Genomic DNA, 66,973 nt, shown 5'->3' with positions numbered 1-66,973 from the left:
CACATGATTACATGAGACGGCACAATGAGGCACTGCGATGCATCCACCTGCAGTTGTGTTAGACGTATGGTCTGTCCCATGCCAAAAGAATTAGAAATCATTCAGTCCAGGAATGTGTAGGTTATGAGTATGTTGAGATACGAGTCGACAGTAGGATACATTCAAGTATTAAAATATAGTATAACAAGCCTGATATACTAATTGTAGACAAGTTGAGGAAAGAAGTGATCGTTTTAGAAGTTAGAATCACAAGTTTTAACAACCTCCATGCAGTAGAAACAGAAAAGAAACATAAATACGACTTGCTCGCAAATCATGTGGCTTCTCTCTACAAATACAAACCGAAAATTATTCCTTATGTGATGACGTGGGATGGAATAGTTAACTATTTTTACCGTACGCATATAAAAGCGCTCAGATTAGAACCCAGAACGGAAGCATATATACAGCCAAGAGTCCTTTAAATGACTTTAGAAAGCCTAACTATGTCAGCCAGACATGGGCTTGATACAGTTCAGGAAGGGGTCTTCGAGAGCACAATGAGTGAATCTCAGAAGGAAGTCCTGGAATTGCTAGATAAGACTGTAAGCGTATCTTGTGAAAAGTAATTAATAAGCCGAATATTATACCCAAATAAATTATATATCCGATGCGACAAAAATGGTATCGTATGTCTAATATACCTTGACATATATAAAAGACTTTAATTTAGGTCTATCTTTTTATTAAAACAACTAAGATTTTGAATTTAAAATAAAAAATTGTCGAATATCTTGATTAAATAGTAATTTTGAATCTGTCTTATTGTATATAATAGATGATAAGATTGTTTATAAATATTTTATTTATTAATAGAAATGTATGTTTTCCTTATGTTATTTCAATTTGTTTCTAAGATTACAAGTACTTTGGAGAAATTTTTTTCAACAATTAATGAACTCGCCGCTACAAACCATTGAAACAATATATACTGACACGTATGACATTGCTATAAATGGTTTTAATCACAAAGAATCCATTAATTATTCATCTTGTAATCCAACCAAATACTTTTCTAATGTTGATCCACTTGATCTAAGTCAAATTAATATGATGATTTAAAAGCCGCGTCTAAGTTTATTTATCTACTACTCAGACAAGATTTGAATTCTAGGGAAACATTTAAAAGATGGTAGCACTTAAACCTTTAATACAAAAAGTTGATAATTTTAAATGTTTTTCATGAATTCGTTTAAATATTATCAAAAATGTCGAGCAAAAAAATGATGAAGAACATCCATATTTATTCTTGAAATCATTGGCTTTTATGAATTGCAAGCTTATTTATTTACTTTTTTATATAGAATTAGATGCAAGAGCGTGTAAAGCAGTGTCTGATGCAAATATAATATCAAAGAGGCTAATAAATAATGGAATTGTCAATGACAAATACAACAAATATTGGAACTCGGCATGAATAAATATTTAAAGAGATTATTGCACGAAGACGTATATAATGAATCAGATCCGTTAAGAAAACATTAATGGCCATTGTTTTATAAAAAAAATAATTAAATGAATTTTAATTTTGTTTTTCTATAAAATTTTTTGATTTATTCTAAAGTTCTTACATTAAAATTATACCTATTTATTTTTAAATGCACTATGAAGAACTTATATTAAATATCTTTAATATTTGTATAGACTAATTTAAAAAAACATACAGATTCTCAATTGTTTTTCATCGTTATATTTTGTAGTTTTTAATGGCGTTTCCAGCCGAATTACAAATTTAATCTTAGCAACTATGGACTTGATTCATTGCTATATTGCAAACTTATTTTTTTTTCATATTTGTAAATTAATATATTTCATTTAGAGGCTCATGTAATGATTTTTTTGTTTTCATATATGAAACAGATACCATAGCAACAGTTCATGGACATGCGTATAAGCTAATTTTTTTTATATAGTCTATGTGAATTTTTCTGTAATAATATTCTATATTTATGTAGTTTAATATCAATTGTCATTTTTGAACTTGTTTTTTTGAGTTAGTAATTTTTCGAGTTATATTTTTTTTTGTTAAATTTATAGCTCAAAGCAGCGTATCAAAGTATATATGTTCAATTTTCTTTCTATGGTGAAACTTCTTACATCTAGGATAAAAATGGTCCGCTGTTTTTAATGTATTTGTTTTGTAATGTATATTAGTAATTTTTTTAAATCCATTTAACGTATTGTTTCTATTTTTTCATTTTGATTTTCGCGTTCCTTTATATCTCTATTATATTAACTTTGTAATTTGTATGTCTGACATGTTATAACAAAATAAATAAACTCGTTTTCAGATCAGAATTCCAAGAATAAATCTATGTTTTTGCATGGCAAAATTGTTTTCACATTAAAATTTCTTCTAAGAACTACAAATACAATTTAAAGTTTTCAAATTAGCTTAAATGATAATATTAAATAAAAAATCGGGGGTTTCTGTTCTTTATTTAGATGAAAGAATTATAATCTTGAATAAGTACGTAAAGACTTTGTAATGGGACCAGACGTAAATTCTAAATTAGAGCCTACACACAATTAAAGCTTAGATTTAGTATAACATAAAATGATATTCATAAATTGTTAATTGTATATACATTTATTATCACAGCCAGAGAACGAGAATGCATGGCACAAAAAAGAAACACTTTCCTTTTGTTTTCTATCGCGGTAAAATTTAATATAAGATGATAATAAATATTCCTCATATTCTCTTATTAATAAATTTTATAAATATAATTCTCATAAATGTTTTCTCTGAAATATATAAATTGAAAAATCAAAACTATGAAGATACACTGTCATGAAATTATTAAGAATATCGTTCGTCTTTCCTTTTTTGATACTATGCAAAATGCCTTTTTTTTAATATGTTGCCTTATTAGATAAAAAAATAGTTAAAAATATTGGATTTGATATACAGTATTTATATAACTAGGGAAACAATATAATCATTTTAATTAATAAAATTTTAATTTAAAAATGACTAAATAAATTTGCAACTGTTTTTTTAAGAAAAATCAAACTAAAAATATATTTGTAAGTCATATATAATTATTAAACTTAATAACTATATTGGTTTATAGAATTTTCGAATATAATTAAAATAACGAATTATCCTATTAATTTTATTACTTTTCTTTATGTATTTTTACTTGCAATAGTCTTATAAATCATTATAAAAATTTTGATTTTAAAATAAAACTTTATATTGAATGGTCCAATCAAAAGACAAACATTTCATTCGAGTATTCATTTTTATGTTTTTTATTTATACAATGGCTACATATAATAAGTTAATGTTGAAAAAAAGCATAAAAATCAGTAGTCTAAACCAACATGGAATAAAACAAAATTTCTTTAAATACAAAGAATTTCCAAAAAAAAATTTATATTTTTTTGATCAATACTTTTAAAAGTAATAATACAGTCATTTTAATCAATATTTTCAGAAGTTATATTCTTCTAAATTATTGGGTTTTATAGCAAGCGTCTTTACATTGTGCAGAATGCATTCTGTTGATAAAATAAGATCAGAATATTTCACGACTACCACCGAAAAAAAAATTTAAGATGTGGTTAATTCCTACGATTTATAAATTTTGTTTAGAAAATTCTAAGTTAATATGCAAAAGTTGTGTTGCTTGTCTTCGAGGATTTACGTTTAACCAAAAAAATACTTAAAGTCTAAGAAAAAGAGATACGCGCTTTTTTATGTAAAAATATTACTATATGCTTTATATTAATTTTATGTTTGATAACTTTTGTAATTCTTGAGACAATTTTAAATCTATAAATAATGTCGTTAAAAGTTTACGATTCTCATATCTTTATCCTTTTATGACTCATTGTCGAAAGAAAAGATAAGTAATCATTTTACTCTATATAAAGTAATATTGTAGATATGTATATGTATGACGCGAATAATTGTGTGAGCGGCAAGTCTAAATTTGTAATGATCTCTAGAACTCATTAACAAGATCTATAAATTTTTTGGTTTATGATAACCCTGTATGATAATAGAACAAAAAAATTTTGTAGCTGAAGTCTAATTTTTAAGCAAATTCGCCATAAAATAGTTCGATTATATTTTTAGTATAAACCGCTCATATTACTCTAAATTATCTGCCGAGTCTTTTTGTTGTCTAGCAAAAAAACATTAAGCATATAAATATTCGTCATATATACGATATATTTAGGAAAATCTTATAACAATCTTTGATACCATTTTATTACTAGAATAATTTTAATTACTTCAATATTTATAAGATGAATATATTAGCAAAAGATGAACTAGAAATCAACGGTAAAAGCCCTATAGAGATAAATATGTTATACTATAAAAAATACACAATATACTGCAAATTAGATATGTATAAACAAAAGATTTTTTATAGTACATAAAAAATTAACATGTTGACTTAAGATCATTGTAATAGCATACAAAATGCAAAGACTGATTATCAGGATTTCTTATTACATTAAAAAAATTCTATATAAGTCGCACAAAAATTTTTTATATACATAAATTTTACTCTGCTTTCTATTATTTAAAAACTTGTAAAAAAGATAGAAAAATATTCTACTTTGTACAAAAAAATGATAATTCCTAATAAAACAATCAATAATTACACTTGCGAATGCATTGCTATTAGTTTTAATTTGATGATTCTTTAAATCATACTTTTTAAAGTACTACTTAATTTTTCAATTGTAGAAGCACTTGACTTAAATCAAATTGATTATAAAAAATAATAAATGCGTCTAGATATATTTATATAAAATTTATACGACAAACACATTTAAAAAGCAATTCAGAAATCATGTAAGCTAAAGGTTTTTTAGGTATGTATTAAATTTAATTAAAAATCTAAGGGAGCCACGTAATGAAGAAAATTTGTATGAGATATTTAAATCATTAGAAAATGAGATTTATGAGCAATCTTTTTTGCATTCACAAATCAAGTCATGCATTTAGCAAGGAACTAACCATAAAATGTTGACATATTTTAAACCAAAGCTCATTGTCAATGAGAAATGGCAAAAATTAATACAAAAATTTGCTGATTCCTTAATCTAGGTATCGTGATAAAAAAAATGAATAAGAAAATATTAAAGTCAATAATGTAAAAGATAAATTAAATGATTATTATTCTTGACTCTTTTGGTTAATTTTAGTTTTATTGTATATTAGTTATGTGTAGTTATTTCTACAATTTACATATTAAATTTGTGGATACCCAATAAATGTTCAAATAACATAGTAGCTATATGTTACATAAAATCCCCTTGCTCCGCATCCGAACCTGTATTTTAAAATTTTGTTCATTAAAAAATCAGCTCAAAAAAAACAATATAGAAAAAAATCCAATTCAATTAGTCCTTTTATATACAGATTTTAACAAGAATTTATATTTGAGTGCATAATTTAGTATAATGATACAATAATTACTAAATATTTTCTTACGATATGTGAAAAAATTTTATTAAATTTTATTGTAATTTAAAAAACGGGAAAATGATCAATGTTCGTTGTATAGCAGGGATAACTTATTTAAAATTCATTAAGCATTTCCGAAATTATCTTTTTTAACCTCATAGTCAATTAATTTGTGCAATGTTATTCACCAAATTGTTTATTGTTTGACATAAATTATATACTTTAGGTAGAGTTAATATATTAAATTCTAATCATACAATACGTATCAAATAACAAAAAATTTATAGGTCTTAAATACTTATTATATTGGATAAATTTACAGATCGAACAAAGTTCGATTAAGAAAAATGCAGCTGTTAAATTTATGTATTAAAAAAAAAAACAAGTGTTTTTTGGCCTTCTCACTTTTTTTCGAAAAAATAATATGGTTAAAAATTTTTGAACAAAGTGGTACAATGTGGGCGTATTATAACTTATGCCCTAATTTTTATCTTATACATTGCTAATTATTAATCTAACTTTATAAATTATAGATACCACAATACATACTTATTGTCTATAAAGTCAAATGCATTTTCTAACTTAATAAATTTTAAACATAAAAAAAACCTATTTATTACTATTTGATTCTGTGTGCAAAAAATAAATGCTTGCCTATACAAGCAAAAATAAATATATCAAAAAAAAATTAATAATGATAAAAATTGCCAAAGACATGAAAAAAACAAGTAAGTAAAAAAATCTAGTTTTGCAAAAACATAAAATATATATTCGATAGGGTCTATAAATTACATAATAGCCAATTCGAAAGACTGAGTATAGATATTAATAGTCTACGAATTGAGCATTATATAAATAAGAATGACCTGGTATGAGGACAAATGTTTGCTGTACAAGTGTTATATAAATTAGTGCTTTAAAAAACAACTTTAAAGCTAAGAAATAACCAAAAATAAAATATAATTATTTTTTAACGATGTTTTCACATATATTTTTTTTTGAAATGGTATATATAATTTAACTAAATAATATGTATGTCATCTTTTAGTTAACAACAAATTTAATCAATACAATTAGAAGACAATTTTACCGCTTTCTATGAAAATATTTTACCCAAAGCCAATCATATTTATCATTATTAGGAGTGAGAGCCTTCTCAATTGACCAACATAAAGGGTTATAGCTAAAAATTTTCATTATTTGATTTAATCGCCATTGACATTTTTCTTCAGTCTTGAACGCAATATTATTTCTTATCGACCAACACACAAGAAACATCGCCTGTTCATCTAATTCGACGAACGAAAGTAAATAAATTAGCTTATAACTCATATATGCCATTGATTTCACAAGCAAGAGCGGAGCCCATGTCTCGTCGTCGTCGTTAGTATTTTCAATAAAACTTAAAACGTACTTATGAAAATTCTCAAATTTATCAGCAAAATAGATTAATGGTTTATATTTTAACATTTCTTTAAGTGTTTTTCTGTAAAGCTTGTCTTGTATTAATTTTAGATAAATATATCTAGAAGCTATTTCTAGATCATCATAGTTAAGTTCACTTATGTCGAGAGGCTCAATATAAGAAAAGTATTCGGTAGCATTACAAGATGAATAATCTAAAGGATCTTTGTGCACATAACGACTATTTTCTATCAGTTTTAAGGTATCGGTATAATTTGTTATATTGGTTTTAACCAAATCTTTTGTCCATGAATAAAATAGCTCTCGTTCCGATATGGTAAAAATTTTAGAAAAAAATAAAATTATCATTGGGAGAAAAATAAATTTTGTATTTATTTCATCTTTTAAATAAACCTTATTTATATTATTTTTGCGGAATTTAACGATTTTTGATGTGGTATGTTTTTTTGTGATTAAGAGTTTGTCTGAAAACTTTTGATGAACAAATAAGTAAATTTGGAAAACATAAGCTTTATTTTACAATTTATCTATTTTTTTTATGTATTCCATACACGTTACACTCGTTCGATTTACAAATTTTTTAAAAATTTATACATAGTCTTGTATGTATTTTTAATAGAACGAAACATGACTTTTTAAACATTTTATTGCGCTATATTAACATAATATGTTTTTCTTGCAGATTATAAATAAAAAGACAACTTATTTAGAAGTTTACACGTATATATGACGATAAATATTCTTCTGCCGAGGTTCAATTCACTTTTACTTATCGATGTGATTTTCTAATTGCAAGACACTGTAATATGAAAATATTTTCAAAAAAAAAAAATTTGATCATATAAAATTGGAAGAGTAAGATGTCCTTGTTTATTTTTGGTTCATGTGTATTAAATTCGTCGTGTCCTTGTTTTATACGTAGCCTTAGATTTCAATGGGCACGTTTAAACAATAACAAAAAAAGTTCTAAAAACACGTTGCGGGCTAAATTCCACTTGTGTCCTCTCTTACCACATCGATACAGAATTTATTAGGCTTTGTTTTTAAGGTCGAAGCGTCCAGAGAGTTAAAGAATAAACAAAAATTTACTTAGTCCAAAATAAACTAATTAAGATCTAGTTTTATTATTACTTATAATGTTATTACTTATAATCCTTTTTAATTATGTGTTTATACAAATTTACGTGTTAAAAAAAGCCTAGATTTGTAAAATTTTATGGTCAAAATCGCAAGTAATTTTTGTTATTGTTGAATATGTTTTTAAACAGTTTCTAGGTTTATTTATCAGTATTTTAGCAGTGTATATATTATTTGGTCTTTTTTCTTAATTATTTATTATATAGAAAAACTATATCTTAATAAGATATATTCTTGCCCTTAAAATTATTTTTATATCATATAAAACCTCGGCTTCGTAAGATATGATATATTACTGCATCAAAAATCCCACATATATATATGTATTTATTAATTGTTTATTTCTTTTAAAGCCTGAGAAGACTCTAGAGCCTAAGTATAAGAACGAAGGCAAGAATAGGATTAAAATTTTGCAGAAAAGACGTGGCTAGCTGTAAGCGCACTAGAAAAAAAAAGATCACACACAAATCCCTCTGGTCCTTGTGTAAGGGGTTTCCCTACCTATTACTTGCAAAGAAAAAAAAAACGCACTTCAAATATGGCGATATAAAAAATATGTGGCGTCTAAAAAAGAGGATAAAGCTAAAAGTTTAAAGTTGAAAATCGAAAATAATTCCATAAAAAACATAGTCTGTGAAGATTTGAATCCCATGGGCGATACCGGGACAAGCTGTGCTACAAAAACCAAAGCAAAGGAGAAGATTTATTTAATAAATTATTTCTTCTTTTATCTTAATAGAATGTCGTTTTTAAAAATGTAATTACCTTATTATGTTGTTTATGTAAATATTGATTAAGCCTTACTTTTTTATACATTGCAATGTATAAAAAAAGAAGTCTTTTAAAAGAAATGGAAAAAAATAATAAAAAACTTATTTCTTTATTTTTGGTAATTATGGCATTTTATTATAACTTTAATTTTTTTTAATAAATTGGTTCTCCGCATTTTTTTCCAGACTGACTTTTGAAAAACAAGACTAAAAATGAATTTTATTTATTTATTTTGGTAAAGGACTAAGGTAAAAATAGTTCCGTTGTGGAAATCAATAAACAAGGACTTGCGTCATTATAGCTCTATATAATCCCGAACCTTAGATGCACTCCAATAAAGCATTAATATGCTCTTTTCTATTGGTCCATGCAGTTTAAAAATTTTTTACATTGAAAAAAAAAAATTAAGACTACATTAATTCCGGCCTTGAGGTGCGCTTCTAAACTAGACATAAAATATATCAAACTCTTGTAGTTGGAGCATACAAGGTTTATGAATGTAACTGATATTTTTCGTTAAATCATGTTCAATAATTATCTATTGCTCAAACATCTTTAGTTGTAAAAAACCATTTTGTCCTTATGTATCAACATAATGCTTTTCCCAATAAAATAAAGCACTTGTAAATTATCAAACTATAAAATTGCAAGTTTTCTTTTATGTAAATTTATGCTAATTTTTTTTTTAAATATTTATATTCTACACATCTAATTCCACATCATAATATATTTTATTATATTTTTTATTAAGTTTTATTGTAGTGAATTCCCTATTCTCGATCTTTTTTATTTCTTCTTCATTCAATATTAAAGAGACAAAATATTTTTCTGTATGACTTTTTATAAAAAATAAGTATTTAGTTATTTTAGTACAGTTTTCTATTTCTTTTATGTTTATTATTTCTGGATCTTCCAGTTTCTTCATATTTTTCAGATCTATTTTTGGATTTGTATTTGATCTCAAATATTTGCCAAGTTCAAATGTATTTCTCATAAATAAAGGGAAGTAAAGTTTTTCATATTTTAAATTTCTTGATTTAAATTTAGGTCTTATATTTAACAATTAGTAATTCTTTATTTCATTATTTAGTTTATATTATATCTCTTGCTTTTACTCTTCATATTCATATCCTCCAAGGAAATGATCTCTATTGGGAACTTTAATTAGATTTTCTGATGTTTCTGAAGTATTAAGCGGCTTAGAGTTCACTGTGTTGGCTATCTCCATAAGATAATGTCTAGGAGGAGGAGGGACAAAATGCTTACCCACTTTGGTCTGTAGAGCCAGTTTCATGTCACTGACATTTATAGAAGATCGACCACAATGCTCAGAATAAAGACGCGCATCTTTCATGACATCAGTGGAATATTTATAAGCCAGTTCTAATAATTGGACAATGACTTTTGGTTCACATTCTTCAATTCCCAGAGATCTGAGAATTATAGAAATTACTTTAGCGTCACGAGGAGCGAGATTTTCATTTGAGCCCATTTTGGGGCATAAAAAAAACGAAACATAAAATATAATGCAAAATAAATATTAAATTTACATTGAACACAGATTTAAATGTGCATAAATAAAATTGCACTATATTGTTTCCAAATAAAAATTAAATAAGAAAATTTCAATTAATCTTAATTTTGTTTATTTTATTTTTTTACAACGTTCCATGAACAGAAAAAAACATAAAAAGAAAAATTAATGCATAAATTTATAAAAAATATTTCCCCCATGGAAACACAAAAAAAATGTGAAAATATAAATACAGACGAAGAAACACTAAATCTCATTGGTGATTGTATAGAAACAGTCTACAAATGCATAGACAAAACAAACACACATTTACCCATAGACAACCTAAACCACCTTATAAAAAATAAAACAAATCCCCATGATTTTGAAATACTCAAAACTATAGCAAAAGGAGGATACGGGGAAGTATTTCTTGTAAAAAAAGATCAAATTTATGCTATGAAGCGTGTAGCCAAAGATGTCATTTTGAGACAACCAAACACTGCCTTATTTATGGCAGAGAAATCTCTACTAGTTGACTCTATAAATTCAAAGTGGCTTGTTTCTGCAAAAATGACACTACAAGATGACGACTTTTTATATTATTTTATGGATTTTATACCTGGTGGAGATTTCATGGGTTTATTGAGTAAAGAAGATGTCTTAGAAGAAGATTGGGTAAGATTTTATGTTATAGAATTAGTAGCAGCACTTGATGAACTTCATAAATTAGGATGGATTCATAGAGATTTAAAACCAGATAATATTTTAATAGGCAAAGATGGTCATATAAAATTGGCCGATTTTGGTAGTAGTATAAAAATGGAAAATGGTATAGCAAGATCTTCTTACGTAGTCGGCACACCCGACTACGTCTCCCCTGACATATTAGAATCTGGTCAATTAGAAAATGACTACAATGAAAATATAGATTTCTGGACTCTAGGAGTCATAATTTATGAAATGTTATTTGGTGCTACGCCTTTTTACTCGGCTACACTTGTAGAAACTTATAAGAAAATCACAAGTGTGTCTTTTACTTATCCATTTAAGATTTCTGAAGATATAAAAGATTTAATAAGTAAATTGATATGTAAAAAAGAAGAAAGATTAGGAATTAAAGAAATAAAAAGTCATAAATTCTTTCAAGGAGTAGATTGGAATAATGTAAAAGAAATGATACCACCATTTATACCTGAGATTAGTAGTGAATTAGATACATCTAATTTCATGGACACTTCATTTGAGATGGAGAATCAGAAATCAGAGAAGATTAATTATATAGATTTTGTAGGATTTTCATATGATCCAAAAATGGTAAGTCATTTAAGAAAAGTAATTAAAATTGATGACTCAACTAATGTCTCGCAAGATTTAGAAGGTACTTTTAATAAAATGAATATTAACAATATACAAGACGAAAAAGACATCATCAAAGAAGACTATAGAGATACCAAAGTACTAAATAATAATGACGAGAAAGATACAATAAGAAATAACAAAAACGAGTCAACCCAGAATACAAATAACAAAAACGAGACATCAATGAATACATGTAAAAATGACGACGATAAAAAAGATCTAATAAAAAAGACTGATGAACTACAAAATATAGAAAAACAAATAAATGAAGCACAGGGGAAATTAAAAGAAAAAACAGAAGAATATAAAAATTTACTCAAAAATCTAATAAATGAAAAGGAAGAATTTTCTAGCCTTGAAAATGAATTACAAGAAAAACGCAGAGAAATAGAAAACATAAATAAAATTATAGAAGAGAGAAAATCCATCTCTGAAGATTATTTAAAAATTACGAATAATAAAAATATAAAGATAAATTTCTTAGATTATGATTCTGAGAAATTAAATGAAATAAATAGTAAATTTTTACTGTGTTATAACCAGACACAATTATTAGAAGAGAATTTTAGAAATATAAAATATTTTCTAAATAAAAATAAACAAGTAAATACAGATAATCTCAAGAAACAAGTCAGGATGCTGACGTCAGAAGTAAAAGAATACCAGCAGAAATTTAATCAAGAAATACAAATGAGGAAACAATTAGAGGAAGAATTAAAGAGTATAAAATCCAGTAAAAATAAAGAGACGCCAGTCTCCTATAATTCTGAGTTTATTTGCAATTTGTTTGTAGACAAACAAAAGCTTAGATCTGTAATAAGGATCCTTGAGGATATGTTTTATATAAATGATTTATCTTGTCACATTGGAAATGTGTATATTAAGGAATTGAAGAATAATGAGATGTATCATGAGTCATATAAGAATAGATCTCTAATTCTCAAGATTATTTTTATTTCTGAGTCAGTCAAGTCTATTAGTTCTTCTAGTAGACGAAGTATTAAGTCTCTAGAGGGAGATTACAAGATAGAAATGAGTATGAAGTCGGGATTAGAGAATATGATGCCTCTTCTACAAGGGAGACAATTAGAAGAGGCCAGGCTTCAGTATGAAGGGACTCTTAAGAAGATTTCCCAGCTAGAAAGAGAAATGGAGACAGCAAGGAAGTGCACACTTCCTCAAGAAGATGAAGAAGAAGACCCAGTAAAATTGTATGAATTTAATAATCATCTTTTTTCTTCCAAGACTTTCCCCCCTGGGACCCTCTGTGAGCACTGCAATGAAGTGCTTTATGGGGTAAGTGACCAGGGGTTAGAGTGTAAGGATTGTAAGATGGTAGTCCATAATGCCTGTTATATTTTGGGAGATGTGTCCTGTGAATTATACAGTGCTTTTAAGAGGGGGAAGTCTTTTTATATTTTGATGAGGAGTATAGAAGAGAAAGAGAAGTTATTATCAGTATATAAGAGATTTTGAACAATAAATAGAAAAAATGTTATAATTTTTATTTTATAGTGTATTCGCTTAGTTATATAGATTTTTATCTAGTTGTTAAATACCATTTAATTTATAGTGCATTGCCAAGTTATATAGATTTTTATCTAAATGTATACCATTTATTTTATGTATTTATATATTATATATAAATATAGTATATTAAATATAATATATAAATTTATTTATAATATATAGATTAATATATAGATTTATATATATATATATAATATATAGACTTATCTATAATATAAATGGATTTATCTATAATAAGGATTTATCTATATATTATATAGATTCATCTATAATATATATATATAATATATAGATAAATCTAATTCCTTTTCTGACATATGTCAGATACTTCTAATTCTAAATATTTCTTTAAGGGAATATTCTTCTTCTCATGAATCCACTCCTTTTCTTCCATTCTAAATCTACTTGGCCCCGTCAGGGGTGAAGACCCCCATAATTGTAAGGATGAAGGTTGTCTATTAAATAAATATTCCCCTATTTTACTTATAGAGAGATTTATAGATCCCTCGTTTTCTATGATATTATTAGAATATGGCTCAAGTTTCTCTAAGATCAAATTAAATCCACTGTCTATCATTTCGAGATATTTCTTCTTTATTTCCAACATGGGGTAAATCTAATAGAAAAAAATATATTCTCATATTAAATCTATTTTATGAATTATTGGTATAAGTGTATATTTTAATATGATAATTCTTCTGTAATAAATATGCTACTATCAATTTATCTTCATACATTTCTACTTTTATGAATTTGTCTGCTTTCATTACTGTCCTTATAAATAACCCCGTCTCATAATCATAAACTTGTAACTCATTAATAGTAGTAAGAAATAATAACTCTTCATAAATAAAATGACTAGTAATCAGACACTTCTCATTTATCGTATACTCCTTCTTATTATCAAGTACATCCCATTTTACTAAGATATTATCCGCCGCACTACTTACTAAATATCTCTCGGCATGACTAAAACTAAGAGAAATTACTAAAATGTCATGACACTTGTATCTGGTCACTAATTTATTATCAAATGTAGAAATATGGACGAAAGCATCAAGTCCCCCACTTATAATATACTTCTTACCCAGTAAAACACTGTAAACTCTAGATTTATGAGATACCAAATTGAAACACCTCTTTCCCTTTTTATAGTCCCATAAGACCACTGACCCGTCATAAGATCCACTAAGAAGGAAGTCTCTGTTTATATCAAGACATCTTACTGATGACGTATGACCACTTAGAATAAAAAGACACTCTCCTATCAAATTCCATATTCTTATGAAACAATCTCTGCCTCCTGTGCAGACATAATCCCCATATGTCTTGACTACCCTGACAGTATTAGTGTGTCCTTTCAACTTATGAAGAGGTATCCCTGACGCCATATCCCAAATAATAGCAGTCTTGTCAGTACTGCCAGTAACTAAAACTTTATCCACACTAAAACTCCAAATACCCCCTTTATGACCCAAAAAAGTATTAATTAAAACACCACTGAAACTAAACTGCTTCATTGTCGTATCATCAGAAGATGTGTACACATATTTATCATGTATCTTAAGATAAGTAATATCTTTCTGGTGGGTTATAAATGTGTAAGATGACTCATTTGATCCTGACTTGATATTTCTAAATAACTTGTACTTGGTTTTTAAGACATTTTTACACTCGAGCACAGTGGGCAAGTTTAATTTACAGGCAGACTGCCAGAAATTCAAGTCTGAATTTAAATGGCGGGAGATGTAGGAGGAAGATTTAGAGAGATTTTTTAAGGATTTGATTGATAAATAAGAGCAGAGTTTACTAATTAATTCTATGTTGAGATTGTGAATTAAAATGGGTGGATATTTCTGACTCTTCATTGAGATCTTAAAGGGGGTAAAAAGAACGAAAAGAAAGAGCCAAAGTGCACTTTGGCCAAAGAAAGATTTGTTGTGAGTCAACTAATATCTCAATATTAACATTTTAGAATATATTCTGGACTTATTGCTCTAAGTCAAATTTATAAATCTAATGGCTATAAAATTCAGCACTAGTTTATGTCATGCGGTAAACCCAAGCTGATCATCAGAATTCTCAGTTATAATGAATTCTGTATTTGTTTGGAATAAATGAGATATTTGACACTTCTGGAAATCAAACATCTTTAAGAAAAGTATTTAAGCAAATTGGCCTAAGAGGGTAATGAACAATATGACAAATACTATCTTCTAAAAAGCCCACTAATCATTGTCTTGAGACGCATAAAGAACAGGATTCAGACCTAGTATTGTAATTTCTTATTGCACTAGTAAATGTAATGAACTGACTATTTGTTGTCGTCTGGTATTTTTATCACTTCTTAGATTTTATATCATTCTACTTAATTATAAGGAGAGCACATTTTTATACAAAATAATATAATTAAGAAATTGCTTAAATAAATTAACAATGATCTTATTGAATAAAGTCATTTTTGATAAAAGAGCATTTTTATTTGATCAAATGAATTTAGTGTTAGAAAATGAAATAAAACATTTTGCATTTTACCCTCTAAGCAAAGATTTTATTTCATTTTACTCTCTTAGGAAAGATTTTATTTTTTGCATTTTACTCTCTTGCTAAAGATTTTATTTTTCGCATTTTACCCTCTAGGCAAAGATTTTATTTTTTTGTATTTTACCCTCTAGGCAAAGATTTTATTTATTTTTTATAAGTCGAAGCGTAAAAAAGAAGACGACAAAATTTATAGATACTTGAACCAAATGTGTCACACGACATCCTTTCTATACCTCGTACAGTTAAGTAAGACTCATAGACTCGAACCTCGGGGCCGTCATATCTCAATCACGGCAGAGTCATGGGCGTAAACAAATACATCATCGTCAACGAATAACAAGATGTCTACTCTAGTATATAGTGTCATAATATTGAAAGCTGTACAAGAAACTAGCTTTCTTACTAATAAAGTATAAGTTTAACACTTATTTAAAATAAAATATGCTGGACGAATTTCAGTTGTATAAGTTGCCTTGAAAATTAAAAACCAATAAACATTTAGATACTACCAACTAATAAAACAAGTCGAGCGACCAGAGAGGCGGCGCACCATAAAATGTATGTCAGTAGTGTGTCTGAACCCCTTTATTTATTTAAACTACAGAGAATAAAATTTTTATCTATCTATGGATAAATTGCTAGCTAATAATAGAAGCTAAACTACTGATAATGGTCTAAAATCATAAAAGGTACATGACCGTTTAAAACCCGCTTTGTGAAAATGAACCCGCTTTGAAAAAAAGGGAAAAATAAAAAAATTATAAAAAAAGGGACTTGATGATTTATTTTAAATGTGATAAAAGAGAATTTATCCGGAGATTTTTGGGAATTTGAAAAGCCTAGTGAAACTGTAAAAGGTGCACATGGTGTTCGTCTTTGTTTATGTCTAGATCGAATATTTCATTTAGAAATGAGCCAAAACCAACTAAATTATTTGATATTATGTCTCAGAATCGCCGCTAGGCGTTACAGCATTGATGGAGTGATCCATAGTACTGTGCTTCATCCATTTGCTTGTTTAATGTGGCCTCATATGCTACCCATTGATTAGAGATCATAATAGAAACAGATTATACATCATCTTGTATTACCTCAAGGAAATAGCAGTTTCTACTAGTTTCAGAAACAAACAAGGCGCACGCCTATTCAGTATCAAATGTTCCATAAAATAAAGTTTTCTTTGTTTCACATGTATAAATACATTTCATCACTAAAAAGCTCATCTGACTCATCAAACATTGTTTTTGCCAATTTTGCCATTTTATAAAGGAAGTCCTTTAAAATTTCAAAACAGGTTCTAAACGATCATGTACCGTATTAAATTTAGTTTAAAGGTCCCAATAATCGGGAAAAGTAAGTAAAATCTACAACAATACGTAGAACTGCCACAAATAAAAATTATAAAAAAAAAAACGTTGCACAAATCTATGATTCAAAAATATATTAATTAAAGATGCTATATTTATCATAAACATTTGTAAAATACCTACGAAACAAAAAACAGACACTATGTATAATACAGGAATATTTACTGTGATAGAAAACTCACGTCTATAAGATTAATTTTTTTTTCAAGTTTGAAGCAGCGTGCAACCTCACATAGGGGGCAGTTGGTTTTGATGGGATCCTTATCCAATTGTCATTGTAAAATTTTTATCACCTTTTCACATTGAATAATTTGCCAGTGGAGCAAGCTCCGCCGTCCCATTTGAACATTGGCTCCAAATAATTATTTTTCATTTATACCTCAAATCACATCCAGAGTGACCTCACAGCAGATATACTGCACAACAAGTTGTTATTGAACCTGTGAAGAGACACCATCGTACTAATCAAAGGACCTTAATTTTCTGTATCAAATATAGGCACCTTATACCGCCAAATCAAGACCCCTGATTTTTATTGTGCTGCGTTAACCAACATTCTCTCACAGTTTCGGCCACCATGTTACAGAATCTTGTAGAATATGGTCCAAAAGACCTTCTTCGCAACTTCGTCTAGTCTCTTAGTTAGCTCTAGATCCGACCTAGAATGCACCTGCCAAGGGGTTCAACTGGGCCGTACACATCAGATACTTTTATGTATCATTTTGTAAGCACAAGGGGGATACTGTTTTTTGGTTTTGAGGTGCGTTTCTACACTAGATGCTTTAACCCCTTGCGGCTGGACACACACAAGTTTCATTAAATCAACTTAATGATTATCGTAAGATTTTTATTATCTGAGTTGGTTTAACTAAATTATGAAGTAGAAACAATTTTGGCGCCCCCGGAATTTGAACTAAGCCATTGCTCAGTGGAACCATTGGCTTCGAAATTTGGCTAAGAGCCTTCTTTTCGCTATTTTATGGCCTACAAGCTTGTTCCTTTTCTTGATTTTATATCCTGCGTATATTTATTTATTTAATTGCTGATGACACGTTGGAGATATTTAACATCTAAGAAGCAGTCGTCAATTGGGTTTATTATAACATTGAGTGTATATATGAGGGGTTGACATTGACCTAGAAAAATTTTAAATTAAAAAGAAGCTTTAAATAAACTTGTCACTATAAATTACTAGCTAGGGAGGCCAGTTTATATGACCCGGCCACTTCACCTGTCCCATTTAATTTAAGACCTTAAGTGTTACATTGGTTGTATCATAGAACCCATTTTGAACTATATTATTGCTCTCGCTTTTATGATTCTTTCAACTGCAATATATAATGTTTGAATTTGTTTTTGATTTTTTTGTTGTTCCGCGAAATATGGTAAATCCACTATGTAAAGTGCCAGGAAAATGTTTTGGGTATGAGTTCTAGTCTATAACTCCGTTTCGTTTATATTGATTTGTGGCAAAAATGTAAAAAAAATGATTAATGAAATAAAGATAAGGCATGACGCAATTAAGCCCTTTGTGTTTGGTTTTTCTTCGAATGGTTTCATCTTCAACTTTCAATAAAAGGTAAAAATAAATAAAAAATATTTAATATACACAGATCCTTTTTATAAAATAATTCAAATATGTGTCTACTTTTTTAGTCGAATTTTTAGTTTAAAAACTGTTTTATATTTATTTTCTATTTTTTAAAAAAATTTAACTTGAATTAATTTTAAAAATAAAGTTATTCTTAATTTACTAATTTTTTAAGCCCCTGAATCAGATAAGTATGTTACTAATTATTTCTTTGCTAAAATGCACTGAGATAAATATATCTTCTGATGAAAAGGATCTTGAATCTTTGTTAGGATTTACACATGAAGATATCGACTCGGTTTTATCTAACGGAGAAGATATTGAGACTATTTTAGGAATTAATAAAGAGAAAATTCCAGGAGAAAAATTAAAAAACATTATGAATACTGATAATACACATGAGGAAAGTCACCAGATTGAATATATTCAAAATTATAATTGTGTCTCTACTAAAAATATACCATTCCGCGACTTATTTGATGAAGATTTAGACGTCGCAAAAAATCGTCAATTTGAATGTAAATCTGAAGCAAAAAATGCAGTGAATGAAGATTTAACGTATTATGGGAATTTTAATGAACGAAATTATCAATTTGATTCTGGCATAGAGAACCATGTAACAAATAATAATTTCACTTGTGACAAAATAAACAAAGCGTATTATTATAATAATAAAAAATTTGATATTAATTTATCGAATGTAAAAAATACAGTTGTAAATACTAGTGAAAATTTTCATGAGAAAAAAAGTAATGCAGGTTGTGTCGTCGGAGGAAAGTCTATAACAAACAAATATAAAACACAAAAAAATATACTACACGAGGAAAATCCTGGTTATAATTGTGGTATAATTAGTTATAAAAAGAAAAAAACATCTAGCGAGACACACAATAAAAAAGATAATAACCTTTGTAGCGCAGTAATTAATCATAGTAAAACACACGAGCAATTATCAACCCAAGAGCCAATGTATCGAGAAAGTCATGATATCGAACGTACAACAATTACGACTGACGAGAGGCCGATGTTTTCATCACATGAAAGAGAGAAATCTCAAGATAATCAAAATGCTTTTTGTGATGATTCAATTTATGAACAAATACAAAAAAAAAGATATCGCAATATCACATATGTGCGAAGTAAATATAACAACAATAGTGATTTATCATGCGGAGAAAATCTCAAGGATGTAAATCTACATACCGATCGTGTTTTTATACAAAGTCAAAGAATATATGAGCAAGAAGCACATGAAGATACATTTTTGGATAGAAAATATCCAATTATTTATGACACTAGCGGTAATTATAATGCAAAGGAAGGTTTAATAGATGACGACACATTCCAAGAAAAAAACAATGCAATTATTAATGACATATCATCGACAACTATAGCTAATGGCGAATCAATATCCATAGATCGTGCCAGTAAGAGAATCCAGAATGAAACTAATAATAAGCTTACGTTTCCTGCAATAAATAATGGTCTTTTATTAGATAAACGATTAAAAGATCTAAAAATCACATTAGAGACTTTAAGAGATGAAGAAGCATTATTTATTTCGCGTATACCAAACTACAGAAAAAAACTTACATTAAATAAACAAGAAATGAAAACAATAAAAATTAATAGAAATTATTTGAAGTCTAAATTTGAGTTTTACGAAAAGAACTTGATAACGTACGCCTATTCTATAAAAGATAAAGTCAGTTGCTTAGAAAGCCAACATAATGAATTGATTATCAATTCATTAAACTTTGTAATCTCGGTATGCAATTTCGTAATACCTCCAAACAGACTTTTAGGTGTGTGTAAAGAATATTATAAACTGTTTTTTTATTTCTCATTAGATTATTGGAAAATAGAAACCGCGTTAAATAAAATCAATCTATCAGATTTTACTAGAATAATTTATTATAATTTAAATAACAAAACGATATGCGAGAATGAAAAAAAAATTGAAATATTATATGATTTGTTGTCTTTGGTTTATAAGTTTGAGGACTTTTATAAACAAAAAGAATCTTTGTCTAAGCGCATAAAAAATATTTGTGAGGTGATGAGCCGAAAACATAATTATAAATTAAAAAACATTAAAAAAAATAAACGATGTATATAAATTATTTATTTGTTATGGGTTTTTTTTTGTACGCATTTGTTTGTATATATACGATCTTATAACCGTAATTTAAATGATAAATATTATATTAAAAATAATGTATGTATAACTATGTCGATTGTCTAGGAGAAAAAATATTTTATGTTCTTCTCTTTAATCTCGTTCAATATTACATCAAATGCTTTCTAGTGTATTTTCAAGAAGTAATAAATCTGCATATCTATATATGTATTTTTTTTCAACTACAAATTATAAGTATTTGCTGGGCTAATATCAGCATTAGTGTAAAAAAAATTGGAGTTCAAAATTTTTATAAAATTGCCTCGTTTTTAAAAAAAGGAAGTAAATGCTGAGTTACGAAGATATTGTAGATTTTTATATATCACTAACAAAAAGAAAATACAACCAACTTCGTATACAATATGGGTGGTATACAAGTTTTAAACAAAGTAAACTGCTTTCTTAAGATGAAAGGCTCCGAAGTGTAGATATTTATTTTAGGTTTGGAATAGTCTATTATTTACAAACACAAAAGTAGAATACTTACGCATGAGAAAACTTATAAATTTATAGGTAACGGCTATAAAATGACAACATATCAAGAATTTTGGGATGTAATCTTTAAAATGTAAGTTACATCCTTAAAAAATTATATAAATTTAAAATTTTCGAGAAGTATAAAAATAAAACAAAACAAATTGGTGGCGAAAATCTTATTATAGAGCTTGATGAAAGCAAATAGGTAAAAATGACTGTGGCGCGCGAGCGTTGACCCCTCCCATTAGAAAGTAAAAATAATAAGAAATAAAAAGCAAAAACAAACAAATTTAAAATCGATTGTTTAATATTAGAGTTTTTTGAGCCTAGACATATCAAATCTGTGTACCTTCTTCAGTTTCACATTTCACTCGGTTGTTTGGAGAATTTCTGCAATTGTAACTTCTTTGAAAAAAAAGGAAGATAATTTTAGTTTTTTTGTTTTTATATTATTATCAAAGTCTCTAGCTACAATTACCTTGTCCGTAATTTTAAAAGTATATTTTTGAGATATGAACCAACGAATGACGATCCATTCTTGCAAGGTAATTTTGTTCAACTGCACCAGCCTCTGTTTTTTCTTCAAGAACACCAATCTCAACTTCATTTTTATTTTCTGCATCAATCATCAATTCAACTTCTTTCATACTATCATCTAAAGGCTCGTTACCATCCTGGACAAAAACAGAATTAAATTCTGGTATTTTTAAAAATAGGTTAAAGGGAACCTGATTTGTCGCACTATTTTTGGCTAAATTATAGTTGTATACGACTCTATTAAGATGTTAAAGCCATTACTTTTCATCTTCGGCTCTAGAATTATCAACAGCATGCAAAAATTCTTCAAAACATGTTTTTGAATAGTGCGAGTTTAAGTTTGGTTGAACCTTTCTATTTGCCAGTTTGATTTTTGGTGACGCTGCCTACTAATTTTTGAACAATAGCAAAGTCTGCAAGAAGTTTATTATATATGGGAATTGCAGAATATATTCCCATTATCGATTTGAAGGATCTTGGGAGGACCAGTTATATTGTGAAATAAAAATTTTAGGGGTTTTGTGCCCTCTTTCCCGTTTTACTCTTTAATGGAAAGGCTCAGGATAACTTAGAATACACATCAATTATTGTTAAAATCCAACAATACCCCTTGATAAACTTTTTATAGCGCGTCATTTTGATTAAATCGATTAAAGCGTTCTATAGGCTTAAAGCCCGCAATATGGCTTGGCGCTCTTTATTTTTTAACGGTTGCGACTGTCCACAAACAATGCATGTGAAGACGACTTTTCTAATAATGTCCCTAGGGATTTTAAAAAAACCTTATTGCATGATGCTTCAAATCTTATAACGCCCCTGTGATGAAGCTGGAGGAAAGCTCTACATTCAACTTCCATGGCTTCGAGCTGTTTACAATAGAAATCCTTCGGATGGTTTCCATTGACCTCATCCCTTAAATATAGTGCCCCATCTATAAGAAGGTAATTGACAGCTTTTTGTTTCAACCGTTTTTTTGTTGCTTTTGTAAAACATTTTCATTATCTCTGCCTTGTAAGATTAATGTTAAATCATCATAATCAACAGCATTTCTGGGAGAAAGATTAATTTTTTAACGACAAAAAAACATTAATTTATATATCAAATTAAATAATTTAAGTGTTGCTTTATGATAAAACTTTATGTTTTTTTAGTATGCTATAGTCTAGTGGCATGCTTAGGTGTTTCCTCGTATGGGCCGTGGGTTCTAATCCAATTTTAGTATTTATTATTCTAATTGAGATATGATTTAGAAAGGGCTTTTCTTAAGGAAAACTCGGGGTTCAATGCTTGCACAGGTTAGAAATACTAGGGGTAAACGCCTGCACAGGTTGGGAATTGATAGGGGTCACGCCTGTACGGGGTAAAAATCCTTGGGGCCAACGCCTGCACAGGTTGGAAATATATAGGGGTCATAGATTGCGCCCAGAATTTCTTTCTTTTCTTCAGGGTTTCTTTTTTTTACACTTCATTTTGGGGGGTTCGAAAAATATCGTAGCACCTAAAATGCAAGGGCTGATAGTTCTCTTTAACAAAAAAAAAAACAAATAACAAAATCATCATATTACAAGAAAAAATTAATATTTTTAAATAAAAACTTTGTAACTCTGGATCTTTTTATAAATTGCACTATTTCTAATCTAATTACATTTTTTAAAAAAAAACAGAATAGCACAATCTCTATCCTCTTTTCTAATTATTATAACATTTAAGATGTAATGATACCCTTCTATTGAATCTATAGTCTCTCCAGCTTTTTTTCGGGCCTTCGTCATGAATTACAATGCCGTGTTCGCCGTTGATAGATTTTATTGAAGCGAAATAGAATTTATGCAAATCAGTTACACAAAACGCTTTTGTTTTTATGTATTTCTTAAAAAATTAAGTCGTTGTATGTATAGTCATGGTCCAATTAAGATAATTTTCACTTCCAATTCTAATCTTAATCTGTTTTTTATCCCCAACCAAGTAAAATATACTGTTATGTCTTTCCGATAGCGATTTGATAAATTTTCCTTTTATCATAACCGTTTCATCGATTCTTCGTACTTCTTCAACCCCTCCCCCTAATTTTTTTTGGTGTTTAAAATCTTTTTTATGTGCTTCATAAATTTTTTTATAGCACTAAAGAAACATGAAGTTGATCATAGGAGTTTTGTTTATGTTATGTATAGGCTTTTTTTTCATAAAACGAATACAAAACTGTGGTATAGCGGATCATACCACATGATTTATAAATAATTAATGAGAACTAAAACGTTGATGCTTCCCAGGAATGATCAATGATAGTCAGTTATTATGGTCAGTCACATCACATTTCTGTTCTATTGGTTACCATGTAATATAAATAAAGAAAATCCATGAACAACATGGTACATCACTCGAACACTAACAAACACTCTTCCTTCTTAATTCAGATAAGCCAAACTCTTTTTGTGACAATAAACAATATTTTCCTTCAAACTATCTAAACTTCGGTTTTCACGGCACTCCAAACCGTAGCATTATTGAATGCTTCTTTGCCACAGGCAAGCTTTCCGGTAAACACGTTAAAACATACAAATAAGTATGAATAGGGATTCGAAAAGTAGAAAATGATTACTTAAAACTCCAATCGATGCTTAGAAATCCCATATTTTCTAATACTAAACTCGTGGCAGTATATGTACCGATCTCCTGAGGTTAATTGAATTATCACAGGACGATTCGTAGATTATATGGCAATTTTAGTAAAATTTCATACATTAGCTACATATTGCCTCAAGTGTGTCTTAAAGATTTTTAACAACTTTCAAGTGCCTCCAGGCATAACATTAGTGCAAGATAGTCTTGAAAATAATATCGAAAAAAGTTTATGGCTCAAAAAATTATAATTCGAATGAAATTCGAACAAATCTGTTAAATTTCGACTTTAAGCATACTTTTGGTACAAAACATTTACCCACTCTACGATATAGACCCGCATTCAGTACATAAAAATATAGGAAAGTCAAGGCCCAGACCTTTGCGCCCGAAACTAAACACGTATCATGAAAGAGCTACAATTTTAATAGAAGACAAAGAAACATGCTTGGCCATAAGAAGATACACGAATTTAAAATTCAGTATAAAGAACTTAATAATTAGGAAAATTTTAGTTAAAGCTTGGAACGACATTTACAACGTCAACAATAAGAAACTTAGGAGCTGGGATACTTACAGCCCCCGCATTTGAGGCGCTACGATTTTTTTTTCGAACCCCCAAAATGAAGTGTAAAAAAAGGAGGAGCAAAGAAGAGACGAAAATTACTAGGCACTTATGATATTAAAAATACTAAATAAAAATATGCTTTTATACAAAAATTAATTTTAGATTTAGTTATGTGATCCGGCATGTAGCCTGATCCGAAGTAGAAGAGGGTGAGTCTAAGTTAACATATTTATTTAAGTTGTTATCTTTTTTGTTGCTCATCGGAATTGTGGGTTAGGGGTAAATTCCGTTTAAATAGTTAATTAGATTAACTGTCAAACTCTTTGAGATGTAAACAAACAAGAAACCAAAGTTCTACTAAAGTAGTAGTACTTCATGTGACATGCACCTTTCCTACTTTTAGTTTGTGCATGTCAAATGTTCAATGTTTGTTTACACTACTTCGAGATGTTTGACAGGTCCAATTATTATTGTTTAACTGGAAGCCGTATCGTCAGTGCAGGTCTGCAGCCTGACACTCTCCCCTCCTTCGAAAGAATCCAATCTATTGGATCTGACTATTCAATTTTCATTAAGTCTTTTCGATTCACTGAGTATCGCATTCCATTTAAACCTTCAATTTCATAGTTTCCATTCTTCCCTTTTTTTATGACTTTATAGATTCCATCAAAGTTTGCATCTAACTTATTCTCTTTTTCAGTTAACAGTTTTTTCCTTCTTACGTAATCATTTTCTTCAATATCGTCAAGGCTTCTACCCTTCTTAACATTTGTTATTTCTTTTGCGCGTATTTCTTTTTCTTCATTTATCATTAATTTACGAAATTCGTTTAATCTCTCGACTATAAGGCCGTTATCTTCAAGGATATTATCATCTAACTTGGCCTCTAGAAACATATTTGGCAATCTCCCATATAAAAGTTCGTACGGGGACCTTTTAGATTGTTTTCTTGGAGATATTCGGTAAGCAAATATCGCATAGGGGAGGTATTCATCCCACTGTTTCCACCTACCATCAACTAATTTAGCTAGTTTACCTATTAGGGTTTGATTAGTGCGCTCTGCCAACCCATTACATTTCGGGTTGTAACTTGAAGTAAACGATTTCTTACAATTCATCATGCCACATATAGTTTTTATTAATCTGCTCGTGAATTCCGTGCCTTGATCAGACAATATTTCCTTAGGTGGTCCATGTTGGCAAATTATCTTCTTTAGTATAAATAAAGCAATCACATTTGTAGATTTAGATTTTATTGCGTCTGCTTCGCATCATCTAGTTACATAATCCGTTGTAATTACTACGTATCTATTTCCATTATAACTTTTCGGCAGAGGACCTACTAGGTCTATCCCTATTCTATCCAGGGGATTCATCAGTGGAAGTCTGATTTTCTGTAAATTAGTGGCCCCACGTGAATGTCGATTACATATGTTACATCTTCTTATCGTTTCGATCACGTCCTTATACATGCCTTTCCATTTTTTTCTCTCAATGTGAGTACGTATGTTGCATCAACACCGCCATGTCCGCACTCGTGATGACTTTTTAGTATTACTCGAACCTTCTCGTCGGCGGATAGCTTTTCCTCTTCTTGAGTATTTGATGCTATCATCACAATTCTACTGAGTGCATCGGCCATTACATTTTCTTCTCCAGGTATGTATTCAATTATATATTTATACTCTTGTAAGGTCAATATCCATCTCATTAGTCTACCTGTAGCATCTTTTAGATTTAGTAGCCATTTTAATGCTTGATGATCTGTCCTTATTATGAACTGTTGTGTCAGATAAACTCGTAGTTTTTTAACTCCCCACACTACACCTAAGCACTCCTTTTCAGTTACCGTGTAGTTAATTTCTGCTGGGCTCAAAGTTCTTGAGATGCATATAATGGGTCTCAATTCTCCATGTTCATCTTCTTGTTGTAATACTGCTCCCAATGCCAGTTTTGATGCATCTGTATATAAGTAAAATTTCTTTCTAAAATCTGGTAGTTTCAAGCCAGATGCATTGGCGATTTCCTTTTTCATATTATTAAATGCTTGCAAAGCTTCTTCTGTCATTTTCAGTTTTGAATTTTTAGCTCCCTTAATCGTATCGTATAATGGATTCATTTTATCTGCGTAATTATTAATAAACTTGCTAAAAAATGAAGAATATCCATTAAAAGCCCTGACATCTCTTTTTGTCTTCGGTTCGGGCCAATTGATTGAACGCATCCTTTGCTGCGAAGGTATTGAAATCTCTCCGTTGCACACACTAAATCCAAGAAATTCCACACTTTCCTGTACAAATTGACATTTTTTCTTATTTAGTTTCAGCCCTACCTTCTTAATAATACTCAGAATAGTCTCTAAATGTTGTAGATGGCTATCATGATCGTTTGAATATACTAAAATATCATCTAAGTATATTGTTACAAATTTGTGCATATATTTCGCAAAGTACTTATTCATGATCTTTTGAAATGTGAAGGGTGCATTAATTAACCCGAAAGGCATTTTTCTCCATTGATAGATTCCTTCTCGTGTGTAAAAAGCAGTCTTAAATCTATCTTCTTGCCTTACAGATATCTGGTTATAAGCCGATTCAACGTCCATTGTGCTAAATATTTTAGCCCCTTGTAGTTGATCCAGGGTCTCATCAATCCTTGGTATCGGATATTCATATGGTATTGTTATTTTATTCAATCGTCGGAAGTCTATACAAAACCTAATACCTCCATCCTTTTTTTTTACTAGTACCACTGGTGATATATACTGACTTTCACTCTCCTCAATTATGCCCTTTTCAATAAATTTCTTAACTTCTTCTCGAATGATCTTGTGTTCTTCCGGGGATCTTTTATACTTTGGGCATGGAGACATAGTAGCTCCATTTACTAATTCGATCGCGTGTTCGATCTCGATATTATTTAAAGAATTATCATCAGAGAATAGTTTAGTATATTTTTCAAGAGTGTGTGTATACTTCTTTCTTAACAGTGTGTTTTCACATTTGATGTTCTTAATTAATTCATTCAAATCCGGGTTACTATCTTCCTTCTTTGTAGTAACTTCCGCGTTTAATACAATCCTTTTTTTCTTAGGTATTGATCTTTTTTTACCGACTTTCTTTTGATTTATTGGGATATAGTCTATCATATTTAATTTTTCGATTTCTTCTATTCCAAGAATTATCGCTTCCTCCATATCATTCACCACTAATAAGGTAATTGTTTCCGCTCCTGAGCGATTATTTGGTTTTATTTTAAGTTTACATGAGCCTATCACTCTGCTTGTTCCATTAAAACCTTTTATTTCTCCTTTTTCCTTTAGAATTTCATCACTCAGCTCTTCCGCTTCTTTTCTACGTATAACTGATACGTTAGCCCCTGAGTCCAATAATGCTACTATAACTTGATCTTCAAAATTTAATTTTACTCTTGGTCTTCGATCATTTACTTTTAGTAGTTTTGCTGAGATAATTAGAGCTTTCTTTTGCTCATTCTTTTTAAATAATTCTTTTTTATAAGGCTTTGAATCGGGGCTGACTCTTGTCTCGTTGCCCCTGTAGTCTATTTTTCTTTCACTACTTTTATATTCATTTTTATTTTTATATTCATTCTTATTTTTATATTCGTTTTTATTTTTATATTGTTTTTTATAGAAGATTCGAATTTTTTTGTTTAATCTTTCTTCTTTTAACTTTATGTATTCCTCTAACTCGTTCCAATCATGACATCTTTCTATACCATCGCGAAGGTATTCGTCATCTAATAAATCTCTGAGTTTCTCTTTACTTCTTTTAAATAAGGATTCTGATTGTCCAGCGTATATATGTAGGCTGTAACTGTATGACAGCATATCTGGATGAATTGGGCCTTCCCTGATTAGGTCCCAGAACTTTTCAGTTTTATCTATTTCTGATTCTCTTTTAATAAAATTACGTTTAAAATTTTCAACAAATTGCTTATATGTGAGCATCGATTCTTCATTCGCTCTAAACCATAGTTCGGCTTTTCCCTTAAGCATTGAAGTCGCTTTTGCATATAGGGTGCTCTGAGGCCATTGCTTCTCATATTCTAAGAATTGCCCTAAAAATGTCTTTGGATGTTCAGTTTTTAGTCCTTGAAAAGTTATCCACTTTTCCATTGACATTAAATTTTTTAATTTTAAGAGTATTGAATCCATATTTTCTTCTTTACAAATCTCTTCGTTGTCGCCATTTGTGATCCGGCATGTAGCCTGATCCGAAGTAGAAGAGGGTGAGTCTAAGTTAACATATTTATTTAAGTTGTTATCTTTTTTGTTGCTCATCGGAATTGTGGGTTAGGGGTAAATTCCGTTTAAATAGTTAATTAGATTAACTGTCAAACTCTTTAAGATGTAAACAAACAAACAAGAAACCAAAGTTCTACTAAAGTAGTAGTACGTCATGTGACATGCACCTTTCCTACTTTTAGTTTGTGCATGTCAAATGTTCAATGTTTGTTTACACTACTTCGAGATGTTTGACAGGTCCAATTATTATTGTTTAACTGGAAGCCGTATCGTCAGTGCAGGTCTGCAGCCTGACAAGTTATAATAATCATTTGAAGTATTGTGTCTTTTTTCGCCCTTCTTATTTTTTCAATTTTTTTTAATTGTTGGTTTATTATGAAAGTAGATTTTTGAAGAAAATCTACTTTTATAATAAACCAACAATTAAAATTATAAATATTATTTATATAAGAAAATTTAAATAAATGTTCAACGATCTATACAGATTGTTAAATCAAAAAATTTAATTTAAATATGTTGTGATATATTTGTATAATTTCTATCCCCCATTATGATAAATAAAGACATGGGGGCGATACCGAATCGTCAGTTTACAAGTGTGGACTGTGGTCTAGAGGCCAAAAAGTTAATAAAGGAAGTTAGAAGAATAATGTATAGGTTGGAGATGGAGGAAGTAGAAATCAGTTTGTGGAAGCAGAGAATATTTATGGAAGGAAGTGAAGAAATAAAAAATTTCATGGTAGAAAGAATTAGTAAAGAGGACGAATATTATAAAATAATTGAAAAATTAGAGGAGGAAATATGTAGAGAAGAAAGAACTAAAAAAGAAGAAGAAAATAGGAGAGAACTTATGGAGGTCATAGCTGAGAATGTTAGAGAAACTGTGAGAAAAGAAATTCAAGAGAAAGATTTAGTTTTAAGGAGTACAGTACAAGAAATAAGAAATAATAGGAATTGTTTTAATTGTGGTAAATTTGGTCATATGGCTAGGAACTGCTATTTAGGAAGGAACAATAATCAGAAAAATAATAAAAAGTTTAATAAGTACTTAAATTTAGACGAAAACCAAAGTTGTAGTAGCAGTAATGATAATAAAGAATATAAACCAAGTGGAAAGACAAAACGAGTTAAGTTAAAGGAATGTGATAATAGTGATAGAAGACATAAAGAAAGAATATATGCGAGCAATAAAGAGACGAAAAGAAGATTACTGAAGAGGGAATTTACGTTGGAAGATCTCAAAGCGGAATATGAAGAAGTTTTTAAACAAGGAGATGAGGTTATAAGTTATTGTACATTAGAGAAGTGTAAGATAGATACTCCAGAGGGTAAGAAGATAGTCAGAAAGGGACAGACGATCCCACAGGCTTTGATCAAACAGACTGAGGAATATATTAATGATTTAGAAAATAGAAAAATTATAAGAAGATCGTCTTCGGAATGGCGAAACCCAATAAGAGCGATACTTAAACCAAGTGGTGAAGTAAGAGTAGTTAGTAATTTTATAGGGTTGAATGATTTAGTCGAGAAAGACCCGTATGAGCTAACGAATATGAGAGAAATAATAAGAGCTACGCAAGGGTCGATAATATTTACTGTTGTTGATTGCAAAGAAGCATTTTACCATTTTGAAATCGAAGAAAAAGATAAACATAAGACGGCGTTTGAATTCAATAAAAAAGTTTACGAATGGAATAGTATGGTGATGGGATACAAAAATTCCCCACAGATACTACAGAGAACGATGAATATGATTTTTGAAGATTTGCGAGGAAATGGTGTTGAGGTATACATGGACGATATAGTAATACATGCCAACAATAAACGTAAACACGATGAATTAGTAATAGAGGTTATAGAAAGAATTAAGAGAAATAAAATGAAATTAAATATTGGGAAAATACAGTTTAGACAAGCGGAAGTAAAATTATTAGGTGTGACGCTGAATGGAATAGACATGACGGCCGACGAAATAAAGAAAAATGAAGCCTTGGAGTATCCGGATCCAAAAACTTTGACGGAATTGAGGAGGTTTCTAGGATTGACTGGGTGGTTCAGACCATTTATAAAAGATTATGCCGGGCTGACGTTGAAAATGACAGATAGTTTGAAGAAAAATGGCAATTCGTGGAAATTTACGGAAGAGATGAAAGAGGAATTTACTAAAATGAAAAATGTGTTAAGAAATATGGGAAGACTAAGATTACCGGACTATAATAAGGAGTTCATACTAAGAACAGACGCTAGCAATTTGAGATTGGGTGCGGTGTTACTTCAGAAGAATGAGAATGGGGAATGGGTTGCTATACAATGGGCATCTAAAAAGCTAACACCTACCGAAATAAGATATGGAATATCAGAAAAGGAAATGCTTGCGATATATTGGGGCATTGATAAATTTAAATACGAGTTAAGAGGTAGGAAATTCAAGATAGAAACGGATCACAAAGCACTGGTGGAGATAAGAAATAAACCGTTTTTTAATAATAACAGGAAAAATATGGGTGGTTGTGAATTTGTAGATACGTCGAGATACTTAGAGAAGGTTGCATTAGATTTGATAGACTTTAGAAATGAGAAGAAATATGTTTTAGTTGCTATCGATTATTTTACACGTAGAGTATGGGGAGTAGTTATAAATAACAAGTCAAGTAATAATGTTGTTGGATTTTTGAAAAGATTATGTGAGCAAGGGAAGAAACCAGAAGAAATTATTACAGATAACGGGAAGGAGTTTATTAACGCGGAATTTAGAAAATTTTGTAGAGATCTCGATATAATACACCGACAAGTAAGTATAGAAGCGCATAGAAGTAACGGAAGAGTAGAGCGTGTTATAGGAACTTTGAGAGAAAGTATTTTAAAGTCGGATGCGAAAACTTTTGAAGGTAAAGTGTATAAAAGTATCGATATATATAATCAGAGCTATCATACGGGAATAAAATGTACACCATTAGAAGCGACTGAAGATAAAACTGGAGACGTAATGCTTGCAAATAGCCCTATAGGGAAATATTGTAATAGGTTTGGAAAGGGAAAGATCGAAAAATTTAGTAAAGGTCAATTGGTAAGAATAGCTAAACGAGAAAATTTGGCAGGTGTTAATAAGTATGAAAAAGGAAGATTTTTGGATACAGGAAAAATTGTTGAAAAGTGTGGAAAGGATTCTTATATTGTAAAACTTAGTAATGGTAGGCTTGTGAAGAAGAGACATTATGATCTGAAGGGTATGCTTGGGGTAGATGTGAAAATTAGATGAGACTAACCGTCTTGAGGGGGGGATGTGATATATTTGTATAATTTCTATCCCCATTATGATAAATAAAGACATATGTTAAGTTATTTAGAATTATAAAGTTTTATGGTTATATTCTTTTTTTAAATTAAATTTCGTATAAGAATATATATTTATTTGGTATTTTTACTGTTTGAAGATGCAAGTAATTTGAGTACTAATGATTGCTTCTCCTTTATTTTGCACTTCGTTTTTGGGGTTCAAAATAATAAAGTGAACGCCCTCAGAGGGGAGCGTTTTTTGTCCCCAATTCTAAAAAATCAGAATTGCAAAAAATGCTTATTGGTTTATAATTTTGTAAAAAACATGTATTAAAAATTAATTTTTGTATAAAAGCATATTTTTATTTAGTATTTTTAATATCATAAGTGCCTAGTAATTTTCGTCTCTTCTTTGCTCCTCCTTTTTTTACACTTCATTTTTGGGGTTCGAAAAAAAAATCGTAGCGCCTCAAATGCGGGGGCTGTAAGTTCTCTTTAGCCGAAACTTATTGTAAAAAAGTTTTACTCTGGACTCTGAGTAATAGAATTTGAATAAAAGATTTCTCGATTTAATTCAGACATCGCAATGTACCTACTAATCACAAAACGGCTTCTAAATACAATACAAGAAAAATGACTCCGTGTAAAGAAAATAAACTCACGTCTAAAAAATTATAATTGTTGTTCATTTCGCATTAAAAATTGGAATAAATGTAAAGAATTATTTAGCTCGAATACAATCTATGATTTTTTATCTTTACATTTCTTGTATTGTGCGAAAAATTTGTTATATCGCCAAAAAACTATTTATAAACCATTCTGCACAAGAGATGGCCGCAGACAGATACTTGTAATTTCTGGTAGATATTTGAGAAGATTTAACCGAATTTTCCACAAAGACCAAATTTTATTTAATATATAAAAAAGAAAAGGATCTAGATAAAAAGATAACATACAATTTTTCGATAATTAACAATGGGCGGAATCGGAAAATTGATGAATTAATATATCTTAATTAATAGTTTATGCTCAATTCATGGTTGAACCTAGCTAATAAGTTTGCTGATATCTTTTGAGTGTATAATATCAAAGTATTGCGAAGCACATATATGAAAAATAAGGGTGAAAAATTGAATTGTAGCATATGTTAATTTATAACAATAAAAAGGATTTGGGTGAACAAGTCATTAGGTATATTAATAGCGCAATCTTCAAGAAAATACGCAGCATGAACGAGAAACTAGCAATATCGGGACGAAAATCTAGAGAAAGATTGTCAAATACGTATTGTACATAATTTATTTGCATGAATTTCTCTTCTTATCATTTATTAAAATTATGTGGAAAATTATATGACGTAACCCCCTAAACAACAGGAGAAACATTAAATGAGTTTTTTCGGTAACCTTTATTAGTAAATTTTCAAATAAAAGTATTTAAAATTTATAAACGCAAAGCAACAATACTTGAACAGACGAATTTGAATTTGTTTTAAGATCATACGATGTAATATATGACTTGAAACATTTTAAAAAAACACAACAAAGAAATTTTACTTTTAATTGTCTTTGGAAATTAAAAGAAATTTCTAAAAATGAAAATGAACGTATTTTGTATTAAAAAGTTAGGTAGATAATCTTAAAATATTATAAACACGATTAATGTCTCAAATGTGTTTAACATAGCAATAAACAATTAATAAAGGCATAGAAAGTAAAATACTATTGACAGCGTTAAGAATATTGGGCACTATTTTTGTAATTTTATGCCAATAACCATTCTCTAAGAATTATAGATTACCATTTAAACCAGAGAATTAAATAATATACATTATTCACGTTAAAAATTTATTCTTCAAAGGATAAACGATTTAACATTAAAACATGAAAAAAAAGTGTTTATAAGGATATATTGATTAAGAGAGACGATATTGGATCAATATATCCCATCTTCTTATAAAAAAACTATGGTCAAATATTCTGTTAGACTTTTTCTGGCTGCCGGCATGATATTGTTGTTTACTTTAGATAGTTTCCTTTTTTCTGCTCTTAAAAGTCTATGAGTTTGAGCCTTTTCTTGGCTTTATATCGGGAGTATATTTGTTTATATAATTGCTGATGTCCGGTAAAGATATTTAACATCTATAAAGGGCGTCAAGTGGTGCTTTACACCCTTGAGTGTGTATATAAATTTTTTAAAAATTTTACTGTCAAATTTCAAATTTTTTTAAACTCTCAATAGGCATGTCACTATATAACTTATTTCCTTAACAGGGCAAGTTGGGTGAAGGATACTTTAGACCCCCCCCCTTTGAAGCGCTTCAATTTTTTTTTCGAACCCCAAAATTGAAGTGCAAAAAAAAAGAGGAGCAAGAAAGGGACAAAAATTTCTTATCACTTATGACATTAAAAATAACAAATAAATATATGCTTTTATACAAAAATTAATTTTAGATTTAGTTATAATAATCATTTGAAGTATTGTGTCTTTTTTCGCCCTTCTTATTTTTTCAATTTTTTTTAATTGTTGGTTTATTATTAAAGTAGATTTTCTTCAAAAATCTACTTTAATAATAAACCAACAATTAAAATTATAAATATTATTTATAAAAGAAAATTTAAATAAATGTTCAACGATCTACACATATTGTTAAATCAAAAAATTTAATTTAAATATGTTAAGTTATAAAGACTTATATAGTTTTATGGTTATAATCTTTTTTTAAATTAAATTTCGTATACAAATATATATTTATTTGGTATTTTTACTGTTTGAAGATGCAAGTAATTTGAGTACTAATGATTGCTTCTCCTTTATTTTGCACTTCGTTTTTGGGGTTCAAAATTATAAAGTGAACACTCTCAGAGGGGAGCGTTTTTGTCCCCAATTCTAAAAAATCAGAAGGGCAAAATTAGCTTATTGGTTTATATTATTGTAAAAACTTGTATTAAAATATAATTGTGTACATAAATATATATTTATTTTGTATTTTTAATGTTTAAAGTGATAAGAAATTTTTGTCCCTTTCTTGCTCCTCTTTTTTTTTGCACTTCAATTTTGGGGTTCGAAAAAAAAATTGAAGCGCTTCAAAGGGGGGGGGTCTAAAGTACCCCACCTCCGGGCAAGTTTCAGTATGGATCTGGACTTGTATTCAATGTATACAATTATAGCTCTAAAATGCTACATAAATTGTATCTAGAAACCATTTATTAATTATTTTTTGCTTTCGCCTTTATGATGTTCATCTCTGTCATTTTTTTATGTTTAAACTTGTATTTGATTTATTGGTTGCTCCGCGGACTATAGTTCATCTGATGTGTGAAATGAGTAGAAAGTTGGCACTTCCGTTGTTTTTCCATGAGATTGCCGTGTTTATCTATTTTATTGGCATTAATTTGTAAATAAAATAATGAATAAAAATAAATAAATTAATATGTTAGTAATACACGTTGTGTTTTTGATTTTTTAGTTTTCCTTTGTAAAGTTTTACATTCAACAAAAAGTTAAAATAAATAAAAAACATTTTTATGTGCCAAAGCTACCTTTATTAAAATAATTCAAATATGTGGCTACTTTTTTAGTCGAATTTTTTGTTTAAAAACTGAATTTAATTTATAATCAATTTTTCTAAAAAATTTTACTGATATTAATTTTAAAAAGTAAGTTATTCTTAAGTTACTAATTTTTTTACCCCTGAATCAGATAAGTATGTTACTAATTATTTCTTTACTAAAATGCACTACGGTTAGTTTATCTGCAAATGAAATAGATCTTGAGTCTTTGTTAGGATTTACTCATGAAGATATAGACTCGGTTTTATCTAACGAAGAAGATATTGAGACTATTTTAAGAATTTATGAAGAGAAAATTCCAGAAGAAAAATTAATATCTATCATGAATACTGATAATACACATGAGGAAAATCACCAGATTGAAAATATTCAAAATAATAATTGTGTCTCTACTAAAAAGATACCAATCCGCGACTTATTTGATGAACATATAGACGTCGCAAAAAATCGTCAATTTGAATGTAAATCTGAAGCAAAAAATGAAATTAATGAAGATATAAAGTATAATGAAAATTTAAATGAAAGAAATTATCAATTTGATTCCGGCATAGAGAAATATGTAACAAGTAATAATTTCACTTGTGACAAAATAATTAATGCTTATAATCATAATAATAAAAATTTGGGTTATACTTTGTCAGATGTAAAAAATATAGTTTTAAATACTGGTGCAAATTTTTACAAGGAAAAAAATAATATAGATTATGTTGTCGATGAAAAGACTATAACAAAGAAATATAAAACACAAAAAAATGTGCCACACGAGGAAAATCCTGGTTATAATTGCGGTATAATTAGTTATAAAAAGGAAAAAACATCCAGCGAGACACACAAAAAAAAAGATTGTAATAATTGTAGCGCAGTAATTAGGTATAGTGAAACACATGAACAATTATCAACCCAAGAGCCGATGTATTGTGAAAGTCATGATATCGAACGTGCTACAATTACGACTGACGAGAGGCCGATGTTTGTTATACATGAAAGAGAAAAATCTCAAGATAATCAAAATGCTTTTTGTGATGATTCAATTTATGAACAAATACAAAAAAAAAGAGATCGCAATATCACATATGTGCGAAGTAAATATAACAACAATAGTGATTTATCATGCGGAGAAAATCTCAAGGATGTAAATCTACATACCGATCGTGTTTTTATACAAAGTCAAAGAATATATGATCAAGAAGCACATGAAGATACATTTTTGGATAGAAAATATACAATTATTTATGACACTAGCGGTAATTATAATGCAAAGGAAGGTTTAATAGATGACGACACATTCCAAGAAAAAAACAATGCAATTATTAATGACATATCATCGACAACTATAGCTAATGGCGAATCAATATCCATAGATCGCGCCAGTAAGAGAATCCAGAATGAAACTAATAATAACCCCACGTTTCCTGTAAAAAATAATGGTCTTTTATTAGATAAACGATTAAAAGAACTAAAAATCACATTAGAGACTTTAAGAGATGAAGAAGCATTATTTATTTCGCGTATACCAAACTACGGGAAAAAACTCATACTAAATAAACAAGAAATGAAAATAATAAAAATAAATAGAAATTATTTGAAGTCTAAATTTGATTTTTACGAAAAGAACCTAATAATGTACGCCTATTCTATAAAAGATAAAGTCAGTTGCTTAGATAGCCAACATAATGAATTGATTATCAATTCATTGAATTTTGTGATCTCTGTATGCAATTTCGCAATACCTCCAAATAGACTTTTAAGCAAACGTAAAGAATATTATAAACTGTTTTTTTATTTCTCATTAGATTATTGGAAAATAGAAACCGTGTTAAATAAAATCAATCTATCTGAATTTATTAGGATAATTTATGAAAATTTAAATAACAAAACGATATGCGAGATTGAAAAAAAATTTGAAATATTAAAGGATTTATTGTCTATGGTTTATATGTTTGAGGACTTCTATAAACAAAAAGAGTCTTTGTCTAAACGCATAAAAAATATTTGTGAGGTGATGAGGCAAAAACATATTTTTAAATTAAAAAATAAAAGATATATCTAAATAATTATTAGTTTGTTTAAGTTTTTTTTTAAGTCGTCATTTATATTTTCATGGTCGTAACCGCTAATTCATATGACAAATATAATATAAAAAATTCACTCAAATTTAAAATATCTTGCGTGTTTACGAGAAAAAAATTGTGTCTTTCCATTAAAATAGTCTAATATCACGTCAAATGCTTTCAAGTGTGTTTTCAAGAAGCCTTTTGCATATCGTTATATGTGCCTATTTTTAACTACGAATTATAAGTATTTGTTTTTAATGATAAAATATTGAATCTATCCTATAAAAATGCTTTATTCGCTAAGAATCTTGTTCTTTACTTTAAATGTTTGACATGGTTATGATAAAGACGTACTTTTAACAAAATAGATTTTTATACAAACAATTTAGCTAAAAGTTTAAATTTTGAAGAATATGTCGAAAGCATTATAATAGTACATAATACCCAATTCTGTCAATCTAATTCATTTTCCAAGAAATAATGTGTTGGATCTTTTAGATTATTTAACGTAGAGATATGATAGTTGCTTGGGAATGTTTAAAAGATTGTGCTGCTCCCACATAGTTATTTGGTCTAAATTAAAATGAAAATACAAGAAATAAGAGCAAACGTTTAACTTCGATATAAGTCGGGATTGAAGAAATGATTCTTATGTAAATACTGTTTGTAATTTTTATCTGATTTTTACAAAAAATGGTTAAGAATACTTTTAGTACCAATAAAATCTATTCATTATTGAATATGATAGGCCTTTAGATGATAGGCTGCATTATTGGCCTCTTAAAGATTTTTATTCCGAATTGTTGTTCGTATATAATAGAGCTATGATGTTCCTATGGACACCCTTGAGATTCCGCAACATTTAGGTCGATACTTATGGAAGACCGGTACAATGCAACCTATAAAAAAAACAAGCTGTTTTATGGGTTTATAGATAGATTTCAGTGTGAATTTGGACGACAATTATCATATATTATAGTTCATTATTTCTGTTTTATGCTATTTGCTTGTAAATTCTCTGGACTCGACACAATATAAATGATAATATTTTTTTTTGTACAAAGCATAATGGATAAAATGATGTACAAGTCTAGGCATAGCAAATGGAAATGTTCTCATAAACAGGAATCGCACAATACTGTTCGATAAGGTTCTAGTTCGTGTGGTCTTAGTTCGTTTGTAAGCACTTTTGCTCTTACTTGCAAGAAAACAGAAGTTATTTACTACAAATTTTTCGGGAAACCATGATCTTAGTATTTTTCAATAGTTCACTCCTTGCGTGTATTTTTTATGTTTTTTTATAACTATTGTAGTTTTTCACGCTTTAACAGAGCATTTATAATGCTTGATCATTTCTATATTTTTTTTTATAGTATCTTAACCCTATTTTAGTCAAAGAGTGAAGATAAAAATAAAATAAAGAGTTTTTACAACAATAACAATAGTTTATGTTAGTCTTTTGTTTTTTTTATTATTACTTTTAGTACTTTGAATGGATATCTCACTTAAGATGGCAATTTTTATATATATTTTCGCATTCTTATATTAAAATTCATTTACAATAATACCAATTAAAGTTTTTATTTTATAAGAAAACAATTATTACATTTTATTGGGCATTTAAAATATGTTTTATCGAAATAACAGACTTGTTACCTAAACCTTAAATGCTATTACAATACTTTTTCCCTGAATACAGGCAAAATTATAAGAAAAGTTTATTTTTTAGACATATAAATTACACTTAAATAACATGATATGATCATTAAGCATTTTCTCCACCTTAATATACACATAAATTCTTTTTATAAGATATTTATCCGTGAAAAAATATTTTTCTTATATAAAGGGGTTAAAGCTTTTGATCCATCAATGTTAATCAGAAATGTTTAGAAAGCTAGCAAATAAAATTAAAACGTATTAAAGTTTTTTTTATGCAGGATAATATTCATAAAAAAAATATTTACGTGAAATCATATCTCTATATACAACACATTTATTAGCCATGATGGTAAATTTGTCCATTTTAGAACGCATCATGTAAATTATTCTTTAGACACACATAACTTGTAGCAAAAAATGATTCTTTCATTTCGCACATGTCGAAAAATAAGTATACATGAAATGATTTTAAACCCTTATTATGAACATACTAAAGTTTTCGTGCTATTTACATGCTTTTATAATAAAAACCACTTATATAAAATGTTCTTAAAATTGCGTCTGTAATACTTATTTGTAAGGTAAAGATGTAAATTTATTAACAAGTATATCCTAAGAAAAAATATACTTTTGTTTTTTTCGAACAAAAACTATAATTGATGTAAACAATAAGATATAGGCGACAAACCCCATTTTATTGAGTAATTGTTTGCTATGAACTCGTAAAAAAATCATGTCTGATTTTTTTGCGATATTAAATGGACTGTCGCTATACTATTAGTCTTTTTTCTGTTTTTTAAAAAAATCCATAAAAATAATTTTCTATTGCAAACTTTAACATCTCTGTTAAAACATACTGCAGCATTAGGAGCGTGAATTGTCAAGATCACATCAAATCTATAAATAAACATACAATTTTTAATCTTTTATATGTTTTTTATATTACGACGGTGATGATTAAAGTATTGCGTATTATTATAGAATTTTAGTTAGAATGGCTTTCTTTGTTATGAGCATTAGAGTTAAAATAAAAGAAAATATATGTAGCAAAACATTTTAAAGATTTGATTATATTCTAAAAATCAGCATGAGGTAGTATTTTACGCCTCACATTATTTTGTCATTTTATTTACCTATATGAGGGTTTGTATTTTTTAGATTATTTTTGCTTCAACTTTCGAAAATCTAAGACGAAAAAACAATTCTTACTTATATTAAGATGTTTTCAAGTATAAATGCCTTGTATGCTTGTTTTACACGAGGCTTGCGCTTTAAATCTGACAGTGTCTAAATAAGAAAATTTACAATGCTTATGCCTGTATGCTTTAGTGAATTGCTGGAAATTTTATATTTTTTTTTGTGTTAGTTTATAAATGCAGAACAATTAATATCAGTTAAACAATTGACATCATATTCTATAGAAATTTGATGGATATTCTATTATACAATAAGGTCATTCTTAATTTTCCGATTTTTTAGGCCCCATAATCAATATATGTTATTATTTATTTCTTTCTTAAGATGTACAGAGTTTAGCTTCTATTCTAAAGAAGAGAACAATGAATCGATTTTAGGATTTACACACGAAGATATTGATAACGTTTTAGAAAATAACGAAGAAAATATTGAGACCATTTTAGGAATAATTGAAAACAAAATTGGAGAAGACGAATTAATACATTTAATGAGTGCTGATGGTACTCAAAATGAAAGAAACGACGAAAGAATTAACAAAAATAACAAATGTATGTCAATAAAAAATATTCAAAACAACAATTTTACGCAAGATGAAATGCTTTGTGCAAAAAATTTTAAAATTAATCATGACATAGCTATGCCTTATGTATCTGATGAATCAATAATTCGTATAAATACAAATAGTCCGGAAAATGATCAAATTGTTTATGGCGAAGGAGGAAGTACAATAATAAATGAAAATATACTGCAGAAAAGTATGTTTCAGGAGAAAGATAACCATATATGTTGTAATATGGTTAGATACAATGCGTCAAAGGACTATAAACCATTTGGCGAGACATTTGAAGAAGAAGATCTTAATGATTCTTACCGCGAAATTGGCTACAATAAAATGCAAGGACAATCATTAATCAAAGATCTTACGTGCCAGGAAGAAAAAGAACTGGAACTTGTAAAAAATATGAATGATAGCGCACATATGTTTTTACCACACAAAGAAGAACGATTTCAGGAGAATCAACATACCATGTACGAGGCAATTATTGGCATAGGAAATTTTCGTGATTTGATACATGAACAGATACATAAAGAAAGTCTACAGAGTAATACATATACGCCAAGTATGTATATCGTGAATAATTGTTCAATAGACGAAAAAACAAATCAACAGACAAATTTATGTACCAAATATGACCAAAACATGAGCAGTGATATAAATAAAGATGTAACGCACGAAGTTACATCCAAAGATGGAAATTACTCAACTATTAATGACACATCATCGACAAGTATAAGTCAGAGCAGCCAAAGATTTATAACACCTCCTATAATTAATATCCAATATGAAAATTATAACAATATTATTGTTTGCCAAATTGATGGCGCTTTATTGTTAGAAAAACGATTAAGAGAACTAAAAGTCAAATTTGATACATTTAAGTTTAAAGCGCGACAATTTATATCAAAAATACCAAGTAATAAGAAAAACAAGAATTTAAACAATAAAGAGAAAAAAATAGTAGAATTATATAGAAATTATTTAAATCGTAGATTTGGTTTTTACAAAAGAAGCTTGGTAATACACGCAGAAAGTATTATAAATAAAATAACAACAGGATTTCACGAAAATTCTCTGATAATCGATTCTTTAAATTTCGTAATTTCTGTATGCGATTTCGCAATACCTCCAAGTAGGAAATTACGCATACGTGAAGATACTTTGAAATTGTTTTATTATTTTTCATTGGATTTTTGGAAATTAGATCAAATGTTAGATAAGCTTGATCTAGGCAATTTTATTGAATTAATTATTTATCATTTTAATAATAAAAATATACAGATTATTCAAGCGAAATATGATTTAGAAGCTCTGTTTTATAATTTTGATAACTTCAGCAAACAAAAAGAGATATTGTCTATACGTATAAAAAATATTTGTGAGATAATTGGTTCTAAATATAATTATAAAATCTAAAATTAGGCCAATGTAGATAAAATTAAATATAATCAATTTAGGAACCCTCTTTAAATCGTGATGTTTATTTACAGCATCGTGAGCTTTTTTTTTTAATGTGTATAAATTTTAATAATTTTTTTATTTTGAGAGTATTAAACTTTTTAGAAATGTATCGTGCGCACTATAATAACACATTTCGCAGTCTTTCCTCCATCTGTCTTAAGTACACACGAATTAGATTTATAGATTTTTATGATTTGAAATACATATTTGTAAAATGAGTTTACATTAAACTAAGTGGAGAATATATTCTAAAAATTTAGTGATAGTTTGATTAATATATTTTTTTCTAATTATGATTTGAAGATGTTTTATTTGATACTTTAATCTTATGTTACTCTTTGTATAATAATTATCATTATATTCTCAAATACTTTATAATAAACATACTATAGTTTATGAAATTAATTTGGCAAAAGTGCACGTGACATTGGTCGAAAATTGTGTTATGCTATAAACATATTTGATTACCTCTAACAAAATTAATTATATAATTTTTTGATGTCTTATATTCTCAAATATGAAATGTGTCCACGGCAATTGCTAAGTCGATTTATTCAATTTTTATGCAGTATATTACAAAGAGTTTTCCTTCTATAAAAAATTATTTTATGGGAAAAAAAATAGTCTCAATTTGTACTTCAACTGTTTTCAAAAATTGATTGGATCCTAATAAACGGTTTTTTTATTATGGATACTATTGTAAAATATAAATAGCTTAATTGGCTCCAACGATCTACATGACTCTGTAACACTTGGTCAAAGCATGTCGATTATGAGTGGATAGGCAGCTTACTTAATACAAAGTTGGGGATGTGCAAGTGTAAGCAGACGCGTACAGGATGCCGATTACAGTAGAGACTTTTTTTTAAATCATCAAATTTTCTTCTCAAAAAACAAACATAGTGCGAAAGATAATATACCTATAAATATTTAGAAAACTTACAATATAAATGGTAACTGATTTTTCTAGAGCCAATGTCCAATAAATACTGCGAAACTTATTGCTACTAAAAGTAAAATAGTATAAGTTTTAGTTAATAAAAATTCACCAATTTCATTAAAATGAGGATCTCGTATTTGCTACACTTTTTTTAGACAATGTTTGGCATTTATTGGTATTTCTAAGAAAAAAAGGTTTTTGGGTACAATGATCTAGCTGCTTTTAGAAACAAAAAGAAAAGGTAAAATGAAGTATACTCAAACATTTACATTCATTAAGATTGATATAGACAAGTAGTTCTTGGACATAGGTAACAATGTTGCCGAACTCACTTTCAAGAAATTAATTTGAAAATCAGATAATTAAAAAATTTCTGAAAATTTAATTGATATTCATATTATGCTATAATTTTAAAAATCTTGATATATAGATATTTTTAAATGGCGTTTAGTGATTTGTTTAAAGGTATAATTAAAGAATCTTTATTTTACACTTTTTACATAACAATTATTGATTTAGAATTTAGATCATTAAAAGATAATTATCAGCTAATAGTATTTGTTAGAGTTAATGTAACTAATTGCAAAAAAACTATAAGAAAGAATTTTAATCATAACTATTCTTAATTAATTAAACATGTAGAAAACAAAATTAATAAAACAAAGATTAGGAAAAAAAATAATATATATAAAAACCGCAAAAAGAGGGTTCTGATCTTTTAAAATGTTTATTAACTCGACGTAAGCCACACTTATAGTTTCTATGTAAAATTATATAAAAAAATAGTTTCGATCAAATGATAATTAATCTTTGTGTAAAGTGAGCAATAAATAATTGTGGAATGTATTTTCTTAGCAACATTATAGCAAAATCTTTGGCGCCAAATGAGGATCCAAATTTAGAAAGGAAGTAAATACAGTATATTTTATAAAAGTAATTGTGGGCTCTTTAATATTTATTATTAAGCATGAACATGTCTTCAACTAGCAAAACAACGTATAACTTGCATTAAACTTTATTATATATATATATATATATATGCAAAACCACTATTTAGACATTATACTCATATAAAATTTTAGATTCGATAAAAAAATTAAGGTAAACACATTTTAAGAAATAAACTCTTTAGACTTTTTTGTCCATCAAAATATTACTGGGTTGTTTTAACAAGATTTGTTCCCCAGAACAATTTTTTTTACATGAAAATATGGCTGATCTTATTTTGTTGTTATTTAGAATCCTGATTTTTTCTATTTAAAATATTTTATTTCATTTCTTTATAAAATTGTTATAAGTTCAGTTATATTTCAGATGGATCAATTATCGATTCTAATTTATGATTTAGCAATGAAGATTCATACGCCTTTTTTTACAATATTGAAGAATTCAAAAAAACAATTTTAGGTTTTAACATAGAGAAAAATATATTAACATATTAAAACATCATAAGAGTGCTGATATATTACTTGAGAAGAACCTTCGACGGAAAATGGTCAAATCGTTAGCGAATTAGAGATTTAAATTTTGCACTCGAAAAGACGGTTCGTGATACAAGCTATTACATTAATACAGAGATACGAATGACTTATAAACCAAAATGAGATCTAAATTAAAAAAACGAACCTAATAAAAATAATTAATAAACCTGTTAACTGGGTATTGTGTAACAATATCACAAATAATTATCTCTCAAAATTGCGAAGAATCACTAGTACTAAACTTAATTATCTTGAAGTAATGGCAGGTAAATTATAAATGGATTTTTATGTGTAAAAACCCATATAATGAGGATCTTAATTTATTCACGGGTAAATTAGTTATAACAAACTGCAATCAAAGTATTACACAAAGATGGACTGAGTCAAGATAATTTTAAAACAATACAAGATTTCGATCGATGGAATACAAACTGATATTAAACATTATGTGACATATCAAGATAAATACCTACATTTTAGTTGCGATAAAATAAAGGGTAACCAAATAAATAAAAAATTTAAATATGAAGATTAAGCTACTTTTGAAAAACACTCAATTATTTATAACACAATACAACTAAAATTAGAGTTAATTTTTATTAGGATTTTTTTAAATGAGAAAAAAACAAAATAAAATTTATACGATAATAATGATCTATAAAAAAAACTTGACAGCGAATTTTAAAAAACAAAAAATTAATTTGTTACTTTGCAAAACCGAGAAATTTTTTTTAAATGGGTAAACTAAAAAAGTTCGATTTAATTTCAGCAATACTATAAGAAATATTATATAACTTAATGTAGTATGTTTAATGCATAAATGTTTATTTTAGAAAAACATAAAAACATATGCCGTTGAGAAAAAAAAGTCATATACATGAATCACAAAACAATGGATTAATTTATTGATTTATAAATTTCATTACTGCTATTTGGATTATTTATGCCAAGAGTAAATATTAAATACCAAAAATGGCATTTCCCCCTTGTTATCTAATTTTTCATAAATCGAAAGAAATTTGGAAAATTTTTTAAAGATAAACTTGCAGCCTTTGTGAAAATCAATATATTATAAATTTGTTAAAAATGACTAGCCTAATGACTCAAATTTGAAAAATTATAAATGTTTGGGGGTCTTGTTAAAATAATTTTGATAACTTTAATACAAAAAAACCAACATATGTAAACGTATAAAAAATCTTCGAAGGTAGCTGGTCGTAATATAATGTCATCTTAAATTTTTGGCAATTTAAAGTAAAATTAAAAATAAAAATTTATTTTTTGCACGTAAAATTTAGTATATTTTAACATTAAAATATAGACTTTCAATCTTATATTTTTTTTCTCAGAATCAGATTTGTTTAAAATTCTACATTTTATAAATTGGTTTCTTGAATTAACGTGATTGTAAGATTTACAGACATTCCTATGATAGGAAATGGTTAATCTTTCGAATCGGAGAATAGTGTATATTCTAGTCACTTTAAAAACATTGATCTATTTAGCCTACGCTTATTTCTTCCTTGGTCGTTTCAAGATCTTCCTCGTAATTTTATATTAGACATATTTATTGTAAATTGAATTATTCTAACCGGTTCAATATGCCTTACCGTAAATATGAAATAATTTAGAAATTTACAAATTTTGGTCATTATTTCCTCATTTTATTATGTTATATTATTCAAATACTAATAAAGATTTTATGTTCTTATTAAATTAGTTTAGATTCTGAAATCTTTAATTTTTTTTCAATATATGGGCTAAAAACGAATAATTGTTAATGTAACAATCGGAAAATAATAAATACAGACCATGGCTTCTATCGTATGTTATTCTATATTGCGATACTATTGTATAATAGGGAGGAACAATCCGAAACACCCCCCATCAGAGGGTGTTCACTTTATTTTTTTGAACCCCAAAATTGAAGTGCAAAATAAAGGAGGAGCAAAGAAGAGACAAAAATTACTAAGCATTTATGACATTAAAAATAATAAATAAATATATGCTTGTATACAAAAATTAATTTTAAATGTATTTCTAATAATCATTTAAAGTGTTGTATCTTTTTTGCCCTTCTTATTTTTCTAAATTTTTTTTTAATTACTGGTTTATTATAAAAGTAGATTTTCTTCAAAAATCTACTTTTATAATAAACCAGTAATTAAAATTATAAATATTATTTATATAAGAAAATTTAAATAAATGTTCAACGATCTATACAGATTGTTAAATCAAAAAATATTAATTTGAAAGATGCTAAGTTATTTAGAATTATGTAGTTTTATGATTATATTCTTTTTTTAAATTAAATTTCGTATACAAATATATAATTATTTGGTATTTTTACCGTTTAAAGATGCAAGTAATTTGAGTGCTAATGATTGCTCCTCCTTTATTTTGCACTTCGTTTTGGGGGTTCAAAATAATAAAGTGAACACCCTCAGAGGGGAGCATTTTGGTCCCCAATTCCAATATATCAGAAGGGTAAAAACTGCTTATCAATTGTTATAAATATACAAACTTAAATTAAAATATAATTCTGTACATAAACGTATGTTTATTTCTTGTTTTTAATGTAATAAGTGCTTAGTAATTTTTGTCTCTTCTTTGCCCCTCCTTTATTTTGCACTTCAATTTTGGGGTTCGAAAAAATAAAGTGAACACCCTCTGATGGGGGGGGGGTGTTTAGGCATCTTCAGCCTATAATAGTTTGGCTGTACATAATTTTTTTACAATTATAAAAATTTTCGATATGCGGAATTTCTATAAATAAAAATCAAAAAAACAGAATTGTGATTTTTCTTATCAAAAAATTAAAAAAAATATTGATGCAAAAAAATTATTATACAATGTGAGAAATAACAATATTAAAAAGTTGTTGTGTTTTTTTTAATGTAAATATGTAAGTAAATGTTTTTATGAAATTTTCTTAACTTGGATATATTTAACGACATGTCAAATTTTAATACTTATATATGATATATTTGACCCTTCCGCACATAATTAAATCATATAAAAATTTTTCGTTTTTAAAAAAGATTTTTTATAACATTTCAATTCAAATATCAAGTTCATTTCCGAAAAAAATAAAGTTGTTCTTAATTCGATCCTATATTATGGGCCGATTTTAATTAATCCATATGTTTTTATTTTTTTCTTTAGCAAAATGTATAAAGATTAGTAAATTAACAAACATTGAAAATATCGAATCCGTTCTAGGATTTACCAATGAACATATAGACGCAATTTTAGGAAATACTGAAGAAGATATCGAGACGATATTAGGGATTAATGAAAGTAAAAGCATAGAGGAAACACCAGAACATCTTAATAGCAATTATATACTACACGAAGCAATTGCATATAAAGATAATGAACAAATTGATTGTGATACGGGTGCGACTTATGTTTCAAATGAACTTTTTATAAACGAAAAGGTACCTTCTAGGCTCATTCATCAAGTTAACTGTGATAAAGAATCAAATAATGTGCCCAATGAATATCCATTTCATAGAAAACAATCTATTATTAGTAATAAACAAAAATACTGCAATTTTTTTGAAAACAATGTAAGAAATAAAAATTTAATATTTTATAAGAAAAATCATGAAGAAATAAGTCAAGCCAATTATGATGACGCGGCAGACAATATGAACATTGAGGATTTAATGTGTAAAGAAACTTTAAACGAAGAAGATAACGACATTAGTTTTGATGTAAACATACCCAATAGTTTTCATGTGGGATTTTCAGACGAAGAAGAATTGAATCAAAGAAATTTAATAAATAATTCAAATGAAATTTGCTCAATCTCAGAACAAAGTGGTCGAACAAATGGAGCTGAAATTTACAATATACATCCTAATACCTGTGACTCAGCGCCGACGATAAATAAACATAAAATGTTACTTCGTGAAACGATTTTAAATAAGAAAGGCCAGAATTTAAACTATGACGATAATGTAAGAAACATAATTACTAGTGGTGTATGGTTGGATCCACTGTTAAGAGAACTAAATCTTAAATTTGATCAAATTAAAAGCCAAGAGTTTTTTTTTTCACAAAATATACCCACTAAAAAAATAACAGTTGACTTTAATCGATTAGATATGAAAAAAATCAAACAATATAGAAGTTATTTAACGCATATATTTCCAAATTTTCGAATTAGCTTGACAATATGCGCCGAGAAGATAAAAAAACAAGTCATTTCCTTAACATCTCATGACAATGAACTAATTATCAAATCATTAAATTTTATCATTTCGGTTAGCAAGTTTGTAATACCAAAAAGTCGACGGTTACAAATAAAGAATAGATCTTTTGAGTTGCTTTATTATCTTTCATTAGATTATTGGAGAATTGAAAAGATTGTTGTTGATCTTAATTTACCAGATTTAATTGAATTGGTTTATTTTTCATTCGAAAATAAAATTACGGGAATTGATATTCGTGAAAAACAAATATTAGCGGATCTTATGATCCTTTTAGTAAATTTTGATAGTTTTTATAGACAAAGGGCGTCTTTATGTGGACGTATAAAAGATCTTTGCGAGATAATCGGTCGAAAACACGATATCATAGTAAATTAAACATTTTATTTTATATTTTCAACAATTTATATTAGGATCACCAAAACAGGTGCCCAAAAAGAGTTTTTGCTGAAAACTACCTTTTCAAAATTAAAAATTAGTTGGCAAAATCTAACAATAGATGACGTTTGTATTCGTGAGGACAATATTTATTTTCATGTCCGAATTTTGTGTTCAGGTTACAGTATTGTTTTTTATTACTTTTTCGTGAAAATTATATGATAAACTCATAAAGTTTTGATTTTGGAATTTTTTTTAATTATTCGATTGTTTGCACAAGATCTACAAAAATATATTAACTCTAAAATTAAGAACATTACATTTTTGGTATCATTTTTATGAAAAACACTATTTTTAATAAATATCTTCTGGTTATTAATCTGCGGGAATATATTTATTTACGGTCTAATTTTTTGCTCTCGACCTTTGCCAACTTAGGAATCATGTTGTTTTAGTATTGTTTATCTTGTTGCCAATAATACACTCTGTATTGTGTTTTTTTCTGAAAATTGTATCTATTTTATCCGCTGAGGCATAAAGAGCATTCTGGCTGATAATTAAAATTTATTTTTAAGGTAATTCATAATTATTTGTTGATACATTATTTATGTAAATATGAATTTTAAGTTTTTGGCCACACTTTTATGTTTTTTAATTTAATCTTATTATCTAGATTAAATTTTTAGGATCAATATTAAATTCTTACGTATAGAATTTGTTTTCATCCATATTTTAAAAAATCCAAAGGCAGTATTTCATTTTTTTTATTTAAAGAGTTTTTATTCGCGATCTTTTCTGTAAGATAATAAAAAAAAACCTGTGCCAAATATTTGAAATCATAGTTAAATATAATTATCCGAATCAGTTGATATGACAATTTACAAAAAGCCTTTTTATTCACAAAAATAGGAAATTTTGATCAAACAAGGTACATCTTTAAATTAAGTTTAAATAGCTAATTTGTAATTTAATGATCTGTAAAAAATTTAGAAATATCATTAAAAAATTTTTATTTTGTAAAAAACAACCAAATTTTACAATAATACATTAAATCTTTTTGTTTTCGCATATAAAAAATTTTGATTTACACATGTTAGTAATAATTGAAGAAATCGAAAAATTTTATAAAATTCAGTTATATTCATGAATTGAGCTCAACTACATTTGTTTTATGTATTTCACAGTTTTGCCTATAAAAAAATTCTTAATATTTCAATTCTAAATTTTGATTTAAAAGCATAATATATGACAATTACAACATTGGACTAAAAAAAAATATCTTAAATATAAACATAACGCTAGAAAGACTTTGCACAACACTTTAATGATTATATAAGATAAACGTGATTGATTAAACTTTGCTAAAAAACATAGTTGATATGAGAACCCCTTTTGTATTCAAGGTTTCACACAATTGAAATTTTTCATTCTATGGAATTTTCTTTGATCTGTTATTTTGCTTTTAATGACAAAAAAAACCTCATACTTTTGCATTTAAGCAATTAACAGTACAGCTATGTGGTTATGTCCATTTAAAATTTTAGTTTAATTTTAGGTTGTAGATGTACTAGATCATTAAAATATAATGTGACAATGATATTAAATATGACATTCTTTATAGATATTGAATAAAATAATATTTGTTTCCGACTACTGTTTGACTATGGATTTATTTTTAAATAGGGGTTAATTTATTTTAATTATTATAATCAACAACTTTTTCTTTTTCGAATTAACTTTTTGTCCACAAGTCTTTCTAATTAAGAGGCATGTCTTTGTAAGACTTGGTACCCATTTTTATTAAATATAGATTTTCTCCCAAATCAGTGGAAATATATCCTTTTTCAAATATCTCGGTTTCCATTTTGTCACATTTTCGTTCTTTATGAACCCCGTAATCTCCTTAGAAAAGACTTCTATCTTCGGCAATTTATTTTTGCCTTTAAATATTGTAATATATTATTAAATTGTGTTGTTTTAACCAATTCTTTATATTTTTTATCCGATGATTTGTTTGGTATGCATACAATCTTACGTGATAAAAACTATTATATATTAGAATAGCATTCTGCACTTTTGCTTTCTAAAACTTATCATCATAGTTTCTATTCACCATCTCTTGTAGTGTCCTATTAGACATTTCCACTCTTCCGTTCGATTGATGATGGAATTGTGTCGTATAATGTACCTTAACATCATTTGTACTTGCAATATTCATAACACAATTGCTGAAATTTTCTTTTGAGCTGTCCTAACAAGCGTTTTTATCGGTATCTGATTATTAATTTCCTTTATAAATAGGGCTACTTTTTACCCGGACCTATTGTTAAAATTTTTAGCAAATCCTTTTCTGGTGTAATAATCTAATCCTTTTATTATTTAAATTTGTTTATAGAGTTTAATTTCTAAACTTATCTTTTCGCCCGAAGAATACGTTGTTACGACTTTAAATTTTTTGTTTTTCTTAGGATTATACATCTTACGTATAGTACAATATCTATTCTCTTTTGGTTAGTGTTATAATATCAGGCCAAATATAGTCGTTTCTAAGTTATAAAGAATTGGTTTTGCACCTCTATGTAACTTTTCTTATGCTTTTTACATATTATTTTTATTTCTTCCTCTACAACTATTTAATCGGTTTTATTTGTCAAAGTTTATTCGAATACCTATCATAAAATATTTACTTTATAGAATTTTTAAAAGATGTAACTTACGCTTTGTTTATTATGACCCAATACTATAAAAATTGGATTACTTTTTTTAAAAAGATCTACAAAAAATTTTTAGCCATAATAAATGTTTTATCTTTCTATTTTTAAAAAATTTCAAATTATAAAATCTGTGCGTGCTTATTAAAACTTTGACTTTTAAAAGGCAAGTTTCAGTTAATACTTTGGCTGTATTTAAACCTCATTTTTTTATTTGGTTTTTTCTACTTTAATTGGCTTATATCAACCTACCAATATCTTAATTACTTATAATATCTATCTTTTTTTTTAAAAGGAGCAATTTTTTCAAAATTTTGACCCTTAATATTTTTTCACACTAATGCTGCTTTTAGCCAACAATCTTCCCAGTGATTAGTAAATAGAATTTTATTTGAACAAAAAAATTTAAATTGAATTATATATATAAATCTACGATCAATATACCATATCGCATAGCACTTATGCATCATTATTTACAACTGTGCATGTTAAATAATTTTTAGGCCAAACAAGTTATTTATTGAAATCTTTTTCTTGTTGTCAATAATTGCCAAATTAGAATCTAGAATAAAAAAAATAATTATAAATACTTATGGATTAAGTTTATTTGGCCAAAGAAAACTAACAACCCACGCATTTGAGGGTGTAAGATTTTTTTTTCGAACCCTAAAACGAAGTGCAAAAAAAGGAGGAGGAATGAAGAGACAAAAATTACTAGGTAGTTCTTATATTATAAAAAATAAATAAGAATATACTTAGATAGGAAAATTTATGTTAAATAAAATTTTGATCATTTTATTTTTTATGCGTTTTATATGTTTCGATTTTTTAAATTTTTTTGGTTGTTTCTTAATTATATTAGGTGATTTCTTCATAATCTTCTTTTAAAATGAACGAACAATTGAAAGAAGAAATATGATTTAAATACAAAAAAATTTAATACATATTTTAAAATCTAGACTGTTTTTTAATAAAAATTGTTAAAACAATTAAAAAATTATAGTTTAGTAAAGACATTCGTTTTTTAAATTGTATTTTATTTAAAAATATATATTAATTTGGTATTGATATTGTTTAAAGATGCAAGTATTTGAGTGTTAATGTTTACTGCTCCGAATTTGCACTTCGTTTTTGCGGTTCAAAAAAATAATGCGAACACCCTCTGAGAAGGGGCATTTTAGACCTCAAATCCAGCAAGTTAGGGGCAAAAAATGCATAATTATTAAAATGATTAATACTTTTTTTTTTAAACCAAATTTCTGTATCTAAATTTTTTTTTATTTGGTTTTTTTATAATCATAAGTGCTTATTAATTTTTGTCTCTTTTTGCTTCTACTTTTTTTGCACTTCGTTTTCGAGGTTCGAAAAAAAAATCTTACACCTCAAATGCATGGGCTGTAAGTATCCTGCTGAGCTGAATTTATATCAATAATTTATTTTATCTTATAACAAAATTACAATAAAATAATTTTTTTGTGCGAGTCAATAATATTTTTTTAAAAGTAACGTTAATGATTTTTTTTATTAAAAAAATTTTCATTATAATATTTCAAGACTGACAATTTGCCCCCATGAATTTAATTTTTATATTTTCTTTGTTATTTTTAACACAAAATGAAAAAATTGGATACAAAGAAATTTATAAACAGATACTAAATCTTATAAAGAGAAATAATTTTTATAGATTTGATTATAATAAAAAATACTTACGAGTGATGATAGATTTTGATCAAGAAAATAATGTAATAAGGGGAAATATAAAAGCAGAAACGAGTCAATTTACAAAAGACTTTATAATTGACAATATGGATATTTACAGTCTTAATAAAGTACTAGAAGAACAAATAATAAAATATGAAACAATTAACTATTTCGATTTTGTAATATTGGTTTATAATTACAATTATCATGATCAAATTATAAAGAAAATAATGAGAAGATTAAAGAAAGAAAATAAAGAAAGGAAATCAAGCAGGAAAGGAATTTATTATGAATATATTGTTAAAAAAAATAGCTTTTTTGCAAAATTATTATCAAAAACCAAATTTGATGGAAAATGTGACGAAATGGCTTTTAACAATTATCATTTACCAATAACTCACAAATATTTTAAAAATATGGTATGGATTGCCTTTTGGATTGAATATGAAAGTATTCGTTATATATTTTCACTTAATTTAGACGAAACTAAGAGTGAACAGTTTTACTCATTGTTTATTTCTAACTACTATCGAAATAATAAAAATAATGGCGATATGCTAAAGAATATTGTTAAACTAAACAAGTTTGCGACAATTCAGGACTTTAAATTTAATTCTTACGTGAATTCACTTAAATGCTCGACCAATGAAATCAAAATTGAAAATAAAATTTTTATCAAATTAGACAGAGTAAATAAACAGATAGTGTTTTATCCGCCATCTGGAGATCGTTGTTACTCATTATACAAATGTCTACACAAAATCATCAGAAGAAAATTATTTTATGAATTCGAGGATATTTTTAAAAGGGTTACCTATATTAAAACAAATAATCAATATAAAGAAATAGAATTATTTTATCGCTTATTACAAAAAAATAATCAAGTCGAGTTTATTATTGATCAACTAATAAATAAACCTAAGACCGCCCTAAATATAATATTTGTACAAATATTATTACATGAAGAGCTAATAGATAAAACAACTGCAAATTCACTAATAAAAAATGTGAAATTTTGGGAGCACAGATCAATAAAATCCATATTAAATAAAACAGAACTTCAAATACTATACAATTCGAGATTAGGAGAGGAAATGTTAAAAATTTGTTTGTTTATAGCCGGAGAGAGATTTATCAATAGTAACGATGTTAACACCGAATATATATTTAACAAACTAAAAAAAATTGGAACTAGTATTTTAATACAAGAAAATATTGAACAATCACATAACACAAAAATATGCAAAGTATATGATATTGATTTAATGAAAATTTATAGAAAAATTTTTATTCTGAAAGATGAAATTTTACACTGCAATCTTGAATTTTTTGAGTATGTTGTTATATTTATAGCTCCATTTACGGGGTTAAGAGATGTTTATTGTATTTTTGATAATACAAAATATAAAATCACCATAGAAGAAATAAAACAAACCCTGAATATTAATATTTCCGAGATTAATAAGAACAATGATGTGGTTTTAAATGAGCTAGAAATCATTACAAATGATTTTAGATTAGAAAAAACAATAAAGAAAGTACAGAAAAAACAACTAAGAAAAAAATTAAATGAAATAAAAAGAGAAGCTTTTTTCAAAAATATTGCAGTTTTATGCGAAAATAAGGATAAACATTCAAAAGAATTAATAGAAAAAGGCATAAAAGAAATAAGCAAAATTTTCAATGATAAAGAGATTAAAAAAGATAAAAATAACAATGTTTTAATAGAAAAATATCAGACCGAAATTAAAAATAATTATATCAAAAGAATAGAAATAATTATAGCAAAAAACATTAAAAGAGCGGCTATTACATTGCTGCCAGAAGTTATAATAGACACCTTTAAAAATGAGGTCACAAATCATGAGAATGAAAGTGAAAAAAATTTACAAAACATCAAGGAATTATTAAGTAATCACGACATATTATATGAGATAAATGGGGAAGTGGGAATAAAGATACACAACGCATTAGTAGAAATATTGAAGAAAAAACAAAAAAAATAAATAGAATTTAATTTTGTACACTTTTTTGTTTGTTAAATTTTATAATAGTATTTTTGGATGTATTTTCTTTTTCTTGCAATTAAGAGGTAGAGAGAACCCTTACATAGGAACCAGAAGAATTTTAGTGTTATCCTTCTCCAATTGGTATTGTAAGATTCTTACTCACTAAAACTCTCTCCATGCAACTTAACGGCGCACCAGGCTCCGCCGTATTTAATGGACTTTGGCTCCAGGAGAACACTTTCCATTTATACCTCAAATTGCGTCCAGAGTGACCTCACAGCGGATATACTTAACGGTCATGGTTATCTATAACCCAAGGAAAGACATAATTGTACTAACTCAAAGATCTCCACAATAATCTGTATTGCACACACGACTTCTTACATACCACATCACCGTCCGCAATTTTTATTGGGCTGCGTTGACCACCAGTCTACCACTAGTTTCGACCACCGTGTTACAAAATCTTCTAGGATGGGGTCCACGAGACCTTCTATTGCCCTACTTCGTCTAGTCTCTAAGTTAGCTTAATGATCCCACTCTAGAGTGCACCAGCCATGGGCTCTAACTAGGCCGTACCCATTAGATACCTTTATGTATTATTAAGTCACCACAAGGGCGATACTGCTTTTTGGCTTTGAGGTGCGTTTCTACAAAGATGCTAATCCTCTTGTGGCTGGACACACACAAGTTTCATTGAATCAAATTAATGAATATCGTGGACATTTTCATCATCTGAGTTGTTCCAACTTCAACATAGAAAGTAGAAACAATTTTTGTGCCCCGGGAATCGAACTCAGCCATTTTTCAATGGAAGCATCGCTTTCTACCACTGGGCTAAGGGCACCTTATTTTAGATGAAAACATTGGTTTATTTATTATAAAATATTCAAAGAAATGACAAGTCTAATATATCAAAACTAGTACACGGCGTATTTGACACGTGTGACACTTCCTACAATATAAATTTGTCCTAAAAGCTCATGGCCTAAACTTTTTATGAGAAATTCTGCTTATTTACGATTAATCATGGACAAACGAGACAATTAGGATTAAATGCATGAAAATCTATGTAATATAGTTTAACAATAAAAACCATTCTACAAGTAAATGAAAGAATAGATACAGCATATATATAATTACATTAATCTTCTTTTGTTTTATATTAGACGTTTTTTATTGAGAATTTTTAATTAATCTATCGCCCGAAAAAAGTCAGTGTAATTTAACGTAGGGATTTTGTTGATTTAGTCTTTATATAGATACATAAGTGTGGTATCCTACCACATAATTTTTACATTTCTTCTATTTTTTATTTATCTCAATATTTAACAAAAATGAATTTTCTAGAAATTATTTTTTATAAATAAAAAATATTCAAAGAAGGGTGCGACAAAATGATAATAAACAAGATTAATATTAATTACAACAAAGCCAACATAGGAACCACAAAGATGAGTTCCACCCCTAATAAATCATTTAAAAAACAAACTTGTATCCGCTCCCTGTTGGAGCAATATTTTCGTTTTGGCTCCCTCACTAGAGGGTACCACAATAAGAAAATCATTCTAAATCCTTCAACTAAAATCTAAATTTATATTTTTCAGAGGAGTTTGTGTATATAGCATAAGTACACATTAGAAAAATTTATCATTCTATTTATTATTATTTTTATCTTTTTAAATTAAATCATTCATTTCAGGTTTTTAAAAGATCCGCCATGAGCTTCGTAATTATTGATTAATCAATTATATATGTTTTATGATTAAATGCAGAATTCTCTTTTTGTTACTCATGAAAATCTATTTTCCGGCTATTTATGTTTTATTTTTGGCAATTAAGATTATTTTGAAATCAAATGGCTATGTCCTTTAATATTCTAATATTATCGTATTCAGAATGTCCACAACGCGTTTTTTTAAAATACGGGATAACAATTTACTGCAAACAACACCCAATATTAATAAATAGCTTTTAATAGTACAAACATAAACAAAAATTCCATTTTCACATTGAGAAACTAAAAAAATTCAAGATTATTAAGAGCTTTTTGATAAATGTTTTATAAGAAAAAATTGTCGATAATTAGATTACAATCACTTTATCTTTATTTTGATGCGTAAAAAGCATATTTTTTTAACACATTCTTTTGTCGTCAATTCCTTTTTTGCTATAGAATATAAAGATAATTTTTTTTCTGAAATATGCATGAAAAGTTAGTAGCAAAAAATCATAGCAAAAATCCTATATCATATAGAAAGTTATCAATGATTCCAACATAGGCTTACATTCGTATTAAATTGAGAAAATATCATGATGCTTAGTATACATATTTCATAAAAAAAGCATGAATGCACGGAAATTTACCTATATTATTGCAAACGGCCGATAGAAATAAAGATACTAAAACAAAAATTAAGGGAATCCCATCCAGTGTGGCTTGTTTGGTTCTTCGGTCGGTTCATATGATAAAATTCTTTGAAGCCACTTATAAACCATATGAAGGTTTTAATTTCTTGAAAAAAAACAATATTATGTTAAATTTTGAGTATGAAAGAAATCTCATTATCTATCGACGTAGGACTAAAGTAATTATAACTCACTAAATATGATACAAATTAAGATCGCATAGAACATATGAAAAAAATTTACTTTCTAATGCACGGAGTAAATCAAACTATGATCTATTCGTTTGTTCAAAAATATGATTCTACGCTTAAATCATATTTAAATAATAGGTGAATTGATTTTTACCATATCTTTGTTTTATGCAGTGAAAAAACATTCTCATAATATGGTAGTAAAATAATACGAAAGGTAAAGTCGCTAATTCATTGTATTTTATCAAGTTATGAATTTTTAATTGTGTGTAATGAATAAGAGATTTTTTTATTTTAATAACAAATATATATAGATTAGTCATTAATCGCAAAAATGCTTATAAAGATATATGACAATGAATGTGCAAAAAAAAATTGTAAATGTAGCATAAGTGATTTGTGAATGGTATGCAATATATTTCAACATACCTAAGGAAATAAAGAACCCCTTATTTAAAAACTTAAACATATAACACTAATGCAAGATTTTTGTTATAACTAAAAATATTATTGTGCTGTTTCCTAAGACAAATAGAATTGTCTGATTATTAAAATATAATTTATCATTAGGAGCTGACGAATTAGTGCCCTGTGGGAGTATCTAAAGAATGAGGTTGCCATCTCTCTTAATTAATTTATATATAAAAAGAAAATATTCATAGCTGAATATTTTTTGTAAAAATTTAAATCAAAATTTTGGATAGAAATCTTGATATTCTTGATTTTTTCCACAAATATCATTTACTCTAACGACTATGATGAATTTATTAAAGAGCTTTTTAGAATTGGCTACACTTTTATAATTCCATACTATATATATCTCGAAATATCAGAATTTTATCATCATAACTTATGTCTATATATCTTAGGTCAAAACAACGAAAGAGGAATAATTGAAGATTTAACTTCATAAAATACATAGAAAATGTATCTTAAGCTTTAAAAACTATTGTAGAAATAATCATATAAAGTATAATGAGGAATCAAACAACCAGTGTTCAAATCACCATGGAATAAAAAGTAATTTGGAAAAATAACTATTATGCAATAGGTTATATATTGCATATGTTTTCATATCAGCGTGTCCAATATTATATATTATATGAGAATTGTGATTTATATATATTCGCATATTGAGTTCATAAATGCTCATTGTTAATATTTTTCCTGATAAATCTTTTTTCAAATGATCCGGTGTTTTGAAACAAACATCCGACAATTATACCATAAATTTTTTTTTCTTGTTAAAAAATGGCATTTATATGTTTACTGCTTATTTATATCTAAAAATTACATTTAACATGATTTGGTTTATAAAAAACTACCAGTTTATTACCTTAGCATATAGTTGATATTTTAACCCAGTCTAATTTATTTATTGTTTCATTAAGTTTTTTATCGTTCCCAAAATAGCAACATTTATATATGACGTTATTTTATATTAGAAATTGTCTTTGTGCTTTAAATTATTACTTAAATCATATCATTTGGCACATATTATATTTTGGTGTATTTTTTATGTATTTTGAATAAATCCTTTTAGATGAGTAATTGATGTCTTTATTATCCTTATCGTAAACCTCTACTAAAATGCATTTCAATGTAATTTGTACCCATATTATGATTGAGCAATCATATTGTCTATATGGTTCTTTTAACACTAGTTGCTATATATAGCTAATACTTTCAGTCCATCTACAGGCAATTTATCTTGCTCAGTCGGTGCATGATTAATTACAAAATGAAATATAAAATTTTGAACCCAATTTTTTTCAATGCAACTTCATTTCAAAATGATTTTATAACCTGGCTTATATTTTTCATATCATATCAATTATTAATAATTACTTTAGTATAAGTCATTATATTTGAAATATTATAGTATATGTATAGCCGTGAATTCGGATTTTAATAATTTAGTAAATGATATATACTATTTTTTATTTATTATTTAGATTTCGCGAACATTGCTAGACAAAAAGTATTTAAGTTTATTAAATCCATAAGTAAATATTTTCGTAGACTGTTTTTCAAAAGTTGAATAATTTGGACGTCATCCAAACAAAACAATTTATTAATAAGTTAGATTCACTGAAAATAATACTTACAAAATTCCAAATTTTTTGGTAATTTTGGATCGTGATACACACAAAGCAAGGCGTAGCAATTACATATTACAAAACTAAAATAACTTTGAGCATTAATTATTTCTTTATTTTCTATTATAATTGCATAACGAAGATGATTTCATGTAAGCAACATAAAAAGAATTGAAAATACAGGAGATAAAATTTTAAAGTTATATAAATTAAAATTTTGTTGACGCAACACAAACATTGAGTAATATAACTTGTATTTGCATCCAAAACAACCCCATGTATGAAGTTATAAAAATTTATTACGTGATGATTGTTATAATTTCGATGATTTTTTGTTCAGACTCTTTTTGTAGCTTTCACGCTGGTTGTGTCAATAATTATAGAAGTCGTCAGATCCAAATAGACCATTCTATATTATCAAGAACAGACGTAAATATGAGGGAATTTGAATATTTTAAACAAAGTTTAATCATGTTAAGCCAGGACGAGCTCAATAATCTTTATAACGTTGTAGATGTACATTTAATTAAAAACAATGATGATCATTATTTATTATTTCAAGAACTATGTAAGTCTTTAGATAATTTTGAAAAAATCTTAGAAATAAAAAAAAATTTATTAAAAATTTCAAAAAGTTCTTCTGCCAAGTTAAATATAAGCGAAGATGTTTTATATGAGATAAATATAAATAAAAAATATATTTATGATAGAAGCCAAAGACTAAAAAGACTTGGAAAAAAGTACATTTTTTCGATAAAAAAAATCATTAATACGTCTAACTTGACGAAGAATAAGGTTGAATTTTATGAATTTGTTTTCGATTTTATTGGAATACTTTTTGATTTCATAACCAATAATACTCATAAAACGCACGTTAAATTACATTATAGTTATATTATTAATCGATATCAAACATATGAACACTGCATGCATATGTTGGTTAATAATATTTCCCTTCCAAAAATTTTATATCATACAGAACAATGTTTACGAGTAGAAATTGATATTAGTGTGGCTAAAATGAATGAAATTATAGTAGAATTAAGATATTTAGTTAAAAATATAAATAAGTTTTATCAAAACATTGATAAATATTTAACACGTATACGTAAAAACCTTGATTTGATTCAAGAATGTATGAAAGATTCAGATATACAATTTAAACATTAAAATTTATACATCATACACCTCACTTATATTTCAATTTAGTAACTATAAAGTTCAATTTTAAAAAGTTAAATTATGAATTGAAAGCAAAATATATTTTTTACGCAGTATTATAAATATAGTATGAGTAATTAGGTATTTATACAAAAATGGGGAGGTTTTAAAATATTTGATGCATTTCAATTCATTATAAAATAAAATACATACTTTTTTTCATGAGGCGATTAGTATAAAAACAAGTATGGCAGTGTTTCGATTTTATATTGTGTAATCTAAATCGTGAAAAATGATTATAGTATTTTAATTTAGAAATAAAACCGTTTTTTAATAAATAATATTAAGCTAATATATACCAAAAAATCAATGTTTGAGTTTCTACCAAGGTATTGCATTGTACTAGAATAGATAATATAAAAGTAAATGTTTGCTTATATTTATATTAAGATTAAGCAATACCTTTAGTCTTATTAAAAGCATTTTTTTAAAATCTTTTATGACAAATTATATAGCTAAAAAATTTTATATGTTTCAATTTATAAAACATTTATCAAGATATTAAGATCAAATTTTTAATAATCTTTACTAATAACACATTGATGGTTCAAGAATCTCAAAATCTTTATCATAATAAAAATTTATCATAAAAACTAGGTATTTAGTATGTTTGCGTATTGTGTGAACGGGTGCCGTTGCATTAAAAGGATGTTTATCAAAGTTCTATAGGTAATATGATCACAGAATTGAAAATAATATTATTATATTCGTTTCTAATTTGTAAAATTTATATTTTAGTCCACCACTCAGAGTTATTTTAAATATACATCGAAATATGTGATGTAAAATTAAAATTATAAAATACAGGATAACTTGGTTTCTTATATAAGTAACACATAACTAATATAAAAAGAGTGTTCACTTAAATTTGATTGTATTTTATTTACTTTCATCAAAAACAAAACCCAACAAATATACAAAATTTTTTACAAATGTGCTAAGATTTCTTCATTTTCGATTACGTAAATTAAGTAGATTAAAATTTTCAATAATTTTAAATTGATAGCAGACCTCGCAACATTATGTCTTTTAATTTATATTATAAATATATACACACATTTATCTTAACAATATATTTTGATTTGGATCATGTGAATAGATGATTGCCCATGAAAAATTTTCTCGCGTTGTTTATTTAAACGCCATGACCAATCATCATTATTTGTTGCTTGATCACTTATATAATATATATTTATAATGATTCCCCGATGATTTCAAATTACAAAAATATGCAAAAAATTTAGTATTGTTTTTTCAATTTATTTATTTTTGTTCTACTTCTTTTTCTAATATCTCTATATATTTCTTCATATCTTTACCTTCAATTAAACACAGCTGAAATGGAAATCCTCCAAGTGTAAAATTTTTTTTCTTTGAAAATTCACTCAAAAATATTTCTTCTATTCTAACTGGTATTACTTCTAGTGATTCCTTATAATCTGGAAATAATTCTTTAAATTCTTCTTTTTCTTCATGCGCCGGGTTATAGCATTTGCTTATAACTATATATGTCGTATCAGTTATATTTAAATGTTTGTACGCTTTTACTATTTCTTGTATATTGATATTACACAACTTATCAATATATACTAAGATGATATCTTTTTTATTAGTTAGAGCGTTAATATGTTTTTTTACTTTTTTATCTACTAATGATATTATTTTATTATAGTCTAGGAATAATATGTAGTATAAAACGATATCATTAGAGACTACAAATACTTTATCAACAAAAACAAGTTTATCTGGATCACTAAAGAATTTACATCTTGTAAGTAGAAAACAAAAATCATCCATAGGAATTTCAGAGATTAATGAACATTCAAATGTTTCTGATTCCGATGAAATGTATTCTTCGCTATTATCTGATGAAGAATAACTTGACATATTTGAGGGTTAAAAAAAACGGACAAATTAAATTTAATACTAAAATAACGGTAAAAAATAATAATTTAAAGAATACATAAAAACTTCCATAACAAGTGGAATCCTTATTATTTGTATGTATATGCTCATTTTTTTTTGTGCTTTAGTCACGTCACTTTTTTGTGTATATACTTGTCTTATTGTTTAAAAATGGTAAACATTAACCATTTTAATGTGCTGGGTTATTCGTTTCCAATTTTCTATCATTTTCTCCTTAATATTATTTTTTTCTCCCTCCTTTTTTAATGTATACAATCCCGCTGATATTAAAAATCTGCAAAAAAACATCAGAAAACACTATAAAAAAGCAAGACTTAAAACAGACAGATATAAATAAAATGCTAATTGAAACATCATTAAATAATAGTACAACTATTCTAATATGTGTAGTAAAGATATATTGCAAAAAGATAAAATATTTACTAGATGAATCTAATGAGATACTAACACTTTTGGGATATTACAAGAAAATAAAGGTAAATAGAGAGAAAAGGGTGGTCGAACAAGAAGATGTTTATATTTCAGATATAATAGTGCCAGATATTACCAGTGACTACTCCATTGAACCAATGAGAGACGACGAAGAGATAAGAGACAGCACACATTTACAAAGTCTAGACAGCACACTTTTAAAAAGTTTTAATATTCCTATAAAGAGGAAAAAATTAGAAGATGAGATTATTGAGTACGATAGTAAATATTATAGGGATAATATATGTGGGGCCAGGATATCAGCACCGCCAGATCATAAAATAAATACAAAATATAATTTTAATATTCCCGAATTCTTTAATGAAAGGCTGAAGCTTACAGTTGAATCAATGAGAGATGAAACACTATTAGAGCAATATAATGAAATTTCCATAGGGGAACAATACGGCGAAGATATTATTGAATCATTCAATAATGAAAGTATAAGCGAATATGATGTCGAGAAATGTCTTGATATTGACAATCTTCCCAATAAATTTGTCTTTAATGAGCATGTGGAATATTTGGACAAGGAAGACAAAGCCAAATTATTTTTTGATTTATTAAGACAGGCTTCTATAGGGAAGATTTCAGTAGAACAAGACAACCCCGATTCATCAATAATTTGTACAATCAATATTTAGAGAAAAAAATTAAACTATTAATTATATGACTTTTTATAATAACATCTATGATCTTGAAACAAAAACTCAACAAATATATTCTAATTATAAGATATAATTTCTATATTTATTGGTATAATTTCTTTACATAATTTTCAATAGTACTTAAGGACACTATTTTATTAATTTTCATTATTTAATACCCCCATCAGAGCGATTGAAAGCAAATGCTTACTTTAAAAAATAAAATAAATCGTACGGAGAGATTTCAAAGGAAATGCTTACTTAAAAAGGGTAAAAAATATTACAAATTAATAACATGGGTGTTTTCTGTACTTTAAATCTTTCTTTTATAAAATTTTGGATTATGATAAAAACCAAGAAATCTTTGTTTTTTACGACTATTTTTTTCCAACAAGGCCAGTAGAAAGTCAGAAAACAATTGCTTTTAGGGTAAAACTAAAGAACTTGTCTTAATTGAGGATTAAATAATTGAACTACATTGCTCAAAAATATTTAAGGTAGGTCTATGAAGATCATTATGATTATTTACCCCCAACGTGCAACGCTTTAAAATTGATGCACATCATAATTTAAGCATGATTTAAGTGACATATGTTCATTATTGCAAACAAAAGTTTAATAAACAGACAAAAAGCTGTCCATGGGATATTAAATGGCTGTGATATATGTCAATCAAGGAGAACCCAAGTAACTAGACCAATTTTTAGATCTTGTGGTATTACAAATACCACAAATTAATTATTTTTATTTATCAATTTCCTTTTTTTGGAAAATAGACCATTCGACCGGTCTATTCCAAAAATCAAATATTTATTTCTTTTTTGCCCTGACCCATACCGGATTATGAAGCAGAGAAACGATCAATTACCTTGGAACATAAGACCAAGCAAGGGCTGCAAAGCCAGGGACCAGACTCCCAATGAATATGCCCAACGAGGCTTTAAAATTACAAATAAAAATATTAGTTTAATAGAACTTTATTTATACAGAGGTAGCTCCTCTGGATTGCGTCAGATCTATTATAGTAAAAGATTTATGGGATGATATTTTGCTGTCTTGGTCAATCTCGAACTATATCTTGAACATAATGGAGGATAAATGGGATTGAAGATTATAGATTTATTTAAAAAATTTGTTGGAAAATACAATGCGTGATAAACCAGCTACAAATGGTTGTAGAATGTAATTAAACCACATTTACTTTATTTCCCTCAATGTCAAAACAATCAACGAATTTTCTAGAATTTTATTTATTATAAATAATATTCCAAAAAGGAGACAAATGAGAGAATCAGATATGAAAGAAGCTAAACCAGCAAACCAACATAATTTTAAAAACATTTACATTAAAAATATTATAGAATGATATTTACTCAGCGGGAAAGTTAGCCCGGGATACCACAAAATGAAAGTGATGCCTACAACGCACCCTTT

At 27.4% G+C, this 66,973-nt stretch overlaps 14 protein-coding genes across 14 annotated transcripts; 8 read left to right on the top strand and 6 right to left on the bottom strand.

Moving 5' to 3' along the window:
- Positions 1-6,556: 6,556 nt before the first annotated feature.
- Positions 6,557-7,243, bottom strand: VNE69_02256 (uncharacterized protein; the record flags this gene model as incomplete). Its single annotated transcript, XM_065472810.1, has 1 exon — positions 6,557-7,243. The coding sequence occupies one exon, from the start codon at positions 7,241-7,243 to the stop codon at positions 6,557-6,559; it is 687 nt and encodes a 228-aa protein (XP_065328882.1).
- Positions 7,244-9,503: 2,260 nt separating this feature from the next.
- Positions 9,504-9,797, bottom strand: VNE69_02255 (uncharacterized protein; the record flags this gene model as incomplete). Its single annotated transcript, XM_065472809.1, has 1 exon — positions 9,504-9,797. One exon carries the CDS (start codon positions 9,795-9,797, stop codon positions 9,504-9,506), a length of 294 nt encoding a protein of 97 aa, XP_065328881.1.
- Positions 9,798-9,914: 117 nt separating this feature from the next.
- VNE69_02254 (transcription initiation factor TFIID subunit 9 (TAF9)) lies at positions 9,915-10,295 on the bottom strand (the record flags this gene model as incomplete). Its single annotated transcript, XM_065472808.1, has 1 exon — positions 9,915-10,295. The coding sequence occupies one exon, from the start codon at positions 10,293-10,295 to the stop codon at positions 9,915-9,917; it is 381 nt and encodes a 126-aa protein (XP_065328880.1).
- A 240-nt stretch (positions 10,296-10,535) lies between these two features.
- VNE69_02253 (Rho-associated protein kinase) lies at positions 10,536-13,154 on the top strand (the record flags this gene model as incomplete). The annotated part of the gene is made up of 1 exon (XM_065472807.1): positions 10,536-13,154. The coding sequence occupies one exon, from the start codon at positions 10,536-10,538 to the stop codon at positions 13,152-13,154; it is 2,619 nt and encodes an 872-aa protein (XP_065328879.1).
- Positions 13,155-13,506: 352 nt separating this feature from the next.
- Positions 13,507-13,815, bottom strand: VNE69_02252 (frataxin; the record flags this gene model as incomplete). Its single annotated transcript, XM_065472806.1, has 1 exon — positions 13,507-13,815. One exon carries the CDS (start codon positions 13,813-13,815, stop codon positions 13,507-13,509), a length of 309 nt encoding a protein of 102 aa, XP_065328878.1.
- A 46-nt stretch (positions 13,816-13,861) lies between these two features.
- VNE69_02251 (F-box/WD40 repeat domain-containing protein 7) lies at positions 13,862-15,076 on the bottom strand (the record flags this gene model as incomplete). The annotated part of the gene is made up of 1 exon (XM_065472805.1): positions 13,862-15,076. The coding sequence occupies one exon, from the start codon at positions 15,074-15,076 to the stop codon at positions 13,862-13,864; it is 1,215 nt and encodes a 404-aa protein (XP_065328877.1).
- Positions 15,077-18,903: 3,827 nt separating this feature from the next.
- VNE69_02250 (uncharacterized protein) lies at positions 18,904-20,829 on the top strand (the record flags this gene model as incomplete). The annotated part of the gene is made up of 1 exon (XM_065472804.1): positions 18,904-20,829. One exon carries the CDS (start codon positions 18,904-18,906, stop codon positions 20,827-20,829), a length of 1,926 nt encoding a protein of 641 aa, XP_065328876.1.
- Positions 20,830-36,341: 15,512 nt separating this feature from the next.
- On the top strand, positions 36,342-38,255 carry VNE69_02249 (uncharacterized protein; the record flags this gene model as incomplete). Its single annotated transcript, XM_065472803.1, has 1 exon — positions 36,342-38,255. One exon carries the CDS (start codon positions 36,342-36,344, stop codon positions 38,253-38,255), a length of 1,914 nt encoding a protein of 637 aa, XP_065328875.1.
- Positions 38,256-41,416: 3,161 nt separating this feature from the next.
- On the top strand, positions 41,417-43,093 carry VNE69_02248 (uncharacterized protein; the record flags this gene model as incomplete). Its single annotated transcript, XM_065472802.1, has 1 exon — positions 41,417-43,093. The coding sequence occupies one exon, from the start codon at positions 41,417-41,419 to the stop codon at positions 43,091-43,093; it is 1,677 nt and encodes a 558-aa protein (XP_065328874.1).
- A 5,609-nt stretch (positions 43,094-48,702) lies between these two features.
- On the top strand, positions 48,703-50,154 carry VNE69_02247 (uncharacterized protein; the record flags this gene model as incomplete). Its single annotated transcript, XM_065472801.1, has 1 exon — positions 48,703-50,154. The coding sequence occupies one exon, from the start codon at positions 48,703-48,705 to the stop codon at positions 50,152-50,154; it is 1,452 nt and encodes a 483-aa protein (XP_065328873.1).
- Positions 50,155-54,436: 4,282 nt separating this feature from the next.
- Positions 54,437-56,572, top strand: VNE69_02246 (uncharacterized protein; the record flags this gene model as incomplete). Its single annotated transcript, XM_065472800.1, has 1 exon — positions 54,437-56,572. One exon carries the CDS (start codon positions 54,437-54,439, stop codon positions 56,570-56,572), a length of 2,136 nt encoding a protein of 711 aa, XP_065328872.1.
- A 4,978-nt stretch (positions 56,573-61,550) lies between these two features.
- VNE69_02245 (putative SP-containing protein) lies at positions 61,551-62,444 on the top strand (the record flags this gene model as incomplete). The annotated part of the gene is made up of 1 exon (XM_065472799.1): positions 61,551-62,444. One exon carries the CDS (start codon positions 61,551-61,553, stop codon positions 62,442-62,444), a length of 894 nt encoding a protein of 297 aa, XP_065328871.1.
- A 1,314-nt stretch (positions 62,445-63,758) lies between these two features.
- On the bottom strand, positions 63,759-64,382 carry VNE69_02244 (BRCA2 and CDKN1A-interacting protein; the record flags this gene model as incomplete). The annotated part of the gene is made up of 1 exon (XM_065472798.1): positions 63,759-64,382. One exon carries the CDS (start codon positions 64,380-64,382, stop codon positions 63,759-63,761), a length of 624 nt encoding a protein of 207 aa, XP_065328870.1.
- Positions 64,383-64,666: 284 nt separating this feature from the next.
- On the top strand, positions 64,667-65,536 carry VNE69_02243 (putative double-strand-break repair protein RAD21; the record flags this gene model as incomplete). Its single annotated transcript, XM_065472797.1, has 1 exon — positions 64,667-65,536. One exon carries the CDS (start codon positions 64,667-64,669, stop codon positions 65,534-65,536), a length of 870 nt encoding a protein of 289 aa, XP_065328869.1.
- Between the last annotated feature and the right edge of the window lie 1,437 nt (positions 65,537-66,973).

The sequence above is a fragment of the Vairimorpha necatrix genome, chromosome 2 (genome assembly GCF_036630325.1).
Source record: "Vairimorpha necatrix chromosome 2, complete sequence".
NCBI classification, from domain to species: domain Eukaryota; kingdom Fungi; phylum Microsporidia; family Nosematidae; genus Vairimorpha; species Vairimorpha necatrix.
This window is presented reverse-complemented; position numbering and strand designations above follow the sequence as displayed.